Source organism: Peromyscus leucopus, chromosome 12 (assembly GCF_004664715.2).
Source record: "Peromyscus leucopus breed LL Stock chromosome 12, UCI_PerLeu_2.1, whole genome shotgun sequence".
Classification (NCBI taxonomy): domain Eukaryota; kingdom Metazoa; phylum Chordata; class Mammalia; order Rodentia; family Cricetidae; genus Peromyscus; species Peromyscus leucopus.
The window spans coordinates 68,697,080-68,769,168 of NC_051073.1; the positions used below are offsets into that span (position 1 = coordinate 68,697,080).

Here is a 72,089-nt window from a genome sequence, read left to right on the forward strand (position 1 = left end):
CTGCAGCCCGTTCCCCAAGGATTCTCTTATTCCTCTGCTGTGGATCACATCAATAAAGGACGACATCTGTGCAGCTGATCATGGTGAGCCATTTCAGGTAGACCATGTGTTGTACCTTGACCTAACATCTCATTTCTGTTCTCACCGCTGTGGCCAATTAAAGGGAGGCCTTTTCAGCAGCCAGTTGACTGGTCTGGTCGTGTGCCGGCTATCACCACAAGAGCTTAAGGGCCACAAATCTCTGTTATTACCAAGCTGTTGCTGCCAGAAGCACGCTGACTCCTGACAAAAAGAATAGATTAGGATCAATCAAATCTCCCCCAGGCTTATCAGTGGGACTTTTAACCACACCTTCTACCTCAAAGTTTTCCCTTCTCCTGCTTCCAAACACCTACACAGCAGCAAGCTAACAAGGTGCCCGCCAAACCATATGTTCATAATTAGTTAACTTCTTGCCTGTCGCTAGAAGCGCCACTCACTCGGCAACAGCCGTCCAGGGTGTTGGGCATCCAATAGGCCTCACCAAGCAGTTCAGCCCCTCAGCTCAGCAGTAGAAGAGGCATACTTAATTCCAGCTGTGGCATTGTTAAGTGAATTAACTTTATCCTCAATTTAAAAAGCCAGCATGAAATCAAAGGAGACCTTAGGAAAGAAAAAAAAAAAATAGAGAAAACGAGGGAAAAATATGCTTGTAGGTTAACTCAAGAGTCCAGAGTGCTGAATGAAACTCAACTGGTTGGCCCACTTAGCCAATCATTGCTAAGCAGGTTTCTGGCATCGCTGTTGCTCCTGGCATAATTCTTCCTTTTATTTCCCAGTTCTGTGGTTAAGGTCTCTTGTTACACACAGAGGGGACTCATGATATAATTGTACATGAGCCAGTGGAACACGTTTTCAGGTAGTCGTGAGGTTTCCGGACAGTAATGAGGAGTTAAATGTCAGAAACAGCGGTGTATGATGCTGCCTAAGAAATCTCATCTCAAGGTAAGGGATGTCACATATAAAATTAAATGTGCGTATTTGCAGGTCTGGGTTTTCTCTATGGGAAATTGTCATCAGACAATGTTTGGGGGAAAATGTTGTAAGGAAATGAGAACTTTCTGAAATTGTTTCAGTTATCATTGACTGCACCAGAAATTCCTAATATTTTGAGTAAGTATATATTGCTTTAAGTGTGCTTATTCTATATAATTGAAAAACACTGATGACTGCTTTGAACACATTTGCAGCCACATATACTGTCCTTTGTTCATTGGCATAGCTTTGCTTGAATGAATAATATTAACACTAACAGCATAGGATGATGTTGAATTTTACTACCAGAATTTGGTAATTCTATTTGGTTTAAACCTAGTAAGACTATGGGCATAGACAGATAAATCTCAGCATAAGAAAAGAATATATTTCCTATAATTTAAAGGTTAAGATACTTTCTTTTTAATTAATATGCATGACTATATTATTAAAGTTAGATAGAAAAATGTTATGTAAGAAAATATGCAAATTCTTAATTTATATTCCTAAAATAAATGTGCGATAAAATTACGAATTATGATTGAATTTGTATAGAAAATACACATCTTAATTGATAACATTTGTGGGACCAAAAAAGTGGATGTAAACACAAAAGAAAACAGAAACAGAAGTTAAAAGACAAAATTAAAGAATCTGTAAAAGAATAAATATACAGAGGAAATTAGTTATTTAAATGATGTTAATTTTAAGACTTGTGTTTTCATTGCTGTTTTTATAAAACCTCTCATGAAGCAATCTGAGAAATTGGACAATGTGAAGATCAAGGCAGAACAGCTCAAAAGTTAAATATCCACCAAGCATAGTCCACTGCCTCCCCCTCCCCAAATTAATCGTCAGCTTGTGATCCAGTTTCATTGTCAATTACATAATCTCTGCTATTATATTAAATAACCATTGAAGGTGGCAAGGGACTTGGGCTCCTGAGTAACAGACACTATCATAATGATATGTGGCTTAAAGTGAATTAGGAAACAACTGATACGACGTTAAGACCAGGGAATTAGGAGACATAAGTCAATTGGAAAATGCAGAAACCACAGAGCAGTACATGTTACAGGCAGTTTTCTTAATAACCTTTATGATAATGTTAGACAAGCTACATCAAGCAACTTCACTACCCCCAGTGGAGAAAACTGATTAACAATCAGAGCCAAAGGTTTGCTTTTAATTACCAGTTGCCATCTTAAAAAAAAAACTAGATTTTATGATTTGTCATTAAGCAAGCAATAACTCTTTTTAACTAAAAATAAAAGTATGCATAAATTAATAAACTTACCTTTTCAGTTTAATCTCTCCAAAATTTCTATTTTGATGTGTTTTAATAAAAGAAAGTCTTACTGACCCAAACTATAATCTTGCTTCCGTAGGCAGAAGCTCATTTACAAGGTCATAGTGGGAGGTCTTTACTTTCCCTTTTTGTGTGACTAATGTACAATGAGATTTCACCTATCGTGAATGTTATATCAGGAACAAAAGTTCAGGTGCAGATTAGAAACGGGAAATGCAATTGATTAGACAGTAGGAACTAATTTTGAGAGCTCTTAAAAAATCTTGTGACATTTTTGCAGTAAGAGAAAGTGGCCTGCTGAAGAAGGAGACCGTGTGATCTAACACATGAGCGGGATGCAGGACAAAAACTGAGCAGTGATGAGCAGTGCGGACTGCGAAAACAAGGAGCAATGGAAGATGCCATGTTCCAGGTTAGTGGTGGGTACTCGGCCAAGATGGTGCCATTGAGGCTGGTTAGAAACAAGACATGCTAAGGATGGACTCCAGAGGCTCTCACGGGCCGACGAGGGAGAGGGAAGTTAATGATGCCAAGCCAGCATGTGTTAACAAACTATGAGTGTCAGAAAAAGTGTGAAAACAAGTATATTAGAAGTCAGTTGTTTTGACACGGAACATGCTGAGTTTGCTGTCTGTCTAATTGGAGTGGAGGAGCGAGAATGCACACCAAAGCAGAATAGCTGCCAGGGCCAGATGCCTGATGATCAGGTGGGGCAGATTTCCACGGGGAGCCATCCGCGCAAAGAGCGTGGTGCATTCAAGGCAGTGGCTCTGGGTCCTGATGTTTAACTCCCAGTGTGAGGGGACTGAAGAGAGGAAGTCAAGTCTAAAGACAGGGATATCTGCAAAACAGTCACATAGCAGCTCTGCAAGTCAGTTCTTCACAGTAAGTAAAGGTAACGAACATTTTGTGAAGCTTAGAGATGAAGCATGAAGGAAATGGCTGGAAGCCAGAGAGTAGCCACACCCATCAAATCCTTTTCTAAACCATGGGTGGTAATAAGGCCGTGACATCACACAGACAAAGGCAAAGTTTTCCCGTGTTTTCAGAACTTTGTAACTATCGTTACAGGGAAGCTTGAACAATGCATCTTCTCAGTTACTCTCAATTAGTTTTCCTTGAACATGACATTAGCTTCATAAAACGCTTTGCATGTTTTCTCTCTATACTATTAGTGTCAATGAAATTAGATTATCGAGTTTTGTAAGTGTAACTAAACACTCATTAATGAAAACAAATGAGAACAGCATATTATTATTTTTAATTAAGTTCTCATATTTTTATGTATGTGTCACAATGTGTAAGTATGAGCACTGTATATGGGTGCCCATGGAGACCAAAAGAGAGCTTCAGATCCCCTGAAAATGGAGTTATAGGCAGTTGTGAGGAGCCAGGCACCAATGCTGAGAATTGAATTTGGGTGCTATACAAGGGCAAGAAGTGCTCCTAAAAGCTGAGCCATCTCTCCAGCTCCATAATTAATATTTTAAACATCAATATTTCTAAAATACTGGTAAGAAAATGTTCAAAATTATTTGCATTAACAGATTCACAGTGCCTTCTGATTTTTATTAAAGTGACTAATTTTATAGTCTTTTCTGTATCTTAGACATTTTAACATCCTTTCTTCTCATTGACAGATAAATTACATATATGCCTATTGAATAGGTTTATTAAAACCTAATTCAAGACATTTTCTCATGAGCTCAGTATTTTTAAGTTCTTTATTACATTACTTTTATTATTCCACCATTTTTTCTTTTGTTCCTAGTTTTGTAGATTAAATAATAAGTTCAATTTTCAGTTTTTGTTCCTCAGGGTTTTGTGAGGATTTTGTTTGTTTGTTTGGCAGTAAGAAAGGCTGATTAAATGTTAGGCAAGGGCTCTATCACTGAGCAATGGCCACAACCCATTTCTCAGTAGCTTTAAATTTATAAAGCTCTTTTTTTTTTTTTTTTTTTTTTTTTTTTTTTTTTTTTTTTTTTCTTTTCTTTTCTTTTCTTTTTTTTCCGTTTTTTTTTTCGAGACAGGGTTTCTCTGTGTAGCTTTGTGCCTTTCCTGGATATAAAGCACATTTTATACATTCATTTCTAATGAATTTTGATGAAAAATCCAGTTTCTATAGTTCTAAATATTTTATAATATCAATTGCCACTTTTCTTTTCCAATGACTTCATCATCTAACCACTTAAACATGGAGTTTAAATAGTTTTAGTGCATATTACTGATTTCTAAATTGTTAAAAAGTCCCGTAGTTTACTACAGATTAAATATTTAAAGTGAGGCTTTGAAGTGTTTACTGTAATACCCCAAACAAGATGGTATAGGACCTTATGCCAATGATCAGGTAACCATGGAAACTGGAGGAAGGGGAGAATAGTGATGCTGAAGTGTTAGCCATCACAGTCGATGGCTTCTGGTGGGGTGGAGGAGGGAAGGACTTAGTTATCCTTAAGGGCCTGGCCTTGGTGTACTCTTTTTCCTTCTGTGGGGAGGGCACAAGTGTGGGAGGCGGACCTGGGAGGAATGGGAGGCAAGTGTGATTGGGTGCATTGTGTGAAATTACCAAATAATCAATAAAAATATTACGTTGGGGTAAAAAATAAAAGACTTCCTGGCTGATAGACTGCAGAAGGTGAAGATGAGAGAGGTAAAGTGTCAATTCCCCAGGATTGACTCAGGTGCAGCATAGATGTTGACCTGGCTGTTTGCTGAATGGAAGACGGAGATGACTGCAATCAGATTGTCTATCTATTTTGGATACAATGTGCCTGTTGCCTGAAATGTATCCAGAAAAAGACTAGCGTGCATTAAGATAGGGACCCTACTTGAGATCAAGGGGGAAGGTAGGCTGGCTACATGCATTTAGAATTCATCAAAGTAAAGAAAGACACTGGAATCATGGCATGGTCTAAGAGGAGAAGCAGGGTTATTCTAAAGCAATTCCCACAATCAATTTGGGGAAGGGAGGTTGACACAGGAATCTCTGAAGTCAGAAAGAATGAGAAGAAAAAGAGGTGTGTGGCATGGAGAAAAGAGAATAAACTATTTGAAGAAAAGTCCAGATTGACCATCTGACCAAAATGACATTAACAATGAAGTGGAACGGTTGAACACTCTGTTGACAGCACATCACATATATCAAGTTCTAAGTCCATTTAGTCCCCAATAGAATTATGACTAATAATTCAAATAGGGATTTTGATATTGCAGGAAATGGTACAAATTGTACATTTCCATTCATAAGATTGAGAAATCTAAGGGTGCTTTTTTTTCTGTTTTATTTTTTAGCTTTTGTCCCAAGTGTTCTGTTTTGGGAAAAGCACACAAGTCATACAGCCATCAGTGCTGACTCTTAACGATTTGGATCAATTTCTTTCTCTCTGCTCCATCTATGCTGCAATAGAAGAGTTATTGAAATATCATATGTATCTAGTCAAATAAATGGCCTTGGAACTTGTCCTGTAAGTGTAGCGATTCAAGGTTCAATAGACTTGAATCGCTCTTAGACAGTCAGATCTTTGACCGGTCTGTGCCTCCATTATGTTTTGCCAGAGGAGCTCTATATTGCAGGCTATAAAAAAGGCACCCAGATTCACACACACACACACACACACACACACACACACACACACACACACAAACACACCAGGCATGAATGCATGCAGACACACAGGTGGCTGATTTGCATATTATCTTTTATGTATATAATTCACAGACAGATAAATCCAGAGGAAAAGTGAATTTTTATTTACATATGATAAATTTTAAAACTGAAGTCTAGAGATATTGGTTATAAGTTAAGTTGGATTCTACTAGATCACATGGTTGTTCTAGCTTATGATTCTTTGAGGATGCCCATACCAATTTGCATAGTGGGTATGTTATTTATATTCCCACCAATTATTTTATGTGTTCCCTTCCTACTCTATACTCATCCTGTCCAGCACTGCAAAATGTTTTTCCTTCATAATAGAGATATCAGCATATCTGCTTTTATTGCAACACTATTTGAAATAGTCAAGCTAAGAACCGGGCAAGTTGTTCACCAGTGAGTGCATAGATGAAAATAAAATGTGGGCTTCAAACCATCAGCAGGAAAAAAGTTTCAATAGTGTATTAAATCTTACTCTCATATTTGCGCATATTCTGTGTTTGTTTTCTAAACGTGCTTTTCATTCACAAGTTTAAAGGTAGACGATAGAGTGTTCTAGAGGTGATCAGTATTTACAGCAAATCGATTTAGTTGTCTCTGTGTTTTTGTGGGTGTTTTTGTATGTTGGTTGCGTTCTAGTCAAGGTCTTATGTAGACCAGGCTAGCTTTACACTTACTCTGTAGCTGAGGCTGTCATTGAGCTCACAATACCCTTGTCCTTATTTCTCTAGTACTGGGATCACACACATGTGTAGCCATGCCTAGCTTTAAAGCAAGTTAAGTGAGCTTCACACTGCAAAGCCCTACAAAATAAAAATCCTACTACAGTGGCTGCAACATTCACTTTATTTATATGCTCTTGAACATGGAAAATGGAGCTGCATTTCTTTATCAGGAAGTTTATCTCATTAATAGAGTTGTCCTTTGCTTCAGTCTGGGGGATATCAGAACTGTCTTCAGGAAGCCCCCTCTAGTGTCTGAAGGATGCAACAGCTCACCGAGGCCAGATCTGTAGAGAAATTTTTAAAAGGCAAGGGTTTCAGAGTTCTGGAGCAGAAGATGCAGAGAGACTTTCACTCCAAGACTTGTTCTGTCAACAAGTGGGGAAGTCAGCTCTCCAGAGAAAACAGCAGTGTCAAAGTGCACTATAGGTCAGGGTAACACAAGTCATACGACTCAGGAGGTCTCTATTCCTCATGTAGAAGACTGAACTTGTGGTCTTGGATTTGGGGCAAGCAAAGTCACAGCAGAATAAAAACAGGGTGCTTGAAAGGTTTGTACTTGTTTTAAATGGAAGGGCTATGGTCATGGGTGTATGGAAGAACAAAAAGGTCTAAAGAAAAGGGCTCAGGACCAGGGTGATGAAGAGGAAGAGTTGACTTGGGATACTTAAAATTCTACTGAGAATGGTTACAAACATTCTAAAAATGATCATTATGAAACATGGGTTTTTCATTTTCAAGATAAAAATCAGTGATGAAAGTCAGCCAGTAATCCCCTGTTTATTAAAACCTGTTTCTTTACTAGAGTCTTGTCCATGACACCTGTCTCAGCACCAATAAGTCATACGTCACACTGTACACAGCTTATAGCAAGACAGTAAACCTTGATTTCTCATTCTGGCCTTGTTCATTATCAAGGTCTGGCAATGACGATAGCTATGAAACTATTCACTATACAATGGCCTTAAGTGGAATATGTAGCTCCTGGTGTCCCTTCCTTCCTCCAGAATGCACAAAAATACATCTACTCTGGAGAAAAAAATTCATGCTCTATCTCTCTGCAAAGATACAAATTGAAGCCAGTCTCCTTAGCTTTTTTGTTCAGTAGGTGACCTTTACTATAAACTGTTACTGAAAATTAGTTTGTGAAAAATGTTCAGCTTTTTTTCAGGAATTAAATTAATAATTAATATTAAATATTAGAGTATATAGCAAAGTGGCCCTAGTCTGACGAGAAATACAAAAGAATAGGAAAGAGTTCTAAGACCATTTAATTCTCACTCTCCTCTCCATCATAACACTTGTGAAATATTGTACTGAAGGACCCTGGATATACCATAGCAAAATTCATATTCATGGGTATAAGCATATCTCACACTTAAGTTAATTTTCACCCAAAAGACCAGTGCAGGGTGAGGGAAATAAGGAGGATATGTTTTGGATGACATCTCAAAAGGCAAAATGTGTTATACAGGATGACTTCACATGAAATAAAATATATGAATTAAATTGAGAAAGTTCTGGGAATGCTGGGGAATTCAAACAGGCAGTTGAGGATTCTTGAGTGCCTTAGACACAGTTCATGGAGTTCCTGGGGTGAAAAAAAAACACTTCTCAATATAGAATTGTTCAGTCATTAGTTGAGCAGTGTTATGAGGGGCAAGCTGGTAGGGTCATGGAGATATATTTCTATGAAGTCACTTTAATGTGAGAAGATATAGAAATCTAATTTTCTTTTTTATTTCCAATGTTCAAGGTTTTCATAAGTGAAAGCAAATACCTAATAAGCTAAAATATAGTGAGAACTATATGTGTGCAATACACGGTTCTTAACATGTTCACAAACCCCATCTCATTTTCGCTTTATGAGCTATTTGCATCATTTTGGCAGTCCCGCTGGACTATCATCTTAAGCAAAGCCATAAAAGCATTAATAAATTCTTGGAAAAATCTTCTTAAACTCATCCTTTAGGGATTTTTGAAATTATATGTGTATATAATTTATATATGTAATTGTAATATATATTAAAGATAGTGTGTGGGGTTATTTTTTTCCAGTACTGGTTATCAATATAGGGCCTCGTGCTTCCTAGGCAAACTCTCTACCCATCTATTAACATTCCAGTTCTTAAACATGACACTAAACTTCATAAGTTCATACACTTAAGAAAATTGTATACATGTGATGGAAATATTGTTAAATTTAAAACGTTGGAGGCAATTTAATTATAAAAACATTGCATTTACAAACCTAAAATTGGTTGGCTCTAGGACTGGGTGCTTGGTAGTGAATTTATGGTAGTAAGGTGGGTAGCCAGAGAAGACCATACACAATGAAGATCTAAGTTCTGAATGTATTAAGGTAGAACTGCTACTGTTGTTGACGTTGTTCACATTCCCAGGGGAACTGGTCATTCATGAACGGCTCTCAAGTCTGTAAAATTTTCCTACCAATGAATACTCTTACAGGATGGTTAGCTAAGTTCTGCACGGTACCCAAGAGTGTGTGTGTGTGTGTGTGTGTGTGTGTGTCACAAGTGTGCATTTTCCAACCTTGTTTCCTCCTTATCTGGTGAAGATCTATTGTCCACCTAGCACTTGGCTAACTTCCAGTATTTCCCACTTTTTCACTTTTGTGTTTTTCAGTTGGGATCTTCCTTTTCTGAGAGAAGCCCTCCATCCAAACACTCCTTCTGTATCTGTCTGCCCCAACCTCATAAAAGTTAGTTACATACAACTGTGGCTTTTCATTTTGACATAATCCCTGGCACTGATGTTCAGTTCCCTCTTTTTCTTCCTTTTGTCAAAATTTTTGACCTTCCTATCTGTCTACAAGTCAATACATTTGTCTGGCAATGGATTCATTATCTTCTACTTTATAGAAAAAAAAAAAAAAACACTTACCAAGTAAACTCTCTACTTTTCTCCTAAAATATGTGTTACTTTGAACCTCCTCTTACATCTTGTCCTAAGTCACATAACAGTAATTATTTGTCTAGGTGTAACATCCTTGATCCAATTGGTTTCTGCTCTGTTTTGAATATGAATCATCTCCTCAGACTCCTTTGCTAAAGCTTAGGTCAAACTGGTGGCAATATTGTGGGGAATTCTGGAAACTTAAGGGTTTGTGGTCTCTCTGGATAAAAGGAGGTCACTGAGGTCAAGTCTTCTTGGGCGTTGTGTTTCTAGCCCCTTTCTTGTCTCACCCTTATCTTCCTTTCTATCATTGAGTTGAACATCATTCTTTTCCTGTCATAATATCCTTAGCCATGATGTTCTGCCCAAGCTCAGGGGACAAATGACCATGGGCTGTATTTTCTGAAATGCAAATCTGAAGTTTCTGTGATGCAAAATAATTTTTTCTTCAATTACATGTTCTGTCAGGTATTTGGGTCATAGTGGTGAGAAAATACTAGAGCAGTCTCCATGGCAACCTACTTCATTAATAATTCCTGACTCGGATACACTATGCCCATGATTATGAGACCTGGTGTGCAAGACAGCAATTTTTACAAAACACAATACATGAATTCAATTTTCGTCCCAACCAAGCCTCAGAATGTTTTGATAAAAATTGACAGTGAGATGAATGAATTGAAAATAAATCTGGTCAAGTAAATGGTTAGACTTTATAGTTTCAAAAATACAGTGATCATGACAAGGTGGTCCTCTAGAATCTAAACACAGAGAGAACCGAATAGAGCGTTCAAAGATGACTCATTCCCAAAGAGGATCACCTGACTGATATGAGTAGTGACACTGCAGTGGGGCTCAGATTATTTTCTAGGAATGTACTGGATCAATCTGGATCTGTTTATTGGTAAAGATGAATCTTAACCTCTGTTTCAGGCAGCATAAAATTACTATGCAGATACTGAAGGCGGCGCAAGGGGGGGGGAGTAGTTTGTAAGCAATATGAGAAAATTTATCAAGAAAAGATCTGCTTCCATGAAAGGAAGTGGGCCAGAGTAGGGAGAGCTATTAGCAGCTCCACCAAGCTGCTATGTGAAGGGTAGGGTTCTTGTGTGGGCCTCATTTACATCATAGCTGTTCTCCACAGACTATCTGTTTTGTGTTACTTTACACATGACTTCATGCATCATGAGTCTCATTGGCATCTTAAATCTCCATCTAGTCATGCAGTTCAGTATTACAGTGAGCCATGGATTCCTTGCAGACACTTTGGAGTACTGGTACACTTTCTTCTTTGACAAATTTTGTTATACTGTTATTAAGGTACATTAATTATACATAAATATATAATACTATATTTTGCTATTGTACTCACCCTACACTGCATTTTCTTGTCCTATCTTCTTTCCTATTCATTCCCCTTCCTGTTCCCAACTCTTTTTGCTTCTACTTTCATGTGTTGTTTCTTTAAAGGAAGGGGTGGCTAAGGTTCATTAAGGTTGCTTTACAGAAGGGTATGGAGGTTGCTATTTGCAAGTGCATGAACATTTTACCAGTGATTACACCACTGAATAATGTGTTCCTCCCTCCCCCATCAACCAACAACTGTTTATATACCTGTGCTACACACGGACAGCACTCTCTACTCCATGGCAAGGTGATGATGGACCCGATGTTGTGCAGGCGAGCACTGATACAATGAGTTCAAGAGTACAGCAGCCGTGTCATGCCCAGATAACAAAACTCTACCATTTTTCTGTCCCTGACATTCTTTCCTCCCTTCTTTCAAGATGATCCCTGAGCCTTTATGTGTCAGTCGTTTACAGTTGAGCACTCCACAGTGTTTATTCTCACTTTCACCAGCTCTGACTCTCTGCAGTAAATGCTGTCCACTGCAAAGGGAAGCATCGGCCAAAGCTAACAACAGCACTCATCTGTGGACAGAAACACTATTTTAGAAGGCAATTTCATAGACCTATCATCTTTCATTAGTTTCCTCAGTAGAACCTAAGCCCTCATCAGCTGCAGGCTTTTGGCCAATGTTATAGCACCAGACATTAGCTCCATATGTGGAACGAGCCTCAAATCTAATCAGCAAGGGGTTAGTTGCCATGATAGCTGAATTGCCAATGCTGATGTAGTGGAGGATGTCTGGCCTATTGGAAGTATGGCACACAGTGTCCATGAGTGAGTAAAGTTGTTGATGTCATATTTCCACCATCAGCCTAGACAGTGCCTACCACTACCGTGAAGACTACCAATAGCGTAGATAGCACCGCCCACCACCACAAAGTCTACCAATAGCCTGGCTAGCACCTCCCACCACCACAAAGTCTGCCAAATAAATCTTAGCTTCTCTGTTTTTCGACCAGAACATGTGTGTTCAGTAACAGAGTCTCACCATCTATCTCTGGTTAGCAACCAATGACAGTGACAATTGCCTATGCCATTTTAGAAGCCCCAGCAGATGAACAGCTCATTGGAAGAAAGCCCAACAATAAGACCTTCAGGGAAAATAAAAGAAAATTTATGATTTTTGAGCAACTAAACAATTTAAATATTAGGACAGTAAATAATCACATATGAAGAAAATATTCATTAAACCACTTTAAAATTATGTTTTCTAATATCAAAACATCCTAATGAGATTACAAAGACAACCCAGAGAGTAAGTTAAATGTTTTTTGCTCTTTACAAAATCATCAATAAGCTGCTAATAGGTTTAGTGTAAGATGGTTGAATTTGGCTTTTCATTAAACAGTTCATAATTAATTACTTTTCAAACTATGTATTAAGGTCATGTAAACATGTGTGGAAATCTTTACATATTTCCACATTCTTTACATTTCTTTTATTCTTCACCACAAACATGCAAAGCATTTTGGAATGCAGTTTCTTTATAAATAAACAAAAAGGCATAGGACTAAATAGCATACATGCTTGCTTCTAACAGAAGACAGCTCCAATTTAAGACACAGCCATGTTCAAACTCTTAATTCTCCATCCATTCTGACTCTATCAACTTAATGCTTAGATGAAAAGTATATTTGATGTGGTATACTCAGTGTATATAGGAAACCTAAGTTATGAATAGAAAGGAGTTAAACACATTGCAAAGAACGCTTGGATAAAGTAATAAACAGGTTCTGGACTTGAGGAAACACTCAAAGGAAAAGAAGAAGAACAGAAAAGAAGAAGAAGCAGGAGGAGGGGGAAGTAGAGAAATAAGAGGAGAGGAGGAGGAGGAGAAGGAGAAGAGGAGAAGAAGAAGAAGAAGAAGAAGAAGAAGAAGAAGAAGAAGAAGAAGAAGAAGAAGAAGAAGAAAAGACATAGAAAAAATTAAGCAGAAATGATACAACCTGGAACCAGTCTGTTGAAGTGAGCGATATTCTTGGCCTAGAAATCCTGAGAACTTGTTAAAGAAAGAGCTCTAAACAAGACCCAAACAAGGACAATATAAACAGACATGACAATGTGGAAGCAGGTAATCTCACAGAGCTCCAATACTACACAAAGAACTACAGGCCACGAAGGAATTGTGAGAGAAGAGGAAATAGTCTTCCCTAGGGAATAGATGCTCAATTGGCTATCCAATGCCAAGTATTCTGTCTGAACTCATATACATACAAGCAATATTATAAGATCTAAGCAGTTTCTCCCTATATATTTTTATCAAATATATATGCAACAACAATTAAAGAAAAGGGGGATGTATTTGAGAAAGAGGGGTACATGGGCTTGACTGAAGGGATGGGGAAATTGTGTAATCATATTTAAATTTTTAAAAAGAAAACATGCATGAGAGAGAAAGAGGGAGGCGGAGGGAAGGGGAGCTCTGCTCAGAGGATCTCCTCTACTAAGAGAAAAAACACAGTGGTCTCAAATACTCTTTGCATCTCTGTCATTAAATTATTTCTCCATGAATCTGCCAGAGAGAAGGACACAGAGGCACAAAAACACAGTCTTTGCAAGCTGAGCACCAAACCACCCACCATTACTTTTATTTTCTCAAATTTTGATAATTTACATTTTAATCCATGATTTAGAGAACTGATTTTATCCAGATCAGTATCTGTGTTCGTGTGTGTGAACAGAAGCCTTCACTTTGGCTTGGCATTTGTACTCTATATTAAATTCCACTGAACACAGTATTATTAGTCCAGCTACGGTTCAGCACTGGATGTGAGCATGTTGCCTGTTTTAGCATATACTCCCTTTACATACACACCTTACACCTAAGTTTTACTTGTGTAACTTCATTCTGCAATCTGTGATTGGGTCTTTAAGAACAAACACAGAAAGGAAGGACGAGAACATGGTAAGAGAGGTAGGGAATAGACTAGAGGAAAAAGAAAAGAAAAAAAAAGAAAGATTGTAAATCAGCCCAAGTCCCATAGAGGGCAGTATGGTTCAAATTGTCTCAGTATGAAATCCTACTTTGCTGTCAAGAACACAATGCTCTCAGAATTCCTTAGTTACTTGTAGATAGGTTATCCAATACCAAATGGTCAGGCCTGAAAACAAATGTACAAGTAACATTTTAAAACCTACTTATGCTTTTAGGGATGTGCTTGTGTGTGTGTGTGTGTGTGTGTGTGTGTGTGTGTGTGTGTGTGTAACAATACTTAATGAAAAAAAGGTCATGAATTTGAAAGAGAGCAAGGAGGGGTACATAGGAGGGTTTGGAGGGAGATGAGGGAAGGGGTAATGATGTAATTATATCATAATCTCAATAAATAAATAAATATTTAAAAATATTTTTAAGAAGAATATATAATGCTTGTCAAATATACAGAAATATAAAATAAAATCATGCTTATGGGGAAGTGGTAATGGGGACGAATGCACTTTAAAGTATTAAAATGCCAGGGCAAACGTTGGTCCTAAGTAAACAATCACTATGAAATCTGTAGAGATTTATAAAACTACATGTTAAATTTTCTGTTGCTCTTAAGTTCAAATGGCCATTTTGATGATGTCAACAACTCACTCTTGTTCACAAGCCACACAGATTTCGCCCCCCCTCATATCTTCCCAGCACTGCATAAGATATTTCTAGCCTGGATTATTTGCATATTTTAATAGTTTTTTGAGATGGTAATGTCATTATATCATATTTCCCTTCACTTCTCTCCCTCCAAACCCACCAATTCTCTTTTTCAAATTTATGCTCTATATTTTTTGTTTTGCATATTATTTTTAACAGATTAACAAAATTCTTTCATAAAGTTAAATGTTTATTAAAACATTCAGTTTGATTAATTTAAGACATATTATGTTTACTACAAATTAGTGCTATGATAAACGTATTTTAATTGAACTTAAATTTTAATTTCTGAATGCTTTTTTATGCTATCACTTCCAAGTGGGATAATGGGTAAATATTTATTAACATGCAAGTATTCCTGTCATCAAAGAATTTTCCAGAAATGCCATACTAACTTTCTGTGTGTTCTAGACAACACTCATATTAACTTTTAATATTAGTTTAATTTGTGCTGTGAAATGATATCTCATTTGAATTTGTGACATGGAAAAGCATTATTCAGAATAATAATCTTGAAGTAAAATTTCCAAATTTTAGGAATTTTGGGAATAAATTTTGGGAATAAATGGTGCACAGATCAGAGTCTAAGGATGTTTTAAATGTCTGGGAGGTACAGATGAGAGTAAGGAAGAAGGAATTGAAAGGATTACATATGTGGTGTTACATTTGCATGACAGGAAATTAATGAGTGAAGACAAATAATGAATCCATAAGAGTAAGTACATAAAAACATCCCAAGTTTTGCTAAAACTGAATCTACTTGATTTCAAAAAATACTAGCTCAATTTCATATTGTCTACACAGTTTGGGCAAATACTTTTATTCCTTTGTGGTTAGTTATGATGATTTTGCCTACCTTGTAGGGTTGGTGTGAAGACTGGTTTAGATATTATAGATTATATTATATTATTAGCTATAATCCACAGATAGCATTGGTTATTAATAATTGGCAATCACATAAAAATGTAAGATGTACTAAATAATATTAATATTATTTTAGTCAAATATTAGTGGAAATGTGTCTTTAGATTGAGCACTGAAAGTAAAAATAAAATTAAATAACAGGCAGTATGTATGCTACATGGCAAGTTAACAAGATGACAATATCGGTGAGCACTAACTTTGTCAAATAGGCAAAAGTACAATCAAACTGGAAACATGACACCTGAAAGTACAAGATAAAATAGAAAATGAGGGGAAGAGAAGAGATGAACAGAACAAAGTGATTTTACTGCAATGGAGCGAATCCTGTGGATAATTTACTTGTGGAGATGTGCCGTTTCACATCAGCTAAAACCCAAGACAGTACACCACATAGACGGTACCTACACACGAGCCACAGGACTCAGCTCTCCTAGTGTTCCAATCTTGTCTTGAAATGTTAATGAATTTATCCCTACTAGAGCACGTTGACAATAGGGGGAATCAAGAGACGAGGAATCAGCTCCTAAAATTCAATTTTTCCCACTCAACTTCAATGCTGGAAGCAGTAAAATAACACTTATTAACTTTGAAAGTGGTGCAAGTCTCTACTGCACTGCATACACTGTCCATCGATGTCATTTTGGCAGCTACTCAATGTGATAAATTTGTATTAGCCTTTAATATTTTAATTGCTGCTATGTTAACTATAGATTAAAGTATTAATACCTTTATAAATTTGACGTTTTAAAGTATATATGTATATGTGAATATATGATTACAGTAATCTCAAAAAGAAAAAAAAAACGACAATTATGTTTAAGCTTTTCAATTATAAATAGTGTCTAACTACAAAGAAAATATTAATTCTTGGGTGAAAATATAGACAAATTCTTTTGATTTAAGGATACTGGAAAGATTTACTTTCATGGATATGAAAAAATGCTATCATTCTGCAAAACTGATGAAAGTATAAAAAAAATATAAACTCACACCTAAAATACAACCCTAGATATAAGACACTTTCTCCAACCTGGTGCCAGGGAAACCCCCAGGAATTCACAAGCATGACCCTCGCTAAGACCCTAGCTTTAGTGGAGAGGGTGCCTGAACAGACCATCTACTGTAATCAAATTGGTGACTATCCTAATTGTCATCAGAGATACTCTATCCAGTAACTGATGGAAGCAGATGTACAGATCCACAGCCAAGCACTGTGTTAGCTCCAGAAGTCTTGCTGAAGAAAGGGAGGAGAGATTATAAGAACCAGGCGGGTCATGACAGGGGAAACCACAGAGACAGCTGACCTCAGCTCATGGGAGCTCACGGATTCTGGACCAACAGTTAGGAAGCCTCCATGGGACCGACCTAGGCCCTCTGCATGTGTGTGACAGTTTTGTAGCTTGATCTCTTTGTAAGGCTCCTGGCAGTGAGATCAGGACCTGTCCCTGGTGCTTAGCTGGCTTTTGGGAACCTGTTCCCCATGCTGGATTACCTCGCCCATCCTTGAAGAAAGGGGAGGAGCTCAGTCCTGCCTCAACTTGATGTGCCATGCTTTGTTCAAGCCCATAGGAGACCTACCCCTTTCTGAATGGAGACTAAGGAGGAGTGGAGGGGAAGGAGATAGAATGGGAAGTGGATGGGAGGGGTTGGGAGGAGAGGAAAGAGGAGATGCTGTGGTCGGTATGTAAAAATAAATGAAAAAAATGTTATTTAAATAAAATAAAAAACATTTTCTCCAATTACAAAGTTAAGAATGAATTATTATAATCTTCCAAAAAGATTTATGCTTTTAAATTTAATTTGCAAAACTGTGTCTGTATGCAATTTACAAGAATCACAATGAAAAGCAAGCAATGAAAATCTAAAAGTAAATGGAAGAGAAAACAGTGACAGAGGAGAAGCAATATTAATGACCACAGGAAGATCTCAGGGTTTCGAACATGGTCTGGAGGCTACAAGAGGCTGCTGCCCTTTGATTAATGTGCATTTATAAAGAGAAACACACAGCCACAGACCTTTGTGTGAAAAGGTGCAGTAGACAGATACAGAAGGGAAAACTTATTAATACATGGGCAACTTGATAAAAATACAATGGCAATAAGAACTTCGCATGCGTTTCATTTGATTCTGAAGTAAAATAATCACTTCATGAAAATGAACCCAGCCATCGCCATAACAACCATCATGTATTTTATATGTTATTATATAATAACATGACTGTAAGTTCTGCTTGCAATGGAGGAAAAACCACAATAAAACCAATAAATCAGCAGAGCTCTGAGAAGCCACATTGGATATGATGAAGCCTCAACATCCTAGTAAACGACAAAAGAAAGAGTAAACTATGAAAGCATGAGGAAGTCAGATGAAGGTGATGTGAGCAGAGGGAGGGTTATGAGACACAGCTCCCAGTGTGGAAACATTTGGAAAAGAAATGGATGATTTTGGGCAAATCATATAACCACTATGATTGAATTTTTAAAAGTAGAAAGTATGAAATAAGTACTTTGTAGAAACAGATGTGTAGGAGGTTTTTATCAAGCATTTGAAGACTGGGTGTTTCATTGACATAATGAAGGAATATCAAAAAAAAGGACTATCAAAAACCTGCAGTCAGAAATATTAGAGAAGTATTAGATACATGAGAGAAGCCATTCAAAAAAGTGAAGGAGAACTAACCAAATGTCTGATAATACAAAGAACAATTAGTGTTATAAATAACAAAAGTTTGATGGCACTTTATTTAAGTTTAGACCTTTGGCTGGAAAGCCTGTTTTTTTTTTTTTGTTTGTTTGTTTGTTTTTGTTTTTTGTTTTGTTTTGCTTTTTTGTTTTTTGTTAGATTTCAATGATGGTTAAGAAAATGAAAGCAGTAGGTTAAAGAACCAAATTAATGTTAATGTAGGCAATAATCTCACTTCCTGCTGTTGATATGATTCTGGCTAACTGGAGAGATTCTTTAAAAACAAAAACAAACAAACAAAAAATCCAAGTACAGTTAATTTTGGAGTTTTAGTTAACCAAGATACAAGACATAATTTAAAGAAATCAGTAATATTTGTTTATTGAGACAACGTCTTACTATGTAGCCCCGATGGCCTGGAATTTACTTTGTAAACTGGCCTGACTTCTTACTCAGAGATGCACCTGCCTCTGCCTGCTGTGTGCAGTGAATAAAGTCAGCACTACCAAACATGCCTTCCTTTTAGCTTTGAAACACCCGTTCCTTCCTTCCTTCCTTCCTTCCTTCCTTCCTTCCTTCCTTCCTTCCTTCCTCCTCCTTCCTCCTCCCTCCCTCCTCCTCCTTCCTCCCTCCCTCCCTCCCTTCCTCCTTCCTCCCTCCCTCCCTCCCTCTCTCCCTCCCTCTCTCTCTTTCTTCCTTCCTTCCTCCTTCCCTTCCTTCCTTCCTCCTTCCTTCCTTCCTTCCTTCCTTCCTTCCTTCCTCCTTCCTTCCTCCCTTCATCCCTCCCTCCCTCCCTCCCTCCCTCTCTCTCTTTCTTCCTTCCTTCCTTCCTACCCTCCCTCCCTCTTCTCCTTCCCTCCTTCCTTTCTTGTATTTGAAGCAGGAGCCCCTTTTAGCCCAGAGAGGCCTCAAACTCACTATGTGGCTGAAGCTGACATTGAACTACTGATTCTCTTGCTGTATCCCCTGAGTTTTGGGATGACAAGCATGTGTCAGCACATCTGGTTTATGTGGCACTCCAGGTGAAACCTGGGACTTTGTGCATGCTAAGTAGGCACTCTACCAGTTTAACCACATCTTCAACCCTGAAGCAGTCATAAATGAAAAATATTAAATCTCATTAGTAATAACACACACAAAAAACACTTAGAAATTAAGAGGGGAAAAAGGCATACACATACATGCTTGTAAAACATATATCATACTACTACACAAAATAAATACTTAAAAGCTTTACATAGTTTAAAAATGTTCTGAAAAATTAAAGTAACTGTGTGTGGCTATTTAAAATTTCATCCAGTTTAATAGGAATAAAACTGGCACTTTGAGTTAAAGATTTAAAACTTTTTACTCCATCACTATTCTCCTAAAATATATATCCCCATTAAGTAAACAAATATATCACTATTATGTAATATATACACACCAAAATAGTATATTATATATTGTTTATAGAAACAAAGATATGGAACTAATCTGAACATATCCACCAAGAGAGGAAGCAGTGGATACATTATGTAATCTGTCCCCAGTGTAATACTTTAGATAATTTATTGAATTATAACAAATTTAAAAGAATGCATTAAAATTGTTCCAGTTTACTTGATTTCTGCAAAGTATTATTGAAAAAATGTATAAATAAATCTGTATTTCATCCTCATTCTTTTGTAAAGTACTGTTAAACTTGTCTTATCTGTTGTGTGTATATTTATTATATCCACATGGGTTTGGGGACATTAAATTAAGTGGACATGGATACATTATCTTAGGTACGTTGGGTCGGGTTACAAGGCTAGATCTGAAATCAGGAGAAGAGTGTGTTGAGGGTTAAATATAGGCTGTAGGATGAGAAATGAAACAGTTGACTAAAGATACTACCTCCAGATAGCTTCTGCATGCAGCCTGGATTTCTGTCTCAGGAGGTAAGGTTAACATTTTTGCATAATGGCAACCACTTATTTTCCTTTGTGATTGCTCATGTTCATTGTGCATTTTTATTGTAATTGTAGAATTTCCTTATTTACTTTTACATGTTAATTTATTATTTGTTATTCCTCTTTAAAAATATGGTGCTTTCTATGTTATGGATATTGTGCCAAATGAAACAGTATGGGAATTGCAACTGTAATTTAATTCAGATTATTAATGTTCTTTATGATGTTAAGAATTGTCAAAGAAAGACATTAGAATCACATTTTAATAGCTCTAAATTATTGTAAAATAAGGAATAAATTGGTCCCCGTCTTCAGATTTTAAATGGGCACCCACTAAACACTGCAGAACTGTTGCGATTTCTATGCATAGTTACAGACCAGCATTGGCAACAAGCCTCAGCAGGAGCTTGTAATAAGCAATTAAAATATGAGTGTATTAACACCTTTATGTTTATGAGAATGTACTTGTGTGCATCTTAACACGACGAACGCAGTGTTGTTTTCTCGCAATAGCAATCCACACTGTAGACAGTCCAATTTATTGAAAACATCCCTTATTACTCCAGCTTTTTAAATGTTGTCAGGGGTTGGGGAGATGACTCTGTAGTTAATGCATTTGTTGTGTGAGCATGTGGATCAAGTATGGATTCCTATACTCAAGTAAAAGTTGGGGAGAGGTCCCTCTGTAATCATAGTGGGCAGAGTTAGAGGATGATCAGAACAAGCTGAGTAGATAGAATACCCAGAGACAGCAAGCTTGAGTACAGCAAGAGACCATGTCTCAATATATGAGGGTGGTGGATGAAGCTATTTGATGTCAACCTTGGGCACATGAATACACGTGCATGTTCACATAGGTGAATGAACAAATACTCACACACACACACACACACACACACACACACACACACACACACACATACACACACACTCACACATGCAAAATACCCCACCAAAATAAAAACAAGAACAAAATGCTCTGTTCTTTATATTGATGTATAAACAAAGCTTAATTTAGTTTTGTTCAAGTTCATCATTGAGTGATTTCCTTTATGCTTGCCAACTTGAAGAATGTGGATGTTGCAAGTTCTCGAAACATACTGCATATAGATGCCCAAGTGTCAAATTGACAGTTTTTTTTTCTCCTGGTGACTTGATATCTGAGCTAGCATTTGATTGTTTCTTTACATACAATAGTGCTCACAATACACTTTCCCTTCTCTCGTGAGCCGAGACACCAACTATGTAACAGATTCCCAAGATAGGTGCATCAATAAAAGTTGCCTTTGGTGTCCCTTAAGTGGTCTGTGTTTCAGCTCAAGAGAGAATGAGTGTTGTGAATAAACAGCTTGATGTAAAATGTACATGTATAGGTTAAATAAGTTCCTTAGCATGCCTGTCTGAATAATGTAAATGTATTCACATTGCCATGAGTAAAATGGGACCAACAACACACTTTTTGGGAACAGGCTGTTCTCTGAGTTCTCCTCAGAAGAGTGCACTAGTGCACAGACACTGATGTCAGTGAAGGGGAGAATTATTGCCTCTCTTTTTCCAAACTTACCAATCAAATAAATCTATGTGGATTATTGTCCTTTATTGGGAATTTGGTAGTGCAGAATATGGGCTCATTTCTAACATCTGAATGTTTCTGTCTGTGTCTTAAGGCATGGGCTTTGCTGATTGTTCCAAATACATGCATGGGAATGAATGCATGCTAATATATCTAATATTTACATATTAGATGTATATTCATGAGTACTAGATAATTCATAGAATAAAAGTTTTTACATGATGTAATTTCCACAGTTCGCAGTTGGAGATTTTTCCTAGTTGTGTCCTATGAAAAAAGAAAAAAAAACCAGCATTTTAAATATTAACTGCTTGGCTCTTGCTGCACTCTTACCCAGATATGAAGCCATTGAAATATGTGTGTCTGCTGAAAGTGCCACCTGCATAAGGCTAGATTGAGAGGAATACACACACACACACACACACACACACACACACACATCACACTACAACACACACTACAACATACACCACACACACATACCACACCACATACACACCACACACAATATACACATGTATGCCACATGCATACCACACCACACATGCACCACACACACACACACACACACACACATCCCACTACAACACACACACACACATCACACTACAACACACACCACACATACATACCACACCATATACACACCACACACTACAATACACACATGTATACCACATGCATACCACACCACACATGCACCACACACACACACACACACACACCCCACTACAACACACACACACATCACACTACAACACACACTACAACATACACCACACACACATGCCACACCACATACACAACACACACTACAATACACACATGTATACCACATGCATACCACACCACACATGCACCACACACACACACACACACACCACTACAACACACACACAACACACACACACACACACCACACCTCACCCACACACATACACACATCACACACACATGCAGAGCGAAAGAGGGGGTGGGGGAATCTGTGTATCTGACTGTTCTCATCTGCCTTTGTCACGGCCCCCTCCATTCAAAGTCCCAGAGAGTTTGGATTCGTATTTGCTGGCAGTGGGGTTGGAGTTTGGAATTCTCACTATGGTGTTTTCCAGAGTCCAGTGATGTTCGTTTCACAGCAGTAACTAACCACTATGAATATATTCTCAGGCTTTTCTAAAGCTTGTAAAAGCTTCCATTGCTACACATTGGTGTTATGTATTTATTTTCGAAAGAAAGAAAGAAAGAAAGAAGAAAGAAAGGAAGGAAGGAAGGAAGGAAGGAAGGAAGGAAGGAAGGAAGAAGGAAGAAGGAAGGAAGGAAGAAAGAAAAGAAAGAAAGAAATTTGATTAGAAACAGAGATTCGATTGACTTTTTCTTTAATGTGGTTGTGACAAAGATGAATTTGCCAGAAATTAATGTGTTTTCTAAGAAACTGTGGTTTCATTTACATATAAAGTAAATAAAAATTTCAAAACTTAAATAATAAGAAAAGAAAAAGAAATGAGGGAATGCTTTTCAGGGTTTTGTGTTCATTTTTGGGAAATAATGAACATTTTTAGTTTCTTAGGTAATTCTAAAGGTAGAATGTAATGAATCTACTTGTCTTGTTAGAAATAGGAACCCACTTCCTTTTTTTATATTTTCAATAAATTTAAGTGCTGCAATCACTGCCCATTCGCCTTCCAAGCTGTTACTGTTGCATCAACTATCTGTCATCTGTCATCTAGCTTGCCAAGCATCCCTGACAGGGAGTCTTGAACAATGTGCGTACTGGAGCCTGGTTGATAAAAAATACAGATTTTCATGAAGCAGAATTTGATTTTATATCAAAGTTAGAGGAGCATATCTCTGACGTATATTAATCATCATAACTATTTTAATCATTGCTCAGTGCATTGGGATAAAGTGTGTGGAATAAAGTTGCATTGATTTATCGACTTGTTTATTTATTTTGTTACTGCTGCTGGGGATGGATGCTGGGGCCTTGATAATAGGCAAGCACAGACTTAGAGAACCACCTCCTTTAGCCCTGAATCCTCTTTGCTTGGGTTGAAATGCTTCCTCTCTAATGTTTGTATCAATATGAGGTAAACATCAATGTTTTTATGTTCTTTCACAGTCGTAGGACATTTTCTTATTTCAGCTTAGATAGATACCTTAACTCGGAGCAGAGCTTGTCAACTGTGCTCACATAGTAAATGGCAGAGAGGTAAGGTATTGATTGCCCCAGTTCCCAGGCGGGACCTGAATGCAATGGGAACTCTCATTTCTATCAACAGTGAGGCAAAGCCTCTTCATTCTAACTTGACTCAGATCCTATGCTGAAGTGTTAAACTATGACAAAAGACAGATAGCAAGGCTACCAAAGACAGAAAAAGTTTTCCTGAATAATGAATACATGTCTGCACATATGTGAAGTACATAGCTGATCTTTGAACAATATGTGCTTACAGTGATAGACTTCTGATTGTCCCATATGATGATGATTTATAGTCTGCCCTAATAAAATACATCAAGTATAACTGCGTTGTCAGCAATCATTTATGAGTCTATAAATAATGGTAGATATAAAGCTATTAAAGAAATTCTGAATGACATAACCAACGCACACACATGTGCGCGCACACACACACACACACACACACACACACACACACACACACACACACAAATGCACATGCTCTACACATAGAGGTGTTCCTTGTGATTTGGTCCCAAATGTAGCATTTCACTCCTGACCTCATCCAAAGCATTTATTTCTCTTTTCTGTCTAGTGACCGCTACATTTTTTTCAATTTTTTAATTTTTCTTCTCAGAATTAAAAACTGACTCTTTTTCAGCTATTTGGCTTATGTAAAAACAGTTTTTAATCACTGAAAATCTTATGACATATATATTATAACCATTAGAAATTTCCAAGAACAACCTGGTGATGGGGAGTAGACAAGTTTCTGTCCATTCTAAATAGAATGATCACCCCCATATATTTTTGGGTGAGTAAATTTAAAATTGCATCCAATAAACTGAATGCACCATGGTTCTACATATACACTAAAACACTGCAAATTTAAGTCTTACAACATAAAACTGCTTCATTGAAATTTTTCCTCATGTAACAGTCTACGTGTAGGAGAAAGGAGAAACACGATCCTCTTTTTGCTTGGAGACTCAGCTGTCTATGCTATGGGAAGGAGTTGTGTTTACAAAGAAAAATGATTCTTCTTTATTATATATGCTACTGAATCCACTAATGTGCAAATCGAAGAAAGCATTCTCCAGGGGTGAAATGAAAGACCATTCCATATGCCCATCTATTTATATTCTCACCACACCTCTGATCATACTCTACCTTTTGCTGTCTCCAGACCTGTTTTTTGTGCAGGTCAAATTACCTCCCATTTTATATATATATATATAAAAATTCAACAGCTGATTCAACAGCTCAACTGTTATTAGCTTCCTCTTTAACACCATCTCCTCTAACACAACACAAAGGCAATTTTTAACTGATCTTATTACTTACATTAAAAAAAAGAATGTGCATAGGTTGATATGCATCGTGAAGAAACATGCACCTTTATTTCATATGCATGGATATACCTGCCAAAGGATTGCATATTATTGCTTACTTGGTTCAGTGTTTTTTTACATAATAATAATAGTAACTGAGCTCATGTTTAAGTGGTAAATCTTAAGAAAGTGATGGGCATAGCCAGAGTTCAAGGATTTGAATTATTTTATTGTGTTTTAATTTTAACAAGAAGTTATAATTTGATTTACATTCAGTTGTCCACAACTTTCTAGTGTTCAGTGTTTCCATAGCTCCACATACCCTTCTGCATCTATTTAGCTAAAGTAGTTGATGATTTACGAAGTACTTAAGTGCTAAAAAATATATCAAAGAACTTCAAAACTTACATTTAGTCCTCCAAAACCTCCCATGTTGGATTTTGCAAATCCAACATCCAGCTCAGTGACTTCAATACACTCAGTAAAGCAGCAGACATCTATGCATCATCAGAGGCAGAACCCTCCCTAGTAATAATGATTAAAAGTTACTGCTATTTAATCAGCAAATTGTAAAATTATTGAGCATTAACATATATGGTCCATATTTGATCTGTCTTATAAGCATTTTTCTTTTAATTCATCAAATAAGTTACCAGGATTTAGAGACCCTGATAATGGAACCCACATATTTCCATCTCAGAAAGTTCCAGAAATTGAAATCCATGTATATTTTAATGCAAGGCTGATATTCCTTTCTGTTCTTTTTATCCTACTATATTTGCTCATTTGACTGCTTTGCATCATTTTTGGAGTGAAGAAGAAAAATGTGTCTTGCAAAAGCTTACACATCTTATCTGTGAACACTTCCTAAAGCAAGTCCACCCAGCCCTCCTGTTTTGGCCTCTGTACTCATCACAAACGCAGCCAGTTTTTTTTTTTTTTTTTTTTTTCCAAGAGATTAAGTGTCTGCAGGACTAAAGCATGAACAACTCCTTGTCTTGAATAAGATTGTTCATTCGCAAGGTCTAAGTGAATTTGATCTGTTACTCTTCACCCTCTGGGGCTTTAGTCTTAGGACTGCAAAGGCAGAGTGGGGTCCATGGGGTCCACTTTTTCTTATAACACTGGAATGAGTTGGCATTGATTGATCCAGTCCATCTATTTCCTATGCAGTGATCTATACATGTAATGGTAATTATTTATTATCAGAGCAGGAGAACAGACCCTTTCTGGTACATTCTACCACTTCCTTCGCTATACCTTTTAGGGTGTTGGGGTACTGAGAGGTTTTTCTAAACTCTATGCATGACAAACAGAAGATGAGGACAATCAAAGAAAGGTCAACTTTTCCCTGAAGAACTGTATGCAAGCTGGACTCGAACTTGGCTTCTCTGGTTCTGTACACATGAGTTTGCCAAGGCTACCCACCAATTGTATCGCAGGAGAGCTAGCCTCGGTTGGAGAGATTGGAAGCCCACCATCAAGGTTTCTGAGGATTGTTGGCTTTTTCTGAGCCTTCCCTTCTCAACTCGTTTCACTCTGAACTCACACGACCTTTCCTCTGTGTGTGTGTGTGCCACCCCAAGTCCCTGGCGTGCCAGTTGTCTGAGAATACCACCGTGCGGTCCACTCTTACGACCACATTTATGCTGTGTCTCTGGAAATACCCTTTCTCTAAACGCAGTAACGCTGGCACCAGAACTTCAACTGATGAATCTGAAGATAACACAGATCAGTCAGAAACAGTGCCAGTTACACACAGAGACATCTACGTGGGATAAAGAGGGAGAATGTCAAGTGCAGTTTGCTGGGGAATGGGCTAAATGAAGCATGGTTACCTTAGCCTGAGATCCAAATCCTAAGTCTGACACTTGTCTGTTGTGCTAACAGTGTCCATTTTCTTAGCCTCGGGGCTTTCCTTTTAACCTGAGAGTATACTGATACCTGGCTCCTATGTTGCCCATCATCCTCTTTAAGTTTTTCTAAAATTATTAATAGCACTATTCATTATACAAAATAGCAGGCTTCCTCATAACATTTTCTTCATGTACATTATGTACTTTGTTCATATTTACATGCTTTACCCTCTCTTGTCCCCTCCATCTATTGATCCTTTTCCTCTCACCAATGAGTAAAACAGTACACTTTCTATTTTGCACACACACACACACACACACACACACACACACACACACACAACACACACTTTAAATAGAGACTCTACATGCAAGAGAATATGTAAGCCATTTGTCCTTCTGAGAGGTTTATTTCACTTAGCATAATGATATCTGCAAATGACATAATGGCATTCTTTATAAGTGAATAAGACTCCCTGGTTTATACATTTTCTTTATGTGTTTATCTGTTGGTGGGTGGATTCCACTGCTTGTCTACTGTGCCTTATTCAGCAATAGACAGGGGTGTTCAGGTGGCTCTGGCTGGGTGTCTTAGAGACCTCTGGGGATCTTCCCAGGCTTGGTGGAGCTGGATTCCATTTGTTCACTGCTTTATATCCATTTAGGTGATGAGTGCGAGTGAGAAGTGGCTATTGAAAGTTTGTCTGAAGGAGGCTTCTCTTTCATCCCTAGATTGAACGTTATAGAGATACACGTGAGAATAAAATTAAAGATAAGGAAATACAATACTTTACCAACTACAGACAGATACCACTTTTCTTAATCGTAATATTTTTAATTTTATGTAATTGTGATATGCATCAGTCCAACTCAGAGAAAAGCACTTTGGATTCCTAAATATGAACATTAATTCATTGTTTGGCCAAATTTTTTTATTGAGTGTTTGTGTGCAGCCCATTGACCACAGTGCTGTGGAGTTAGATATGGCATGCATGTCTTGGAAAATGTGTATTCTAGGTTTGATAACATTTTGCCCTCACATTTAAACATTGCAAGAGCTGGGAGAAATAAGACCCATTGATAAAATAACATAAAGTCGCCGTTATTATTAAGTTGCCATCACTTGTTTTCCTGTGCCCAGGGCATGCAGGGAACACCACTCACACCAGGGTCTCTTGGATGAGCTTCTTTAGCGCTGCACAGAGACTAAGCTTTGGACTTCGGATGCCGCCAGGGGCTGGCTGGCCGCCCTGCCCAGCCCCGCCCTGCCGGCTGCTGGGCGCGTGGCACAGAGGGAGTGGGGCAGCTGAGTCCCCTTCGCCAGCCGCCACCGCGCCAGGTATACTAGATAGGCTCAGTTCGCACAGGCACAGGCTTTGACTGGGCACAGCCCCAGCGAGCTGGAGCCTCGGGTCCTTCCTTGGCGTCCCGCAGGTCTCGCGTCCCAGTGCGGGTGTCTCCGGAGCTCGAGTGGCTGTAGCTTAGGCTGGGCGGCTCCCGAGGCACCTGTTTGACAGCCTTGCACTAAATCAGAGAGCAAGCAACACCCGCCAGGAGCCCCACGCACGCACGTCACTCGCAGCTCCAGCGGATTAGAACTCGCTTCCTTGCTCCTCTCTGCAGTCCCATTTCAAGCTAACTCTGGCTTTAAGAAAAAGCTGAGTGGGCCCAGTCTCTGCAGCGCTTTCTTCTGCAAGATGGTAAGTGAGGAGCTGGCCTTAGCTAGTCCCGCTGCCAGAACCCCGGGGGTCCTGGAAAGACAATAAACTGCATTTAGAATGTATTCTGCCTTGGGAGATGCCTTTGTACTTTCCAGTTAATATAGGCCATTTCTGCTGCCCCGCACCCCTTTCTTATTTTCTGCTCCCTTTCCCTGCATATTTGCCGGCCAGTCCCACCCCTTCCCCCTCACCCTGCACAGACCTTCTTTCCTTCCACCTGTTCCTCTAGATTATGCACATATTTGCAAACACTTAGATTTGAAATCCTCAGGAGTGTTCGGGGTTTGTTTTCCTCTCAGGTGTCGATTGCTTAATAGCTTACTTAGCTCTGATTCCAAGAATAACCTCAAAAAAAAAGAAGGAGTCTACAAACATACTTTTAGAATAAAGGAAAATAGCACTTGATAAACTTTTGGCTGAATTTCCTCAAGCAGCACTGCCCAAGCTGTTCTTGCCTCAAAGGGGTGCCTTTTCAATCCTTCACTCACTGGCAGCAGGGGCCTAGGGTGACTCAAGTCACTCAATAACTTTTGTTCTTTTATTCTTATGTCTCTCCTCCTCCTCCTCCTCCTCCTCCTCCTCCTCCTCCTCCTCCTCTTCTCCTCTTCCACTTCTTCCTCTTCTTCTCCACCCTCTTTCTTTACCCTACTCTCTGCCTTCTCAACATTATGTCGGAGAAAGTTCTCAATGCAGCCCCAGGCTTGGAGTGGCCAGAGGAGTTTGCCCAAACCTGGATTCTGCTGCGAGGGATGTTTTTGACTTGATTAAACATTGACACATAATTAAGAACGGGCTGCTGGACAGCTTAAGCCAGGAAGGAGGCAGACTGCCCGTCCCTGCTTGGACATTTGGAAAGGCCACATCTGAGATTTGAGGAGTGAGTGGGGCGGGGCAAGAAGGTGTTCACTGAATCAGAACGCAGTGGAGAAAGGCATGCCAGGCAACTACCGGTGGGTGGCACGGTAACCTGGAAAGGGCATTGAGGGTTAATGATGGAGGGAACTAGAACCCTCCACCTTTATTCTTAGCTTTGAGTGTTTACTTGGATTGATGTCATGCTCCTGTGACTGGAGTTAGGGGCAAAATGTATGTCATCATCTCTGTATACATACATTCATATACATGTTTATTCATTCTAGTGTAAGACACACATACTCTCTCACACACACACCTGATTCAGACTCCCAAATTGGGAGGTTCCTTGATATGATGCCATGTAGAACTGTTCATTTAACCCTTTGTAGTCTGTGATCTTTGTCTTTCAAGGTTTTTAGAAATGCAACCAAGATATCTACTACAGAGCAACAAGTAGTTCTTACATTTTTGAATCATGAAATCTAATTCTTTTTATTTAATATTTTAGGCAGTTTATCAGTTGAGCCAGGTACTACAATAGGAAATGCCCCTCTGATGTTTACAAACCTGGCCCATTCAATACTAGTTATTTGGTGAAAGACTTTAGGAGAGTAGTGGATAATTCAAAGAACCCATTCCTTTTTAGTAATTATAATCACACCATTCAAATATGTATCTGGACCTGTAGTTATCGCTTTTATTATTTGTTTACTTTGCCACATATAATAATTTCTCTATGTTTCTCCCACTCTCTCCCCCTCCTAATTGCCATCATGCCATCTCCCATACCCCCATCAAACTGAAATTCACAGAACACCATTCTGCCTTGCCAAGATCAGTATTTTGTAGGAGGCCAGAGTTATAATTGTCCGTATTCCACTACAACGTCAGAATCTAGTGTTGATGTTTCCAAGGAGACTTGGGTCTCTTTCTGGGCTGCTGGTCTCCTGGACAACGCTGAGACCCAACAAGCACCACAGACACAGGGTAAGTTTTACTCTTCTGCTTTGCTTGGATCTTTTCACAGCCCTGAGACTGTAAGCATCAAGGACTGTGACTCTACAGAAAAAGTGATATTATAGAGAATTTAAGTGAGCACTAAGACTCCTGGATGTTTTAGCAGGAAAATTAGTTGTTCTGTACACACCAACTAGTACAAATAAAACCCTTCCTCTTTAATGCTCATTTCCTACATTTTGTAATTCTTGGAAATTGCCAACTCATGGAGTAATTTTGGGTCTGTTGCACAGTTTCATAGACAGCAGTCTAGAAGCATATTTCTGGAGTAAAAATATTAGGTGGAGCATTTATTTTGTAGTTTGGTGAGATCCATGTGACCTTGAGAGAAAAAAATTAAGAATGAGTAACAAAGTTTATTTTGTTGTACAAATTCTGTGAACAATACTTCAATACCTGGAAATAACCATTTCCCCCTCCACATATACACTTCAACTTTATTTATTTTTATTTTTATTTATTTAGTTTTTTTTCAAGACAGGGTTTCTCTGTGTAGCTTTGAGCCTTTCCTGGATCTCACGTTGGAGACCAGGCTGGCCTCGAACTCACAAAGATCTGCCTGGCTCTGCCTCCTGAGTGCTGGGATTAAAGGCGTGCTCCACCACAGCCTGGCTCACTTCAACTTTGGAGAGATCTCCAATGTTGGTGGAAACTATACACAACACTATCACTGGCCTGAAGCTTAATGAATTTTTTTTTTACCCCATACTACAGGGATTTCTGCATTAATGCTGATTCCTGTAAAACTTTCAGGTATTTCAGAATTAAACACCTTTGCATCCATTCTGTTCCCCCAAGGTATTTTAGAGACTCTGGGGAGGGGTATGAAAAGATGCTGAAGCAAAAATCAAACTGAATGAACCCTATGTCGTGGAGGAAGTTGTTCAGTTTTGCCTTTTTACTATAAGCAAAAGCAGGAATGGAGTATCTCAGGATGTGAACCCAAGTTTCATTTTTATTTTCTTACTTATCTTTCCAATTTAATACTAAGTGTTTCAACAACAACATTTTAAGTCGTGCAGGCAGGTCAAATGTGAATGAAGCCAAGGTTGGAGAGGGAAAACTTGAGTACATTAGCATGCAGAAACAGTTTTCATTGATGGGGACAGCGTGCTGTAAAATATGAAAAACAAAAAAAACCTCTTTGAAAAAAACATTAAAATATACATATATAGACATTTGACATAGAGTAGGTATGGTATAGCAGTGAAATCACCATAAAATTCTTCAGAGAAACAAGAAGCATATCACTAAGGTAAATGGGAGTAAGGGTTGTAGATTTGACTCAGCCTTGGAGTGCTTCTACAGCATGTACACAGTCCTAGTTTTAATGTCCAGCACTAATAAAGAAAGAAATACTAGAAAATGTTTATACCATGATGTAATATTCTGAACAAATTCTGTCCTTCACATTTCACAAGTGGGACGAGTAAGAGGAAAATGCAGCATCACAATATAGGATTTTATTATGGAGCCAAATGTAATACTATCAAATGCTAAAAAACAGAAAATAACCTTAACACTAGAAAATGGAAGTAGAATTGTAGGATTGTGCCTGGCGGAAAAGGAGGGCCAGTAAATATTTCCATGAAGTGCTGGTATGGAAGAGACAGCCTTTATGAACTTAACCAGTAAGAATGTACATCCACATTTTGACTTTGGCCACTTTTGTAGTGCATAAATATTTGCTTACTTCCTTCTTCTGAAATAGTTAAAAGTTTTGTTTTCCTGTGTGAAATAAAAGTAATTAAATCTGTTAAACTTTAGAAGTTCTTTGTGAGTATTTATTACACGGTTCTAAATACATTTATTCATCTGTTTTGTATTTTCACATAGAAGCATCCTGTGACTTAAATATCCCTGTTCTGGACTCATGTTCCTGGGAAGAGGCTCAGCTCTCCTCCCAGCTCTACAGAAATAAGCAGGTATGGATAGGTAGCAAGAACATTGAAACTAGCCTCATTTCAGAAAGCCCTCTCTCCCCCGAGTCTCCCTTTATTTCATATTGCTTGTTAGTTTTAAATATATATTTTTTTCTTTTTTATAAATTCACACTAGCTCAGTGCTTGTTGTGACTCTGAAGAGATAAACGTCAAATGAACAAGCTCACAGAAACAAAGGCTCTGAGAAAACTTACGAGTGACCTCTCAGTTAGCCAAATTCTTTTTCCTTGTCTGTGGAATGTTTCTGCAGCCCTTCTCTGAGGGCTGCTGCAAAGGCCAAAGCATGAATACAGTAGTGTGTTAAACAACAAACGTAGCTCATCTTCGAGAGGAGGGATGGTGATAAGGGTTTCCCAAAGATCACTTCTTCCTCCAGGTCTCATTTGTGGTTGTTCCCAACTAGCAGTTTTATTTACTGGACACACAGTCTGACCTACCTTGAGGCTGGGAACTGCCAGGTCATATCTCCTATTTTTATTTTCATAAATGTGCAAGGAAGGAGTCCAGCCAAGCCTTCTAACCATCTTTCCTATATTTAAACAGTTCCGTGAGGCTCACTTTCCTCCCTCCCCACCTGACTCCCTGTGGTTACAATTTTGAAAGTCATCTGATCTCTTCAAACACTTTGTAATGAATGGGCTATGCAGGGCGCAAACTGAACAGTCAGGGGGTAGGGAGTGTAGATGTGATTTAAGACTCAGAGGACCAGGGCTCTTTGAAAGTATGTTCAGAAAACAAACAAGAATAATCAAGTTTAAGAAGGTTGGGGAGCAGTGCGTTGTTATTGGGTTACAAAGCCAATAGAGGGGAGCACCCTTCACTATTGTATGCTTCTTGCAGCTCCAGGACACTCTAGTACAGAAGGAGGAAGAACTTGCTAGGCTACATGAAGAGAATAATCACCTCAGACAATACCTGAATTCTACTTTGGTTAAATGTCTGGAAGGAAAGGCCAAGGTATGTAATTATCTGTTTTCTAAGTGCAAGGCAGTAACTTGACAGAGGAAACCACTGCTGACACCCCATGATTAAATACACTAAGTTTACTGAACAAGATGTCTTCATGGGAGTTAGTGGGATGGATAATTTTCCTTAAGGAAATATATAACTTCAACAGGATTTTTATATACCATTTCCCGCAAGTTTCTAGTTTCAGATTTTTAGCTCAACATCACAGAGGGAATTAAGGACAGAAGTTAATCAGAGGAATTGCTAAGACTACTGGGGTTCATAAAGAGTGGAATGTTGGAGTAGAAATCAAGTGTAAAAAATATCAGTAATTCTAATGATGCGTTAGATGTTAGCTAAAGTTCTTCCTCGGGGCCTTTGCTATCGTAATTGATAAATGGATGGGCCAAGAGCCTTGGTAAGAATCTCTCTGGGGGCTGTGGGGATGGCTAAGTAAGTACAGTGCTTTATATGCATCCATTGAGAATTGAGTTTGGATCCTGAGGTGTTCACATTAAGCCAGGCACAGCAGCACTCATTTCTGCAATCCCAGCAGATAACAGGGAAAGCAGAAACAAGTAGATCCTTGCATCCCACTGGCCACACAGCCTAAGGAGATCAGTGAGAGACCTTTCCTGAAAATATAAGGTGGAGAGTGTAGAAGCCTACACACACACACACACACACACACACACACACACATACACAGAGAGAGAGAGAGAGAGAGAGAGAGAGAGAGAGAGAGAGAGAGAGAGAGAGAGAGGGAGGGAGGAGGGAGAGAGAGAGAGAGAGAGAGAGAGGGAGAGAGAGAGAGAGAGAGAGAGGGAGAGAGAGAGAGAGGGAGAGAGAGAGAGAGAGAGAGAGAGAGAGAGAGAGAGAGAGAGAGAGAGAGAGAGAGAGAGAGAGAGAGAGAGAGAGATCTAAATCTGAACCGCCTGGGTTCCAGGTGTCTCCCCTGGTGATTACAGATATGCAAGCACACTCTTTCCCCTGCCCTTTTAAGTGAGCCCAACAATCAATAGCTCACTTGTAACCTTTTTGTTCTTCCTTTCTTAGATTTTTTACATTTCAGTTTGCATTTTCCATCATTCTCATTACTATGTCTAACATCAGTTTTATCTTATTTCTCGACAAAATATGGCATTATTTGATCTAAATTTGATGCTACCTCCTGCTTTTGAGTTCAGAGAGAGTCATTAAATTTGACTACTTTGCAATCCAGTTAGCTTTGACCAATGAAAACACATCCTTATTAGCCTGGGATCCTAACATCAGATACCAATCCATAAAAGATCATTAAGTGATATTGAGAACTTTTAATTATGTTGATATTGGTTTTCTAAATTTAGAATAATATAATACATGATATGGGAGTGTTTTAAAAGTTAGTATCATAAACATAGGAGGTAGTGAATAGTATTGAAATCAGACATTCTGTCTAGATTCAGATATATAAGGTTTAAATCTAGACTAAGAAGTACTCAGTTGATCACTAATATGGTTGTGTTTTTATTTATTAATCATTTTAAGAGCATCTACATCCAATGAGAAAAACATATAAGCAATTGTTTATAAATTAGGGTCTCACTTATTTACTTATAAATAAGTTTATTAAGTGGCAGCTGCTATTGGCATCAGTGTTTATTTCTCTTAGTTGAAATCTTATAGATGTCTTCAGCTTCCTTTAATTTGTAAAAACTGAATAAAGAGCATGAGTCAAAGTAACAACTTATTAAGGATGTTTATTCAACCAACAGTAGCTAATTGATTAGTTTTGCTTGTGTGGGGACACACAAGACATTTAGCTGTTTTTTTTTTTTTTCCCTAAGCAATTGGGTGAACAGTAACTATCCAAAGAAATACGATTTTCAAATATTGCTTTTACAGAAATTGCTGTCATCAGATGAGTTTTCCAAAGTGTGTGGAAAACTCAGAAAAGAGAAGAGGAAACCCAAAGAACACAGACATCCACCTGCTGAGATACCCCAGTCCAAAACTGCCAAGAGAAACCTCTCCACAGAGTTTTCTAACTGTGAAGAACAACCTGGGCCCTGTGTGGACCCCTGGGTTCTTCAAACCCTTGGGTTGAAAGACCTAAACACCATTGATGACACCCTACCAGCTAACTACAGTGCCTTTGCCTCTCATCCCAGAACAGTACCCAGTACATCCTCCCAGTTTCTACATGATGCAGTTGGCTATGCAACTGTTCCTAGAGATCTACGCCTTGACTATGGAGGGGACAGAACACATGCCTCCCATGTCACTGCCATCCACCAGGAAGACTGCCACTGTTTTCCTACCTTTTCCAACCCTCCAGGAGGGGTACAAACTCTTCCTTACCACAGTGTAGACGTGTCACCCAACAAGACAGAGGTGGCCTTCTCCACATCTCTGAGCCCTCACTGCAATGTGAAAACTCACTCTTTCCACCAGGGACAAGCCTTTGTGCGTCGAGATGAGGAGGGTGGCTGGAAGTTTACCTGGGTCCCTAAGCAGCCCTAGTGACCCCTCTTCTACCACAGAGTACTGCCAGGTCCTCTGTTTACAAAGACGTCTTTCACACGGACTTGACCACCCAGAACACAGCAGCTGCCTGCCTCCTGCCACTGCCAGTGTTCCTTTTGGTGACACACTCCAATCTGTAGGGCATGGTTGTCATGACAAAATACTGATAGGCATCTGCTCTTCTTTAACTCATGTTTGACTCATTTACATGTCCATCCCTGCAGTTGACTTTCTCCCTTTGCCCGACACCTGGAAATGTATTTTCTAATCACATGTGTTTTTCAAGACCAGAAAGTGCTTTTCCAGTTATAGCCAGTTTAACAGCATATCCTTTTTGGTCAAATGGTCTAAATGTTGCTTCTATGACTCCTCTACTTGTCTTTATTTCTGAAAACTGCTTTTAGAATGAGCCCTGTTTCTACTTCACATACTTACCCCTAAATATTCACAGACTGGGGGTGTGCCCATTGGCACTAGTGAAGACATACTACCAATGCAAGTAACATTATGCCCAGGAAAGATCAAACAATAGTGTTTCATGCGATGTCGTCTAAGTGTCTTTTCAACAATGCTAACCTCACTGATAAGCAATACCAATGACATACTGTAGCAGTCAAAAGAATTACTGCTACTTTAAAGTACCATGTGGTATAAGTATCTCAATTGTCACCTGGCATTTTTTTTTTTTATCAGTATGGTTTGTTCAAACTTTTTTTGAAGGACTTAATTTAAAAGTGTGTGTGTGGGGGGGGGGGAAGATTCCTTAACTACACAGACCCTGACAACCCTGTCATTGGAAGAGGAGTCTAGCTTGCCTTTGCCATTGCCTTATCCTTGTTTATCCTTCATTCAGCAATTCCCTCAAAAATATTTATAGGATACTTAGTATCCATGTTGGACAAGGCACTGTGACATGTCATGAGTCCTAGACTCCTGCACAGGTTAACCTTGAAAAAGCTACTTCATTTGTGTGAAGGTTTAGTTTCCCTGTCTCTAGAATATACAAGTTAGATTAGGCAATCACTAACATTCTGAGTTGAGTGTGAGTTCTATCAGCTTTAGTCCAAGATGACATCCAAGCCTATTCTTCCCTTTAATTTTGATAAGTGATGCAGATATTATATAGGGTGAACCTTACTTACATACAATCAAAACAAGGATGATAACTATAAGCAATATATATTTACCATTACAAATTCTGTTCTGATCACAATATTCTTCAGTGTAAGCCACTTTTGCATGGGAGAGTCATTTGCATCTACCAATAGAGACATGCTAATTTTCAAACTGTGCCTAGCTTAAATGCAAATACCCTCATCACAGATTTATCTCTTTCTAGATTAAAGAAATGTTCACAAGAGTTTATTTCCTTTCCACCCTGTTCTTCTCAGAATTAAGCACATATCATGGACATCCACCTGTGCTGTCTGCACATGGCCCCTTGCTATTTCTCGCTCTCTCTCCATTTCATCTCAGTCACTCACTTCACAGAATTTCTGTCTCAAATGTGTATTGTCTGGAATTCTTTGTAACACAGATGTTCCTTTGGTTTTTGTTCTTTGTTCTCTGATTTATTTTGATCATCAAATCAAAGAATCTATGCTATAATCTTTATTGCTAATCAGTTTTACTTATTATCCATGAAGGAGCTAATAGTATTCGCTAGAGTGTTTTTATAACTTATGGAGCCATAGAACTTTTGACAGCTTTCTTTTCAAAGGACTGCCTTCTACTTTCTAGTATTCATGTGAAAGCTGTGGTGGGTGACATCAATCTCATTACAGGATAGCAAACTGAGCATTAGAATTGATTGTATGTTACTCTGCTAGGAATTGAGTAAACAATGCAATTATTTTGAAAGTCAAATAATCAGAAAAACAAAATTAGCTACCAGGTATTTATGCTGCATTGTTTCAGTGCTGTATCATGTGATGCACACCATGAGGAAATGCCCAAGTTCAGCACAGTGCATTTGGTGCACAAAGAACAGCCACATACATATCACAGCTTTTGAGATTGTTTCAAAGCAACTTGGTCTCAGCCTGGTTTATGGAAATTACATTCCATTTATAACTCATTTTGACTTATATTGTAAAAGGCAGTATCTGAGGAATTAGCATATATTTTTGCAATCATATGTTGAAATTGCTGATCTATTTTGAGTTAAAGAATATCATTTTGTCGATATTTAAGAAATTTGAAATTTCAATATTTGAGTGCATGTTCTGACTTCTATGGCTTGGTCTTTTCTCTCCAGGGAACCAGTTAATATTCTACAAGATAAAGTGACAAACAAAAGCTCTGTCCTTTTTTGAATGTGATGAGAACTTTCATATGATGCAAATGATTTGCAACAACAGATTTTTTTCCTGCTAAGTTGTGACTATATTTCTCTTTATTTGCACTAATTTTAGAATACATTTATAGTTGAATTAGTATCATTGTTATTTAGGGTTACTGGCTGTCTCCTTTTTCCAGGTAATAAATGAGGCTTTTGAATAATCTATGGCCTAAAGAATCAAATGCCTTATGGATACAGAAATCTTGAACCTAACCTCATATGAGAATTTGTATCTAATGTTGATTGTTAATTATATTCTGAATTTCTCTCTCTTTAATAATAATATATTAACTATTTGAAAATTGTATACAATGTATTTTAATCATATTCACCAACACCCCCAATTCCTTCTAGATTCACCCTATCTACCCTCAACTCCCTACCCATCCAACTTTTTTGTTTGTGGTTATTTATGAATAAACCTAATAGGTGTAGTTCTTAAACTACAAATATATGGCATAGTTATGTTTTTAAATATGTTTTATGTCTACATTTTGTTAGATGAACATAAGCATCTAGTTTTAATTCTTATACGGAATATCTACAAATGTCAAGCACAATTTACCACTTGCATTTTAAATGCTATGATTTATTTATGATTGGAACTCTTTATAATTATATAAGTCAATTTCATAATGAATCTCTGACTAATAAATGACATAATTTATGTTATTGTCCTTTGGCTCTTATTTCAGAAATAATTTCCAGTGAATGGAGTAATGCACTAAGAAAGAGGTTTTGTACCTATTTCTGCTATGAATTTTACATCATTAAATATTTTTTCATTTCCAATTCAGTTTTTAAAAAGTACAGTTAACAGTTTGGAGAAATTGTTCAGTAGATATAACCCATGACAGTCTCCAGTGAGGATACAAAAAATGTGTCTTGAAACTAAAGTATCTGTAAATGGAAGGCAAAACCTGAGAGTCTTTGATCAAAGCAGCTGGCTCTGGAGAAGAGAGAACTCTCTGTTCTAGTGTGATGTAATCTGAGTTCAAGGTGTGGTGACAGGAATCTGGTTTGGGATCTCAAGAGAAGCTGCGATTGGGAGCAGATTCCTAAATGGTGACAAAGAGGTGGGTACACAAACTCTACAGAAAATAGAGTACAGCAAGGTCTGTGGACTTAAGTGGCAAGCTGTGTCTCATAAAACCCTTTCCGATCTTCTCCCTCTTCTCACGTGTAACTGCCTCAAGTGAGGGGAAACAAGATGGCCTTGGCGATGCCAAGGGGGAAGATCAGCAGATGAGACTACCTGCACATGGAGACTGAGCAGTTCCCCAAGTCTGTGATCTATTAATAGACCATAATTCACAAGGAATAAATTAATTATCATATCTCTGTATAATATCTACAGAGAATAACAGAGATTCTTTCTCAGTGTCAGGATTTTGTTTTTGTGCAGTGCCATTTGATTTTTATTTTGTCTTGGAGAAAATTATGACTGAATCTTTTTCTAAATGGTACTTGAATATGAATATAGTCAATGCAGTTAGTGTAGGCCTGTAAAGAAATGTGAAATTTGCAGGTAAAAAAGTGGAACTAGAAAATGTTATACTGAATGTAGTAATCTATACCCCCAAATACAAATACTGGCCGGGCAGTGGTGGCGCACGCCTTTAATCCCAGCACGCGGGAGGCAGAGGCAGGCGGATCTCTGTGAGTTCAAGGCCAGCCTGGTCTTCAAAGCGAGTTCCAAGAAAGGCGCAAAGCTACACAGAGAAACCCTGTCTCGAAAAACCAAAAAAAAAAAAAAAAAAAAAAAAAAAAAAAAAAATACAAATACTGCATGTTCTCTCTCATCATTTAGTCCCTAGCTCCAAATCTTTAGATGTAAGCATGTAACCTAGAGTTACTGCAGAAATCAGGAAATAAATGGTGTAAGGCTGGGGAGTGCTTGATATGGAAATAGCAGGATACAAATGATATGAAAGGGGAAATGGGAAAAACAGTAAGGGCTTAGCAACACTAAACAGACTGAGTAGGTCATATTTATATACCTATGTATTGATACATATATGTAATAACAACAAAGAAAAGGGACATAAATTGGAGAGAGATCAAGGATCAGGTCACACAGAAGGGTGGGAGTGATGAAATGAAAGGGAAAACTGATGTAAATATGTATATAGGAAAAATGAGGAAACTTAGGCCTGTAGTAGGATAGGCCCATAGGGTTAAGGAAATTGCTCAAACCAGTTGCCAAGGCATGCACATAACATACTTCCTTATGAGCCAACCTGGAGTTTGTCTGAGGGTTTAGCAACAGGCACTGTCAGAGTTCCTGATCACAGCTAATGAGGGACAACCACGCAATGCTACCAGATTGTCACACAGCCTGGAAGCTGGGAGTGGGGTATATAAGGTCTTCTCCATTATTGAGTAAAGGAGTCTGTTGTTTGCCTTCCATTGACTCTCAGGTGTTTGTGTCATTAACAGGGTATCTTCTCCCCCCTCTAAGGGAGCTGGTAGGATCCAGCAACATAGGCCCAGCATGAGAACTAACTGAGGTCCAAGAAAATATTCTTTGTGCTATCACACATAATGCTCATTCTGTGGAATCCTAATGAATGTATGGCACCATGACTACTACAGAATATATCAAGCCTTTTATGCAGAGGTACTGGAGGTAGAGAGGGCTCTTAATGCTTTATCTTACTGTTACCACTGGTCTCTTTGGAGACTCAAAAAATCTCACCATGTACAACAGAGACCTAATTCATCCTGTACCATTTTTAAAGAGAACTGTAAAAACTAACCCACTTCACAAACTTAGTATGGAGAGAGAATGGTGGCAAAAAATCAGGAAGTGAATTATCATTGAATATACTAATAGGCCTCTTCAATGAAAAGGCAGATAAATTAGAAGGAAAATTAATTTATTTCCCAATTACTTTTGCTCATATTAAAACTTAAAGTAGAAATGTACAAACATTTCGAATGAAAGTCTATTGGGTGATGGGGACGGGGTCCACTAAGTGGATGAAATACTCGCATAGCAAGCACAGGAATTCACATTCAGATGGGTTGGCTAGCTAAAGTAGGTGGAATCTGAGCTGTCCGGGTCCAGGAAGGGATACTTCCCAACAAATACAGTGGACAACAATGGACAAAAACACCTCAAAACATCTGGGTCTCTCCACAGACATACAAATACATGTCTGCCCACATACATGCAAATATTTATGCATTTATGACAACACCACACACACACACACACACACACACACACACGCAGAGAGAGAGGGAGAGAGAGAGAGAGAGAGAGAGAGAGAGAGAGAGAGAGAGAGAGAGAAAGGCTTTCAGGAAATAGAGTTCAGATTTGTTGAGGTATTGGCATTATTCTCTTTTGTGGGAATCATTTTAGATAATCCTGGAGGGCTACTAAGACAATGGGTGAGAACACATGCAGTGAAGAATTCATGCATTCTAACACCCTGCGAGCTTTTTGCTTGTTCCCTTTGGAATTGGAGGATTAAAATCTCCTTTTTCAGGTACACAATAGATAGAGTTGTCTTTGTCTTCATCTCTATGCCAGACTGATCATTTGAAATAAAAAGTCACAGAAAGGGTGTTTCAAGGTAATTTCCCATTTCAATAGAGTCCTTAAATTGATGTCCCGCTGGGGTGAGGCCTCAGTATCTCAGGAGTCTCCGGAGGGAATGGTCCCTCAGGATCCTCCTTTGCAGGGAAGCTGACAGCAGGAACAGCTCTTTAATGAGGATGCTGCCAAGTCAAAACCTCTCCTTACAATCAGGCAAAAGGCCAAAACACACCCCCCTTTCAGGTTGGCCTCTTGAGATTGGCTACCTTATGGAGGCTACAGAAACACCTTCCTTCCATCCCTAGCTAGCAGGATGTGTTTCCAGGTGAAATCTGGAAGTGGCACCTGCACAGATACCCCTCTGGGCCCACCTGCATGGAGAGCTGTGTGAACGCCAACACCACAGCCTGACTCCATTGGGAGTTAGAACACCATCTTGTCAGAGACTATCTTTTCTCCTCTGGTGTGTAAGGACCATGGCTAGTCCTGCTTGGCCCCCTTACTGTGCACACTAAACATTTGTATCATCATTTAGCCAATAGACTTTTGAAATGATAGAAGCTGAATTGAGTTTGTTGTGAGTCATCTCATTAGCAACAATGAAGACAAAATGGTCTGGGTTCTAAACTAGCCCAGTGGTGAATTGAAGAAGCATTGATTTCTTCTTCAGGGCATTTGGACACAAACTTTGGAAAAAACAGCTTAACATCTGCAGCCATTCTGGGGATATGTTTATGTCAGCAAATCAAAACACAACATGTTCAAATATCCATTCCTTTTACAGTCACAATGCATTGAGCAAAGAAATGATATAGCAGTTAAAAATATGTGACCCCTTTGCTCACAGTGTGGCCTTAAGAATGAACTCCCCTTCTCAATGTCAGGATTAGGCCTGAAAGTAGTGTTTTTTGTTTTTTTTTTTTTTAAGGATGATGTACACTTTTTCACACACACACACACATGCATACACACACACACCACTACCACCACTACCTCCCCCCCCCACAATTACATTTTATAAGCCATGTATGTATGTGTTTGTGCGATTTTGTGGGGATGCAAACGAGACACAATATTTTGAAAGAGGGATTCAAGCTCGCTTTGTTGTGAATGGGCACACAGTTTCCCCCAGAATCTCAGAAGGAAGCGAGGAGAAAATGTTTGTCCTTCCTGGCTTTGCTCCGGTCTTCCCCGGATGTTGCCATTTGTCAAGACTTTAACCAAAGTAGAAGCAACGCATGTCTGGCAAGGGCAGTTCTCACTTATTCTTCTCCAGGTTGTGTATTGTCCAGTCCTACAGCCTATGGAAGGAATGTTTTCTCTTCCTCAAGTGTGACTGTATTAGTCTCTTTCCGAAACATTGTTTTCAATGTCAAATCTGAATTTTAGCTAGCTTTTAGTTCAGTATGAGTTACCTGAAATGCTTACAACTGGAAGTGTTACATATTTTAGAACTTGTTCTAGATGTGGGAATATTTGCAATACAACAATGCAACATTTTGGGAATGGGTTCTGAGTGGAAGAATAAAATTTATTTATGATATATATACATATATATATATACATATATATATATATATATATATATCTTACAGTACAGTATGAAGATAATCTCACAATACCTTTGATGTACTTGTTTTGACTCAGCCTATTGCATGAAGTCAGGAATTTTGCACCTGCAGTATTGTGACTGTATTTGGAGAGTTCTAGATTTGGGGGCATTTTGGATTTCAAACTTTTGGATTACTGTTCCTCAACCAGGACTTACCACAGTTACAATTCCCTAACCCAGCCGACGAAGACAGACAGCACAGCTTGTGTAGAGACAAGAGTAGTCATGAAAAAAATGTCATTATATAAGATAATAGTTCTTATTATATGGAAGTTCTTTCAAATATAAAAAACTGTGAACCTCCTGTGACAACAATGCCTGCTGCAAGTTCTTAAAATAGGTCCATACCTTGGTGCTTGTAATAACCAACACTCTGGGGAATGTTTATGTGTTAGATCTATAAATATTAAAACCTCAACTTTATTTTCATTATATATGTATGTATATATATATACATACATACATTCATATATGTATGTATGCCCGAGTATAGGTATGTACATGGCATGCATGTAGGTAAGCATAGAGACCACCCAGTACAGGTGCTGGAACTAAATTAGGGACCTCTACAAAAGTAGCAAGTGCTGTTAATTACTGAGCTACCTCGCTGTTCCCCTAAACACCCAGTGTTACAAATGCCTGTTAAAGTAGGCTTTACATTATGTCTAGACTCTACCCAAATTTAACATAATAAATTGAAGAGTTCCTTCTGAAAGATTATTTCAGCTAAAAGTGGATGGATTATACTTTCTACTTCACAGATCTGTTGCTTTAAGCAGGCTACCTCACAGCTTTAAAATTTAATCTCATTTTCAGAAATTTTATAAATATTCCAAATATTATTAAAGTACCTAACAAAGATTTTAAGGTAACAATCAAATGGTTTATATAGAAGCATTTATAATTGCTCCTAACATATAATTAGCCTGAAAGAGTATTATCGTCCACACTATTGTTGTCTGTGAAGAAATAACATCAATGGAAGAGATTTATTTGTTCTGGATTGTTTTGTGTCAACTTGATACAAGCTACAGTCATCTTAGAGGGAGGAATTTCAATTGAGAAAATGCCTCCTGAAGATTGGACTGTAGGCAGACAAGCCTGTAGGGCATTTTCTTAATCAGTGATCTGTGGGGGAGGACCCAGCATACTTTGAGTGGGGACACCCTATGTTGGTGGTTTTGGGTTCTATACAAAAACAAGTTGAGGAAGCCAGGAGGAATCAGCCAGTAGGCAGCACCCCTCCATGGCCTCAGCTCCTATCTCCAGGTTCCTGCCCTGTTTGAGTTCCTGTCCGGACTTTCTTCAGTGATGAATTCTGATGTGGAAGCATAAACCAAATAAACCCTTAACTTCCCAAGATGCTTTCACCATGGTGCTTCACCACAGCAATGATAACACTAAGATAACATGGAATATTGAAAGACGCCATGAGAAGCACAGAAACTTCCAGAACTATTTAGTGCACCTGAGTACAACTGCCCTTAGAAACACAAACAGCAGACATGCAGCTTAGTAAGGGACAGAGACTGTGAGTGAGAAGGGTGTCATTCAAGAGGCAATGATGCTCCCCGTGGTATCATCATTTCATTTCTACTTAGACGTTTTCCCTGAGCTGTCACTACTTGAGACTCAAAAGGTTTATTCCCTACATAGATCTATGCTCTAGATAAGACTTGGTCTTAGTATTAAGAGAGGATGTTAACAATTGATCTTCTTCTTTTCTTTATTTATTCTCTCATATATTGCATCTTGACTGCAATTTCCCCTCCCTCTCCCCCCACCCCACCCCCAGTTTCTTTTCCCCCTCACTTTCCCTTTCCCCCAGATACACCACCCCCTCTGCCTTCCCTCAGGAAAGAGCAGGCCTCTGGGGGAAATTAACCAAACACTGCATAACAAACTACAATAAGAACAGGCACACACCGCCACATCAAGACTAGATGAAGCAACCCAGGAGGAGGAAAAGGGTCCTATAAGAAGGCAAAAGAGGTAGAGACAGACCCTGTTCCTGCTTTCAGAAGTCTCACAAGAAGACGAAGCTATTCAGACATAACATATATGCAGGGGACCTAAATCAGACCCCTGCAGGCTCTCTGATTTCTGTGAGCCCCTATGAGTCCTGATCAGTTGATCCTGTGGGCTGTGCTCTTCTGGTGTCCCTGACCCCTCTGATACCTCCAGTCCCTCCTCCTCAGCAGGAATCCCCATTTCCACCTATTGTTTGGCTGTGGGATTTTGCCTCCGCTCCCATCAGATGCTGGTCAGTTGATTCTGTGGGCCCTGTTACTGTGATGTCCCTGACTCCTTTGGTTCCTCTATTCCTTCCTCCCCCTCCTCCACAAATTTCCACCTAATGAGCTCCACATAATATTCAGCTGTAGGATTCTGCATCTATTCCCATCAGTTGCTGGATGAAGTCTTTCTGGTCGCTTTGATGACACCTCTGCTAGGCTCTGAACCCAGAGCACTCTACAGGCACAACAAACTGTTGGTTGAAGGTTTTGTCTGGCTTGGTGTCCCAATCCCTCCACTTGAGGCCTTGCCTGGCTACCAATGATGGCCAGTTCAGACTCTACATCCTCCCTTAGGGTCCCTCTCCTAGATTCCATGAGTTTCCATTGCACTAGGTTTTCACTTTACCTCTTAATTGTCCCCATTCTAGCCATTTCTCCCAGTATTTTGTTCCTCCCAGCCACCTGATTCCTCCTGTTGGCAACTCCACCCATCCCCAGCCCACCTATAAAATCTATGCTAATTCCCCTTCCCAGGCAGATCCTTGAGTCCTCCCTTAAGCCCTCCATACTACCTAGCCTCTATAGGGCTGTGGATTGTGGCATGATTATCTATTATTTATAGCTAATATCCACTTATGAGTGATTACATACCATGTTTGTCTTTCTGGGTCTGTGTTACCTCACACAAAGTGATTTTTTTTCCTAGATCCATCCATTTGCAAGCAAATTTCATGATGTCATTGTTTTTAACAGCTGAATAATACTCCATTGTATAAATATACCACATTTTCTTTATCCATTCTTCAGTTAAGGGATATCTAGATTGTTTCCCGTTTCTGGCTATTATGAATAAAGCTTCTATGAACATGGTTGAACATGTCTCATTGTGGTAGGATGGAGTATCCATTGGGTATATGCCCTAGATTAGTATATAGCTGGGTCTTGAGGTAGATCTATTCCAAATTTTCTGCCATATTAATTTCCAAAGTGGCTCTACAAGTTTGAAGAAGATATCAGAAAATGGAAAGATTTCCCTGACCTATGGATCATTAGGATTAACATAGTAAAAATGGTCATTCTACCAAAAATAATCTACAGATTCAATGCAATCCTCAACAAATTTCCTGTGCAACTTTTTACAGACCTAGAAAGAACACAACTTCATATGGAAAAAACAAAAAACTCAGGATAGCTCAAACAATCCTATACAACAAAAGAACTTCTGAAGATATCTCCATCCCTGATTTTAAGTGGTACTACAGAGCTTTAGTAATAAAAACTTTTTGCTATTGGCATAAGAACAGACATGTTAATCAGTAGAATCCAATTAAAAACCCAGATGTAAATCCACATACCTATAGACACCTGAATTTTGGTAAAGAAGCCAAAAATACACAATGGAAAAAGGAAGTATCTTCAATGAATGGTGCTGGTCTCATTGAATGTTGCTATATGGAAGAATGCAAAAATATCCATATCTATCACTCTGCACAAAACTCACATCCAAGTGGATCAAGGACCTCAACATACAACCAGATCCATTGAACCTGATAGAAAAAAAAAGTGGGTAATAACATTGAACAAACTGGCACAGGAGGGAACTTTTTTTTCCTTTTATTTTAATTTACAATACCATTCAGTTCTACATATCAGCCACGGATTCCCTTGTTCTCCCCCCTCCTGCCTCCCTCCCCTTCCCCCCAGCCCACTCCCCATTCCCACCTCCTCCAGGGCAAAGCCTCCCCCGAGGACTGAGATCGACCTGGTAGACTCAGTCCAGGCAGATGCAGTCCCCTCCTCCCAGACAGGAGGGAACTTACTGAACAGAATGCCAATAGCATAGGCACTAAGATTGATTAATACATGGAACCTCATGGAACTGAAAAGCTTCTGTAAGGCAAAGAATGCTGTCAAAAGGACAATGCATGGGAAAAGGTTTGTACTAACTCCACATCTGACAGAGGGCTAATATTCAAAATATATAAAGAACTCAAGAAACCAGATATCAATAAACTAAATAATCTAGTTAAAGAGTAGGGTGCAAATCTAAACAGAATTCTCAACAGAGGAAACTCAAATCAAGAAACACTTAAAGAAATGTTTAACAGCCTTAGCCATCAAGGAAATGCAAATCAAAATGACTCTGAGATTCTACCTTACCCCCGTCAGAATGGCTAAGATCAGAAATACATGTGACAGTTCATGTTGTCAGCAGGTGGAACAAGCAGAACATTCCTCCACTGCTGATGGGAGTGAAAGATTGTACAGTTTATTTTAAACGTATTTGCATAATTTTAATCACATTTGATTATGGGAGAAATATTACAAGGCCAAAATAACCAAATGGAACAAGAAAAATTTCAAAGCCACCATTCATACTTCTGTATACATCTAATATTTTCTTTAAAATGCATAGGTACAGTTTTGCAAAAAGATTGTCAATGTTTGCCTTGTTTTTATACATATAAAATATTCCAAACATACAAATTAAGCCTTTATGAAACTCAACAAGTATCAACATTTTATTTTATATAGTCACTATTGCTGCTATGTCTAATATTTTGAATATTTTTAAAACAATGTATTATTACATTTCACTTATTACTATTATACCATGCATTTTAACCAATAAGTGTTCTACAAACAATTGCCAAACATTTATTCTTTCAATAGAAAAGTTCAACATTTAAATGTCTGCCCAGATTCTTCCCTCCTATATCAGCAGTGCTTTCTTTTGTCCATAGCATTAAGTTGTTGAAGAAACTGACCATCAATTATGCAAAATTTACAAGATTCTAGATGTATTAATTCAACATGAATAAATTTCAAATCATTTATGACTGTATGGTATAGCATTTCATTTTAAGTTGAATTCTTGTAAATCATTACCAAGAGACAAAAGTAAACATGCACAAAAATAAATGACTTCACTCACAGCACACATAGTTTATCTTCTTGTGATTATCATCTCACAGTAATTCTAGTCTCCATTATACTACAATCTGTTATAAGTAAAAGAAAGAAAGATTGAGAGGGAGGGAGGGAGGAAAAGAGATCTGTCTCTGTCTAGAAGGTACCACTTGAATATCTGCTGTTCTAAATCCCACCTGAACAATTTGATTCATGTATGAGTAAACTACAGTCAACATTATAGTGTATAGCCTAAGTAGGTACATTGCAATGACCTCATTCTTCAGCTGAGAACCAAAATCATTTCAGTAAGGATATATTTCTCTGCAAGCACTTCAGTTTTTCCATTAAATTTGTAACCAGTTATTATTAGATAATATTTTCAAACTTGACACAACAAATGAAGAGATGCCAGTCATTATTCTAACCAACTGTCATAAATAATATAGTTTGTTTATGACACTTTCATAAAATAATATGCATACAATAATAAGATCTGTATCATATTCCCCCTTTCATTGCATAAATAAAAATCTTAGATTCACAATATTTATATTACTTATTTCATTTTACACAGAAAAAAAGGATGTATAAAATTGTTTCCTGAAATTACTGATCAAATAATTCATTTCACCAGAAATCATGTCTTTTAATAGGTTTATTTATGATGATGACAATTCTACTTCATGAATAAATTCTAAGTAGAAAACATAATCTAAAGTGGTCATCCATAATGTGAGTAGGGACCTTTGATTTTGTGCTCTTTAATGTTTTACCCAGCCCCAAAGCCCTCTGTTTAGTTTTTACTAACATTATTGAAGGATGATAATAAAAACTTAAGGTTTTGAAGGTTTTGAGTAAAATTTACAAAACTATCCAAGATGACTGCAGTATCCTTTTATCAATCACCTTTGGACACAGATTTAGTACTATATAGAGGCAGTATTGACCTATTGCACAAGATGGTCTTGATTGTACAAATGGTCTTGATCCCATTGCTCTAGCCAAGGTGCTGAAATCAGCCTCAAATTGCCTTCCAACTCTAGGGCAACATGTAGAAGCTGTGAAAGTTCTCTGTTGTATATCTAACCATATCAAAATGAAAACACGATTGATAGTATTAAGAATTATTTCAGTGTGTGCTGTGCCACCCAACAGCAAGAAACTAAATCCAAAATTGCAACATACAATGAAAACTAAAAAATATACCACAGTCTGTATGAAATTTTGAATTTTGGTAAAACAAACAAATTTAAAGCATATATGCTAGGGACCATAAGGCAAATACAGACACATGACAAAATTAAGTATTTCAGATACCTATTATATTACTATGATTTTGTTGGGAGTGACATCAGTAAGAGAGCAGGCAAGTAACTCTTGGGCCCTGTCTGCCTGCTCCTGAAAGCTCAACTAGAAATTATCCATAGACTAGAATATCCTCTTGAAAACATGGAGAAATAGGTTCAAGATGTCTACATACTTGGCAGAACTAAGTGAAGTCTGAGTTAGAAGGCTGATATTTATTTTCCTAAGTCATCACAGGGCAAGAAACACAGGACTCTGTAAGCACTGGATTTCCACAGCAAAAAAAGAACCACAAGCAGGCATCAGGTTCTCTGGCCCTGTGAGTTCTTCTCCGGATGTGCACCCCATTCTCACTAAGGAAAATGTAGTGCTCTAATTCTTTTTTCAACACAGAATGTGATCAACACAAAGACTTTGATGGTGACTCTATTTTTCTGCCTGCTGTGATACTCAAAAACAAGCTCTAGCTCACAGTTCATCTTTGATGGAGACCTGGTGACCATTGGATCGATGATGGGAAATGCAATCTATACTGAGATCTTATATTGCCCAATCTGTACACAAGGCCAACTCCAAAAGTAGTGCTTAGGCAAGGTAACTCTCAACTTCATAATGTTCAGAGAATCACATGGGCTCTAATGGCTATATTTGTAAAAGAAAAAAGTAGTCACAGACATCCAAGTGGTCTGAACAATGGCACTGCCAGGAGGAAAAGCCCTATCTCTACACTTGTTTCGAGAATTGGATGGGCTATTCTTGTTTGATTCTAAAGGTCACATCCAACTCAGATCAGCTAGAAGTAGACATCATTGCTTTACTCAAGCAGAAAGGAATTCTTAAACTGTACATTTCTAAGAAGCACAGATATCCATTTCAGTTCTCCACATGACTCATTTCACCTGAACTCAAAACTAGCTTACATACCTGTCCAACTGCAGAGCCCAAATAACAGGATGATACATCATTAGGGTACCTCCATGGGCCTATACAAAGCTGTGGTATCTTCTAGCTAACAGCTGCTTATGATAACAGAGCACAGGAGTTTTCTCACTGGTAGAAATGCAGGTATTAGGTCCATTGGATACCTGTGACATGCAACCAGCCTGGGTCATCACTAGGTGTCACAGGCTGGAGTTAATTGTGAAGTTCTACTGCTGCCATAGAACAGCCATTAAGGCAAGAAGGCATCTCCTCCTAGGCACAGATAACAGTGCAAGGACATTAAATGATCAGAGAATAATGATACTTTAAAAGAAACTAACCAAGGTCCAATGACAGAACCAAAAATAGGGGAGAATTTTGAAGTAACTGTAAAAAATTCAGAATAATACTCAGAATTACTAGCATTCACAGATATAAATTAAATAAAATTTGAAAAATTTTTATTACACAAAAATGGAAAATAATTTCAAAACAAAATCAAAATAGAGCATAATGAGATAACACCTTACCCTGATTAAAATGGCTAATTTACAAATGATAATAACCGATGGCATTGGTATGAAGAGATGGGACTCTTCCATACAGTTGATGGAGATTTAAATTAATATAGCCCCTGTGGAAACAATATGGAATTTCATCCAATATCTAAAACAGGACAGCCATGTGATCCTGCTGTCTCACTGTTGGTTGTAATTCCAAAGGCAATAAAATCAGTCTGAAAATAATTCATCAGTAAGCCCACATTTATTGAGGAACCGTTCACAATGACCAAAACACTAAATCAACCTCAAGATCCATCAGAGTATGCTTAGGTTAAAGATATGGTAGATATACACAATGGAATACTATTCAAGCATAAAAACAATAAAATTTTGTAATCTATAGCAATGGAAATTAACCTGGAGGCTAAAACATTAAGTGAAGTAAACTAGGCACAAAAATAGAAACAACATGGGCTGTTACGCATACACAGAATCTGAAAAAGCATATCTCAAATAAGCTAAATCTAAAACTAAAATGTATTGCTAGAGGCCATGGTGGAGTTGGGAATAGGCAACAGGTACATGTCACAGGGAGGATCACATGCTGGGGTTTGGTGATTATCACCATTGTATTTCAAATTTCAAAACAGTGAAAAGAAAGAATTCTGAATAGCCTCATGACAAAGAAATGATCAATTCTAGTGCACCATCTAGTATAGCAGTGAGGACTGGGTACATGGTCAAGATTTTGACTTTGTCCTTTCTATTTCAGTTTCCCACAATCTAAGAAACCCACATCAGTTTCTTCTAATAACCAAACATTGCCATTTGAATCATAAACCCATGGCCAGTGATCTGACTTCTGGATTGTCTCTGGATACAACACAGTCAGTTTTATCTTGACTTAGATCTGACTCCATTGACCATCAAGTCCTTATATGTGATCATTTTAACAAGATTTCAACAATGATTTAGATACTCAGTTATTCACACCATCTTGAACTAGGATTTTAATAATTCTCAAGATACGAGAGCATTTTCATTTTGAGGCATGTTTTTACCTGATTAAATGGTAAGCCATATATTTTTTTTTATAATATTAGGATAATTATAACTATATTCCACTGCCATCAAATCCATAGCCATTCCTCACAAGGACTCTGCCCCTCAAAACTCGGTACATTTAAAGCTTTAGAAATGGCTTAGATTAGAAACAAGATCCAAAGTTGGGACCCATCTACTAAGGAAGATGCTTATAGCTTTGATATCCAGACATCTTTTTTTCCAAAGGAATGCTTTGTCTTTGAACCAGGTTTACAGCCTTTGAGATTAACATTGACATCTGTACACATCACCAAATGACGCCAACACTGTTGTCATCTGGCTTTTTCTCCTGTAACAGAGATTGAATCCAGGGACTCACACATGCTGACCTCATTTCCTATCTGGAAATCCTATTAAGTACTAGGATCTGCTACAGTATTGACAGGGATATGTGCTGGTCCTCATAAAGATGATCTTTAAGGCTTAATCCCCAGCCTGCAGTGCTATGGGCAAATGGTAGAAACGTTAGGATGTGGGCTATAGTTGTAAGACTTCCAGTCACATGAAAGGATACAACTGAAGGGGATGTTGCTATTCTGGCTCCCCTCCTTTCTCTGTTTCCTGCTCACCATGAGCAAAGCAGCTTCTTTTACAACCATACTACCAAGATGTAATTTCTTATTACAAGCCAAACTAGGCCAATCAGCAATGGAATGTAACCTTCTGATATGAGTGAGAGTCAAAATAAACCTTCTCTCTAGTAAGTTGATGACCTCCAGTGTTTTGTTGCAGCAACACAAAACTAATACACCTGCCATTCACCCCATCTACAGAAGATGCCTAACCCTATGCTTTTCATGTATGCTGATTTTTCTATCAAAACATTGATTATCGTTCTGATCAACAGAGTTCTGGACCCTCTTTTTTTCATTTTTTAAATTTATTTATTAAATTTAATTTTACATATCAGCCACGGGTTCCCTTGTTCTCCCTCCTCCCACCCCCCCCCACCTCCCCCCAGCCCACCCCCCATTCCCATCTCCTCTGGGGCAAAGACTCCCCTGAGGAGAGGAGAGTTTATATGAGGGAGAATTGTTGGACCCTCTTTTTACACTGCACTTTTTGCCTCATGTAGTATAACCATGCTAGCCTAACCATTTCATCAAACATTCCTTCGCCATTCATGAAGTATATTTCACTTGATATGGACTATAATTCTTTCCTTAGCTCTCAACAGATATTTTAATAGCATATCTCATCAACTTTTAGGATTTTTCTTAAAATATATCTTGAGTAACTTATTATCAATATCTTTGATCCGACATTTTCAGTATACATTTTACTATGTGTGCCCAAAACATCCTTGTGCAAACTTTCAAGAATCAAGTCATTTGAGGTGTGGAAAAGGATTACAGGTTAAAATTAAGACAATGGACACTAGTTGACAATGAACAAAACCTTTGGTAAACACAAACCACATACCCAGATTCAAACATGTATAGACCCACATACCCTCCCTAGTGCTGGATCAGGGAGCAACAGCAGATTTAGCTGAGGTCAAAGGAAAATTCAGAGGAAAATTTTAGTCCCTTAAAATTTAAGTGACTTTGTTCTGCATGAATAAAAAGAGTGAACTCATCTTGCCAAGTAGATTGACAGACAGTACTCTGAGAGGTCAGAACAATCTGGTCACGAATTGCCTCATCTCCTGGTTCACTGACTTTCACTTCAGTTTATGAATGTTATTCATTATATCAAACTTGGGCTATCACATTAAATAGCCCTGACAAACTTAACATGAGTGGAGGAGGGCAGATTGCTAATTCAGTATTGGAACTTTCTTAGACCTGCTTTCATAGGTCAAGTTAAAACATAACTGTCTCATAGGAGAAAAACCAACTATCATTATAAAGATGATAACTATTCAAACTTTTAAATATGAAATAATCAAAATCAACTGTGAATAGGTGATAAAAAACAAAATAAAGAAAATCCAATAGGCCAGATGTTGTGGCATACTTCTCTAATATCAGCATTCAAGAGGCAGAAGCTGGAGGATCAGAAGTTCAAGGCACACTTGTTCTACATAGCAGGTTTCAGGCTACCTGGGATACATGTGAAAGCCAGTCTCAAATAAAACAAAGACTTAAAGAAAAATCAAACCCCTCTGTGCTGGAGAAATGGCTCAGTGATTAAGTGATTAAGAACACAGTCTGCTCTTGAAGAGGAAATGGGTTCAGTTTCCAGTACCCACATCAGATAGCTCACAACTGACTGTACACACATTGTATACATAACTCACACAGGCATACACATACACATACAAAATTAAATCATTATTTAAAAGGAACAGATTAAAAAAGCAAACCAAATGTTGAAGTAAACCCCACTAATTTATAACTGGCTCTGTGAAATTCTGTTATTTATTTTTGCCAGATTCTGATGTTCATATTACTTTTGATGATGCTGGTAAAACATGTATTTCAATAAAACCTAGGATCGATTAAAAAAAATCTGTCATCATTTACCATCTTATCTATCACATTTAATAATAAGAGATTCAATCTACTGTGTCTTTCCCTATCCCTACATTTTTGTAAAATATATGCCATTGCCTGCCCATAATTTTTCTCCCCCAAAATTATTGACTGAATATTTTACTTGAGAGAATTGTTCTTTATGAAAGTTTAGAAAGGACTCTTAAAAATACAGAAAAATTGATTTTTTTGTAAATGAAGAAAAGAGTACATTTCAAACCTCTTTGATTTTATTTTAAATGGCTCCATTAGAACAAAAAAGTTTTCATGAAAGATGTGTAGAAGTTGTTCTCCCATCAGTATAGCTATCTACTAGGTTTAACCATAAGAAATTTCTATTTCTATCCAAAGTATATGGCTTGATATGAATTTGGCAATTTCCTACAGTTAAGTCTGCCTGAATAGGCATTTGTGATTCACTTGAGTCAAAAGGCATTTGTGGAAGTGCCTGGCACATTGTATGGATAAACACTGTGTGCAACTAAAGCTCAGAGTGGTCACTTTGCAACTGGTGTAGATTGAAATGCATGCTTATTTTTGAGAATGATGACCTTTATTGTAAAATAACCCTATTTAATTTGAAAATTGAGAGCTAATTTGTACCCTCTGTAGCCTTTAACTACATTTGTCTCAAATGTAAGACTAGTAATCACTAGAAAGCCAACTAATTCACCAACAGCATATGCTTCTCAGCCAGCCTAACAGTGTACTGGCTGTACAATACCCAATATTTGGGCACAGATTCCACTACAATGGAAATTGTTCATTTCCCAGACAAAAATGAATACACTCTCTCAGAGATCCTCAAAAGGCTCTGGGCTACTTCAAATGGGTTAGTGCATTAGCTATAATCATACACTACCCTGAATAACAAAGGGAAACCTCTAACACAGTGTTCTACTTTCTGTAAATCATCACTGACATTACAGAAACAATGCTCTAAAGTGATATAAATAGTTGTTGCATGCCTTAGAGAAGTTCAAATGGAAAAGAAGCCATTACATTTATGTCTAAATGCATCAGTGCACAGTAGTGTAAAGCGATCTACCTTTACACAAATAGGTGCAATCAAATGTAACAGTGATTAAGCAGGTGCTTCTAAGCCTGGTAATAGCCATTTCAAATAGCTAAAATCCCATTGATTGTTATAGTTCTTTGACAAGTTTATATATGTATGTAATGTATTATGATTACTCTTTCTCCTGTTCCACTGACTCTTAGCTCTCTTCCAACTCTGTCAACTCCTTTCCTTCCTATTTGTCTCTTTCCCAGATTTACTACTTTTGGGTTGGTTTCATGGCCAGGTTAGTTTAAGCAGGGTCATACATGTGATCATTGGATTGGTATTGTCTACTGGAGCCTGGTAGGGTCACAATTGACCACAAAACTGATGGCAATGACATCCCAAACCAAGCCCTGAACATATCAGTAGCAAGTAGTTCAGCAAGGAGAATTAGGGTCCCCTGAGGACTTCCATCATCCATGTCTGACTGCTGACATAATCATTCTCATTCTGGTTCAGTAAAGTCATCTACAGCGGCTATGAGCTTCTGATTGCAATGACAATGTCTTGCCCAAAATATGACATTTCACCATCCTTTTCCTGTCTTGCTGCTCTCACATTCTCTCTGTTCCCACTTTTGCAATAGTCTCTGAAGCTTAGAGGAGACAATATAAATGTCTTATTTAGGACTAAGCACTCATTTATCACTTATTCTCAGCGCCATGCCCAATGATGAGTCTTAAAGCACCATTGGAGAAGCTCAAATGGAGCTTCTCCAATTGGAAACTTAAAGAGGTTTCTACGACTAAGGCTGAAAACTTTTGTTTTCAGTACATAAATATTTATAAGGTAGTTTGTGCTGTAACAATCACCTAAGCAATACTATCCAATACTCCCTGCACTGGGCAGACCTTAGAATCTCCCCTTTGAGTTTTGGGCCTTTGATCAGGTTTACAGTCCAAGCATGAATTCCTTCCTGTTGAATGGGAGAGGTTGGTTACTTTCATAACAGTAGTACCTTTATTAATCATATCACACAACTAGCCTTGATGGTTGGTCTCATAGTTCATAGGGTTCATAAGTAATTCTGCTAATGCCTTTTATTGCCAGCCCAGTAGTTTGCATCATGCCTTCTCATGAGGGGACGCTCACTGTTGGCATTTTTTTTAATAATCCATGGCTTCTAAAAGAGTGTTTTACAACTCTGTAAGTATCTCCATGTAATTTATATATATATATATATATATATATAGTTTTTACATGTAACATATATATATATATATATATATATATATATAGTGTTTACATTGGTTTCAAGATTTCTCATTTCCATATGACTTTTTAACACCCCTGTGATTCCTGTTAACCCTTGCTTCTTGCCTCCTCTGTATACCCACGGCCACTCTGCTTCACCTTTGCACCCACCTCAGCGTTCTCCTCTCTACTTTTGTTTTACCTGTAGTTGATTGTTCCTCTTTCCTCAGGGGCTCCTCCTCCCAATGGCTCCTTTCCATTTCCCTGGCTTCTGCAGAAATGCAAGCTGATCATACAAAATCAGAGCTGTATAGCTAGGATCCATGTTTGAATGAGACATGTGGCAATTGTTTTCTATGCCTGGGTGATCCAATTCAATATATTTTCTCCAGTTTTAACTGATTACCAAGAAATGCATAACTGGGGTAGCTAAATCCTCTATCCTACATTCCTGATATTACAGTTATGGTTGAGGAGCAGAACGAGCAAGATCAGTATCTCTGGTCACTGAGAAGACTGAATATGAAACATGTTAAAGTAGTGTGTCTCTTCATCTAGCTTCATTTGAAAACACCCAAGCAGTGCTCTGGTTACAATGGAGTAGAAATTCATCACAGATACATCAATCCTCAGATTTCCTTATCCTTGTTTGTTTGCTTGCTTGTTTGTTTTTAGACAGGATTTCTCTGTGGAACAGCCCTGGCTGTTATGGAACTAGCTCTGTAGACCAGACTGACCTCAAATTCACAGAGAACCTTCTGCCTCTGCCTCTGCCTCTGCCTGACTCCTGAGTGCTGGCATTAAAGGCATGCCCTACCACTGCCTGGCCCTTATTTTTTTTTTACAGGTTGTACTGGATACATCCTTTACCTCAGAGAATACTTCTCTTCAACTTCTGTTTCTTTGTTTTTTTCTCCCATGGAACATGAACATTTCCTATGCATTGCAGTTTCTTTCTAAATGTCAATTCATTTAATGTCAGATCCTCCTTGCTATAGACTGAGTCCTTTGATGGCAAGTAAGTTCTCAAGAACATCCTCCCTCAGCCCCAGGTTCCATGACAATAACGGGGTTGAAGTACTCTTTACTTATTATAAGTGAAATAAACAATAGATAGGAGCCAAGATAATCTATGTAATGGATCATCAGAAAAATAAAAGTGTTAACTCCATAGAAATAGAAGAGAATAGAATAGTCATCACTAAAGCTGATGAACAAGGAGGTGAAGAAGGAGGAAGAGATTTTTGGCAGCAGACACAGTTGGAACTTAGATAGGAGGGTAAACTGTAGTGTTCTACACTAGGGAACTATAGTCTTTCATGGAAACCTGTTATCCACTTTATAAACTACTACAGAAAAGGAATTCGGAGACTCATAACAAACAAAACTTACAAGTGTTTCTTGTGGTTTTAATGTGAACTTCTTTCATTAGTTTGTGTGACTCTTGGTCTTCAGTTAGTGTTTGAGAAGTCTGGGAAATCGCTCAGCAACATCTAACCCAGCAACCCAGAAGTTTTCAACCTGTGGGTCATGACCCCTTTGGCAAACCTCTATCTCCAATAATATTTACATTACAGTTCATAACAGTAGCAAAATTACAGCTATGAAGTAGCAACAAAAATGATTTTATGGTTGGGGGAGGGATCACCCCAACATGAGGAACTATGTTAAAGGGTCCCAGCATTAGGAAGGTTGAGAACCACTGACTAGCCATTTGATATCATGACATGACATGGTAGTCTACAGATATGTTGGGCTATAGTCATAGCTATCCCAAGAAGCAAGCAGCCTGGGCAATGCAGGCTGAGCATGCTTAGAAGTCTGGAACATAGAGTCTTGCTAGAGGAGATGGGTCACTGTGGTTGGGCCTGAGGTTTAATACTTTGGCCCTACTTTCTGATTCCTCTCTGCTGCCTAACTGTGGAGAAAATGGGACCTCCTGCTGCTGCCACCATCATTCCCTGCATGAAGGGCTGTAATCCTTAAACTGGGAGCCAAAGTACCCCTTCTACCTTAGCTTGTTCATTCTGGGATTTGCTTACAATGTTGAGAAAAGTCACTAGTATTGTTTACAGGGATTAGAATACAAATTTCCCTGATTTTGCCTTTATGCACTTTACACATTGTAAAATTATACAGTCCTCTATTACATGTATGTATGTGTATCCATATACATTATATGTGTACATTATATATTTATATGTGGTATGTATGTATATAGATTATATACATGTATCTGTGTGTTTCTCAATTAAGATAATTTACAAGATGTGTGTCCTAAAATTTATACTAATGATACAAAGGACTTTGAGGATGATCTACTATTTTAGTCAAGAAAAATCTCAACCTCACTTTGGGCTCATAGGAGAACAAGACACCTAACATAAAAAGTAGTTTAATATTGTTTAGCAAAAACATGAAGGAAATGTCAAAGCCTTTGACACTAAACAAACTCCTGTTGCCTTACATTTAATGTTTCCTTGCACATTTCTTATATCATGCAGCAGTCATCCCAGACTGATTTCACACCAGACTGAGCTGTAACTAAACCGATTCAAACATATGGCATGCTGCTTTCTCTTTAGAGATGCTGGCAGAAACTTCAAAGACTGTAGAGTCTTGTCTCATAGGAAGGAAATCTGTGATTCTCTTTGTGAGGGTGAATTCTGATGGGGGCAGTTGAGAATGGCATCTTAGAACATGGCACATTCAGCAGAATAGTTTTGGATTTTAGGGTGCACAGACCCCTAGTTTTCAATGTAGAAATATCAAAATCAGTCATCTAGAGGATTATAAATTCCTCCTTCTTTCTTCTCTTCTGGGCTGAGCTGTTGTGGATCTCTTTGGAATGTGCTGCTCAATTCAGCATGGATGCATTCAACAGTTGAACCTGCTGGGATGCTTTACTTTATCAGCCTGTTTGGGCTTGCCAGTTTTTTATTGAGAAGTAATAAGACATCATGCATGGTGTCAAGAACATGTTGGCATGGTTAGAGAAAAAGGCATTATATTAGGTGCAATAAATTAAGACCTACTGATGATGGGGTTCATGAAATCCATACCTGGCTGTCCCCATAGCTCAGTGGAGCTTACAGTGAAGAAAGCCAGACACTGGAGAGTCTCCCAAGGCCCCTGGCCCTTGGCCTGCTTCATCAAGGCCAACTTGTTCAAGATACCTGGAAAGTTAAGTATAAACCTTGTAAGTGAGGGATGAACAATGTTGAAGGAGAGAGGGGAACAGGGGGGAAATGGAGAAAGAGAAACACATAAGAGAGAGAAAAAGAGAGGGAGGAGTGAACGAAGAATGACATAGCTCCATTCTCTGCTACAAAACTTGTTCTCAGTCATCCTAAAATGAATAAGCATTAACAGTGATCACCTGTTACTGTAGGTGACTTGTGGTTTCATAAACTTTGTAAGTACAACTGAATGCACTATAACAGCCACACAAGGCATTACTTCTATCTTCCTTTTATACATGAGAAAGTAGGCACACAGAAATGAATGAAATGGTCCTTAGAACTTACAAGGAAAGAGGTGATCTTGGATTGAGACTCAAAAAAATCTGGTACAGTCTGTGTCTTAAGTCAGACCAGATTATATTTCCATTGGATGGTGGAAAGGGAGTCTACTGTCAAGTATCTTAGAAGTATGGAATGGCAAAGTTGTAATGGAGCTCAGAAAGTGGTGGTTTTTAGAATGGTTGGGGTGTGGGAACTGATATGTCCTCTATTTTGCCAGAAGCAATTGGTTTTTCTCACTTTTCTTCTCTATTGAAATGTCATTTCTTTTATATATTTTGTTTCTAAAGATTGTCTACTCTCTCTCTATTTTGCCACTACTAATATGAGGCCATTTTAGAATTACATAATTTTGGACAGTTTCCTCACCAAACTTTATGAATACCTTTAGTACATATACAGACATAGATGCAAGCATTTTCTTTAAAAACACATATCCTCTGGTAAGTTTGTCATCACTCAATTTGTTTGTCTGATTTGCTTTTTGTTTTTGTTTCCATGGACTCAAGCAGCATATGCAGCCCCCAAGTAAACAGATATGCAGCATTCTGCACACTGAGATACAACCAGGAGTTAGTCATACAGCTAAAATTTCAGTCCAGTTAGTCGTAGCAAAAGATCCTGTGAGAATAAGTCTTCTGTCTTCTTTGTTTCCTCCTTAGAAATAGAAAGGATGGGGCTACAAAGAGAGGACCTAGGGTTACAGGCTCGGCTCTTCTAAATCTCAGGAGAATATTTTCTGTATTTCACACAGAACTGGGGACATAAAAGGCTATCAACAAATGATAAAGAAGTTAGTGGCTGCATTGAAGGAAGGATTCCAGACTAATGCACAGTAATCTTGTGCCTTTGGGAGACTGTAATTGACTATTATAAAATTTTTTATGTAATTTTATTTCACGTTTAAGCCATTGAACACAATGGCTATCTCTTCATCTTTTTCCTGTCATTTTTAGAACTTCCAGGATTTTGGGAGAATTAGAGTAACTTCTGGTTGTGCAAGTATCTAGCACATCCAATTTTGTTTCCAGAAGCATATTTCACACAGCAACTTGAATTCTCTCCTCAAGAGTTTCAAATCGAAGTTGACTTCCTGTATTTTTATTAATATTAAAAATCGCCTCTGAGGAGTTTCTTTGTGCAGTGGTTGGTGGTTAACATGGAAACTTGTAGCTAGAAGTTTTCCTGTGTCCTGTCCTTATGGCAGTCAGGACAAATCTCTCCCACTTTGTGTCCCCCAAGTAAACACACAGAGGCTTATATTAATTATAACTGCATGACCCTGGATCAAGCTTTTTGCTAGCTAGCTTTTATATCTTAAATTAATCCATAACTATTCATCTATGTATCTCCACATGTTCCGTGGCTTTATCTGCATCCCATTACATGTTGCTCCTTAGGTGGCAGGCTGGCATCTCTCTGACTCTGTTTTTCCTCTTCCCAGAATTCTCCTTGTCTGCTTTTCCTGCCTGTACTTCCTGCTTTACTACTGGCCATTCAGTATTTTATTAAACCAGTGTACAAAAGCATTATCCCACAGCATTTCCCCTTTTCTGTCTAATTAAAAGGAAGGTTTTAACTTTAACATAGTAAAATTACATATCACAAACAATTATCAAGTGAGAATTACAGTTACAATATCTAGTCTATTTGTATTTGGCAAAAATTAAAGAAATATTCTATCTATCCTATATTTGTGATTCTAAAGTTTTATATCTAATTTATCTTTTATCATAACCAAGAAAAATTATAACTATCTAGTCTTCAACTACATCAAAGAGCCCAGAAGAATTTAATATTACCTAAGTACACAGGAAGTGCTTTGTAAGCAACATCCAAAAATTCTGGAAATGATAGGATAGCTGCCTGCCTGGACGCAAAGTTCCTCTGTAACATTGGGGCATTCATCTCCAGCCCAGAGGCCTAGAGTCTCTCAGTCACTTTTCTCTGTGTCTGGTAGAATGTCTGGCAGTTTCCTCTGTGAAACAGGAACCTGAAGGACCATCTTGCCTTGCAAAGTTAAGTAGTCACATTTCTATGGGTCCTGCATGTCCAGTCGATACAACATTTTGTCAAGCAGTCCAGGCAAGAACAGTTTCTTGCCCAAATGGCTATTTTTGCCACAAAGAAGATAAATTCCATATAGAGTGTCTTTAATGTCCATCTTTCTCTTTAAAGTAAATGGGTGCTGCCAGGAGCAGACATGTTTCACTGTCCAGAAAGTCTAAGTTTTTAACATTTGGTCTATGGCAAGGCAGCTTAGAAACAGATGGGAAATTCAAAGAGAGAGACAAGAAGAAGGCAGGGAGAGATGCCAGCAAGCCACCCAAGGAGTAACATGTAATGGAACACAGGTAAAGCCACAGAACATGTGGCAATACATAGATTAATAGTAATAGGTTAATTTAAGATATAAGAGCTAGGTAGCAAGATGCCTGCCATAGACTATACAGTTCGTAACTAATATAAGCCTCTGTGTGTTTACTTGGGTCCCAGTGACTGCGGGAAATGGATGGGAGAGATTTGTTCTGACCGCAGGCCAGGTGGGACACAGAAAAACTTCAGCTACAGAAACTCACAACCAGGAAGAGAACAGAGTAACTATGACAGCCCTACGCCTATGTTCTCTCAGACAGCAGCAAGAGTCACACAGGTGAAATGAGTGTCAGTCCTTGAAAGTTTGTTTTCACATTTCTATCGATTAAATACTGTGCTTAAAAACATGGAGCGGGGAAGAGTCTTCTATGTCTAATTTGAATCTTAACAATGACACTTTTGAAAACAAAGTTTTGCGGGCTGGAGAGATGGCTCAGTGGTTAAAAGCACTGCCTGCTCTTCCAGAGGACCTGAGTTCAATTCCCAGCACCCACATGGCAGCTCACAACTGTCTATAACTCTAGTTCCAGGGGATCCGACACCCTCACACAGGCAAATGTGCACATAAAATAGAAAAATAAAGAAAATATTTTGGGAGGCAGAGCCAGGCAGATTTCTGTGAGTTCGAGGCCAGCCTGGTATACAGAGTGAGTTCCAGGAAAGGCACAAAGCTACACAGAGAAACCCTGTCTCGAAAAAACCAAAAAGAAAGAGAGAAAGAGAGAGAGAGAGAGAGAGAGAGAGAGGAGAGAGAGAGAGAGAGAAAGAAAGAAAGAAAGAAAGAAAGAAAGAAAGAAAGGAAGAAAGAAAAAGAAAGAAAGAAAGAAAGAAAGAAAGAAAGAAAGAAAGAAAGAAAGGAAACAAAATTTTTACTCCTCATTTGTATGTATGAATATATCCTGAATAAATGAAAATCTGTGGTTGAAATACATTAATAACTATAGATGAACTAAGTTTTTGTAGGAAGTTAATGTGCACTGTATACAAAAATAGGTAACTAATCATAAATGCTGAAGACTGGAAGACTGATTCTTTAAATTGATCTGTAAAGTAATTTCCATGAAGAATAAAACATAAGCTCATTTTAGTGTTAAAATTGACTAGATGACTGTGAATCTCCAGCTCCTATATTTAAAAGGCTTCATAGGGATGTTAATAGAAGATACTTAATAGCATGTTTAAACACCATTTCATATACAAATTAAATGTATAAAAACTCATAATTACCTTTAGATTTTATCAAATTATTTCTTGAACCAGAGTGTTAGTTAGTGGTTTATGCTATTTCTCTTGAATACACTGTGTTTCTATGTATATAATTGGCTTTATTTATTCTATAAGAGTCAACATTTTGTTTTATTTTTACTAAATAATATTCATATTCTTAGAGAATTTCATGTTTATATAATTCATATTGATACTTCCATTCACTGCTACTTCTCTCCAGATTTCCCTTTTACCCAACTCCATCTTCCTCACAGCTTTATACCCTCCTTTTTATCATTAATAATCCCACTACAATTAGTGATGCCCATGCTCACATATTGAAGAACATACTTATTTGCATAATATATTATTGTAGACAGAGGTATAATACCTGGGAAAGCAAACTCATCATCACTGTGATCTATATTCTAAATACTACTATATATTTTGTATCTCTTCTGGTCCCCTGGAATTCTCATGTTACTTCGAATTTTCAAACCTAAAAATGGCCCAGCATCAGTCTGCTTCAGCCTGCCTTTTGATGACATCATTGTTCCTTCTTTTTTGAAAATAATACTTTAGCTCCTCTCTCCCACTTGTGAATATCATTTTTATCGCTCTGGACCCACCCAATAATAAAGAATAATGTACGTAAATAGCAATTCAGAACTGTAACTCCAGTTCTGATGCTCTCTTCTGGTCTTCAAGCCAAGTACACATGTATAGTACACATGAATGCAGAGACATGCATATACACATTAAAAAACTAGATTAGTTATAAAGTTAATGTGTTAATTAGTGCTTAGCAGAGAGTTACAGACATTTCAATACAATGAAGTTGGTGAATAATGTTCCTTTGTTCCTTCTGTAGGCATTAAAACCTTCAATTGTAACTATGAATTTGTCTGTTTTACTCACTTGTTCTACTAGTTTTGTATTATTCAAAAACTGATCATTTTATCTCTATGAAAATTTCTTCCATAATTCTGATAGTAGTCTGCTATGGCTTGAAATGTCTCCTTCAGAATTCATTTTTAAATTTAATTGCTTCGTGGCTGTGTTAAGAAGATAGGGAATTTCAGGGATAATTACACTATGAGGGCTCAACTCTTACAGATGGACTTATGCCCTTGTTGCTGGAGTGGGTTCATTATTACAGGAATGGGTTGCCGGTCAGAAGCACAAGAAAGCCAGACTCTCCCTCTCTGTCTGCTGCATCTCACTTGTTCTTCACTGTGTTACAAGGCAGCATAGAGGCCATTTTCAAATGCTCCTACACTTTGTAGCCTAAGGAACTCTGGGAAGCAGACGTACGTGTAGGGTTTTCACAGTCTGATTTGTGATACAGCAGCAGAAAGAAACAAAGCAAGAAGGAAAATGGGTGATTGGAGGTAAAGCTCTTTTCCTAACAAAGGTATGAATGGCTTTGAAGCTAGATAGAAGGCAGAGGCTGCAAGAATTTGGAGGACTGGGCTAGGAAAAGTCTAGGTTTCCATAGGTGGAACATTAGGATGAGTCCAGTGAGAACAGGGAAGAGTGTACTCACAGGGAAATTCTAAACCTAGCAATTACTAAAGGGGAATGGATAAAATCTAGATAGAAAAATGGGCGATAATGTAGTGGGTAGCCATTCCAGCTTGGATCTGGAAGTTCCAACCCCCATTGAGACTCTGGCAACTGTCACGCCTATGAGGGGGGGCGAGGGGAGGCGCCTGGGGACCCCGAGAGCTGGATGGGCCAGCGCTCTCTCTGTGCGCGCTCGGTGCCTGGACGCTGAACGGTGAAGGTGGATTGTGCAGAGCTCCGGAGAACACCGCTGGACTCTGTTACACCTTCCCCAGACCCTGCGACCTACCCATTACTTAATTTGTGAGTTACGCCATTAAATAAATATCCTTTTAACTACGTGGAGTGGCCAAAATAATTTCTCCAATACAATAAAGTTTATTCTGATAAGATCTTTGAGAGGATTCTGGAATATGGCATTAGAAGCAGCGTAAAGAACACATAACTAGATAGCTGCCAGGAACTTGGGTGGTATGGGTCTGTGTTCTAAGGATTTTTAGATGATGCATAATTTATGAGTGATGAACTCATTTTGGCACACAGCAGAAAAAGCATCTTAAAAGCAATGTGTTCAAGCTGCTATGTAGCTACTTTTATTTAACAGCTAAGAGTGAAATGAAAAAGATAGTAAAGATGGCAGTTACGGTTTTCAAAGAAATATAAAGGAAAGATTCAGATCATTCACAGTCTACGTAAGGCAAGTCTGAGGCAACACTAAGTGTAGAACCAGTCTGTCACTTGGTAGAGTTTAGTATGGGTAAGAGGCAGCAGAATTTGAGTGAAAATACTTGGAGGCATTTCAGGTATTATCAAGCCTTCTCCATCCATTATTAGTGCAGAGCTTTAGGATGTCTATATAGATTCATTGGTTGAGCCCTTCACATCTATTATTCAAGGACAGCTTACACCTCTGAATATTCATGTATGTTCCATACTGGGCTCAGGAAGGCCGATGTGTGACTTAACTTTTGATCCAGAAGAGACAGTAAACCTTGGTGGATCCACTTGCTACTAAATCTTCACACAAGCAGAATTCAGGAGCTGAGCACTGTGGCTGTATTTCAAATGGTATCGTAGTTCTCTCTCTGTGTTTAAGAGTGCCAAGAAAGAACTTGTAGGAGTAGAGACACCACGGAGAACTCTCACTTGGGCGATATTTCCAGGAGATGCAGGGAAGGAGCCATACTCTACATCACAGGACTTACCAGCATCCAATGCCAGCCTAAGATTCCTGCAGATGAAGGACTCTAATCTATGAGAACTCCTCCTGCCTAGGCAAACACTGTGGGTGTGTGGGACTTTCTAATGTACAAGGTGCTCAAATTTGTAGAATGTGCAGTAAATGACATATTATTACTATATTAATATTACTAATCCATGAGCATTGGGGATAGTTCTATCTTCAGATACCTTCTTCAGTTTCTTTCTTTAGTGTCTTAAATTTTTTTGTCATATAAGTTTTTTATCATATAACTTGCTTGGTTAGAGTTACTCCAATATATTTTTTTCAATATTTGAGGCTATTTTGAAATGTGTTGTTTTCCTGATTTATTTATCAGTCTGTCATTTGTATATAGGAAAGCTAATGATTTTTGTGAGTTTATTTTGTAGCCAATTACTTTGCTAAAAGTGTTTATCAGCTATAGGAGTTTCCCAATAGATTTTTTAGGGTCAGTTATGTATCCTATCATATCATCTGAAAATAAAGATACGTTGACTTCTTCCTTTCCAGTTGTATCCCCTTGATCTCCATCAGATGTCTTATAGCTGTAGCTACAACTTCTAGTACTATATTGAGCAGGTATAGAGAAAATGAACAGCCTTTTCTGGTTCCTTATTTTAGTGGAATTGCTTTGAATTACTCTCCATTTATGGATATGGGTTTGCTGTAAACTGCCTTTATTTTGTTAAGGTATGTTTATTATATCCTTAATTGCTCTAGGACTTACATCATGAAGGATGTTGGATTTTGTCAAAGACCTTTGCTGCATCCAATAACATGGACATGTGTTTTCTTTTTCTTTCAGTTTGCTAATATGATGTATTACATTTATCGATTTATGGATGTCGAAACATCCTGAATCTCTAGGATTTGGTGGCAACATTTCATTGAGAATTTTTGCATCTACTTTTATATGGAAACTGGTCTTCTTTTTGGGAGGATATGTGGTTTGGTTTTCAGAGCAACTGTGGCCTCATAAAACAAATCAGTAGATAGTCCTTCTGTTTCTGTTTTGTGGAATAATTTGAGGAGTATTGGCATTATCTCTTCTTTAAAAATTTGGTAGAATTCAGTGCTAGAACCATTGAACCTTAGGCTGTAGTTGGTGTTGGGAGACTTAATTACTGCTTCTATGACCCTTGGGCTTAAAAGACTGCTAAAATTGCTTATGTGATCTTGATTTAACTTTGGTAATCGGTGTGTGTTGAGAGAGTTATCCATTTCATTAGATTTTTTTCAATTTGGTGAAGTACATGATTTTAAGGTATGCCCTTATGATTCTCTGTATTTCCTCTGTCTCTGTTGTTACCCTCCTCTTTTCATCTCTAGTTTTGTTAATTTGCATGTTCTCTTTCTGCCTTTTAATGAACTTCAATAAGGGTTTTTCAACTGTATTGATTTTCTTAAACAAACAACTCCTTATTTCATTGATTCTTTGTATTTTTGTTTGTTCGTTTGTTTTTATTGATTTCAGCCCTGCATTTGATTATTTCTTGCCATCTTATTTATTTATTTATTTATTTATTTATTTATTTATTTATTTATTTTAGAGATTTCAGGCATGGTGTTATTAGTATTAGATATTTCCAATGTTTTTGATGTAGGCACTTTGTACCATGAACTGGCCTTTTAGAACTGCCTTCATTATGTCCCTTAAGTTTCAGTATGCTGTGTATTCATTTTCATTCAATTCTAGAAAGTCTTTAATTTCTGTCGGGACCCATTTTTTCATTCAGTAATGAGTTGTTGTGTTTCCATGAGTTTGTAAGAGAAGGGGAGGCCACAGCAGGTGACCTGCTACATAAGTAGAGTGAGACTGGGGAGTTGGATTTGGATGGGAGAAGGGAGAGGTGAAGATATGCCTGGCTGGAGTGGCCTGCAGGTTCCCAGTGAATGCCTGTGGGAGTTGTGGGCTGGGATATCAGGGTGATTGGGGGGTATGAAGGTTGGAAGGGAAGATCTGTGTGATCCACAGGAGCTAGGGACAGAGAGGGTGAGAAGGCTCCACCAGGTGGTCTGCTAAAGAGCTGGGGGTGAGACTGGGGAACTGGATCTGGAGGAGAAAGGAGAGAGGTGAAGATCTGAAGTTAATCTACCTGTTTCCCTGGCTGTAGAGGCCTACTGATTCCCTTCCTTTGTTGTTGTTGTTGTTTTGTTTCGTTTAAAGTCTGAGTCTGGCTCTGGCTTGGAGCCTTTGTTGCTGGCAAGGCTGGCAGGCCAGTAAGTGCAGGAGACATAGAGGTCCTTATGCTCACAGATAAGCTCGAGGGAATCCAGGAATGTTAAACACACGGGTTGTCTCTTCACAGGGAAAGATATATAACTTGCTTTCTGCCTGGAAGTGGAGGTCGTTAACAGCCTGGTGACCTTTGTGTTACCTATATAACCAAGACTACACAACACCTTTGCCCATACTCTTAAGATGTCACCTGTAGTCAATCTGTAGAACCCATCTTTACAGAAGATGTCATGTGTACTTTTCAAAGAGTTTCAATGTGGTCATTTCTTAAGCTTTATTGTGCCCACAGGATTGAGTTAATTATCACCAGAAAACTTTTCTCCAAATTGTGCTGTGCTTAAACATGTCTAAAATAAACTGCCTGGTACCAGACCCTCAAAGTTTGAAACAACACTGGCTGCTGAGTTGTGTTGAACCATACTTCCTTCTTGCCTCATGTGGATCAACATTCTGAAGGTCTTGGTGGCTGCAGAGATCCCCCACAAGTAAGCCCCCCAGAGGTTGTCCTGTGTCCAACTCTCCAGTGATGGGATTGTAAAGACATGCTATCAAGCCTGAAAGGTTTGTTCTTTGCATGAGTTTGTAGTATTGAACTCCAGTCTTCATACATACAAGTATGTGAACAACTATTTCACCAGGCCTCAACTTTACAAATAAAAAAATGATGCCTCTCCTTCTTTCTACCAATTTCTTTCCATATCTGCTCTGTCTTTTCTTTTTCATGGAGACTGACATAATACAGTTTCCTTGGTCTAAACTGTGGACATTAATTTATTCTTGTTTCTTAGTTATCCCTATATCCAAGTAATTATGAAGGTGTATCATTTTTACCCTGACAGTGATGTCACCTAGTCTGTAAGTTAATCTCTCTGCCATAAAGAAATCCCTGTGGAGTAACCCCTCTGAGAAGGCTAATTATTTGCTGGACCACTGAACACATGTTCTTCATATGTCTGTTCAATAATTACTTTGAAAAGAGGAAGAAAGAGAGGCATCTGGAAGTAGTGCTCTTCTCTCCTTTGCTTTCTTGAACTATTCATCTCTGTCTCCATACTTACTAATATAAAGTTTATTATCATCAAATGGCCTGCTGCTTTCCAGCTATGGTAACGGGAGCTTCCTTGCTGGCATTCTCCATCACCACCCCAAGATGCCAATCAAAAAGTCCCTTTTCAAAACATGCTGTGTTTCCCCAGGAGGAACTTTCAAAATTGTCAATTTCTCCATTTACTTATATGTCCAGTAATATTTTTTTCACAGTGGCTATATTTCATTTAACCTCAGAGTCTGACATCTCCTCACAAGCTTTCTTGCTGGTTCTCCTCAATGCTTAGGTCTCCACACTGTCTGAGTAGCAGCAGATACATCATTTCACACTCATGATTTTTCAATGGTTTCCTGTCTGTCTTCAGCTTTCAGTGCTACAGCATGTTAACCTCACCTTGACCCTAAGACAAATACAATTCGCTTTTTACACTTCTGCCAGAATGATCTTTGTTTTGGAATGAATGATTGAGTGTATAAAAAACTCAGTTATAATGCGGTTCACTAATCAACCAGTCAATAAACTTGTGTTGAGCACAAAGCTCAGCATAAGCAGTGTTGGCATAAAGTAAATGGATTCTTGTTTTGAAAAAGACTGTCACTATGTAACCCTGGCTGGCCTGGAACTCCATATGCAGACCAGGAATTCACAGTTCTACCTGTCTCTGCCTCCTGTGTGCTGGGATTAATGGAGTAAGCCACCAGGCCCATTCCAACAGCTGGAGTTCTTTTATTGTCCCACGGTTGTAAAAGGAAAAAATCTAAAATATAAGGTAGATAAGGTTGTCAGAATACATATAATTCATAGACGTGTGGTTTCAGAGGACAGCTTCCAAAGCCGGAAGAACAAGCTGTGAGGACTGGGGCTAAATTGGGACAGAGAAAGCAGTTTGCTGATTGGTCACTATCTGGACATTTATGTAATATTCACCAAGCTAGAAAGATGTCAACAAGATACAAACATTTTCCTGTACGAAAGCACTGTTCATTGCACTGCATAGAATTTCTATTAGATTTGTCTCACCAGAATTATTCTAACAGACGTAAGTTAAGTGATGGGTTTTTTTTTTTTAACATTTTATATAAAAAGTAATAATTTAATTTTCTAAATAGCACAGGTGTGCCTTTTTCACCGCATCTGCTATTGAATATTTCTCCCTTGGATAATTCTATCTCATTTCAATTTCCCCACGGATGGGCTCCCTGGAGAACTGGTGGTTCTAAAACAGGATGTTTGCTAATGCACAGCACCATCTACTGGTAATAAATTGCAGTCACTAGCAAAATTGCTTGAAGATTATTATCAAATATTTTTTTTTCTAGGCAACGATGCCTGAGAAGTCACAGGATCTTTCTTTTGCTTTTTTCTTTCTTTCTTTTCTTATGATTCCATCCCTTTTACCAAAATATCTCCTTTTCCATTTTTCCATTCCCTCTGCTTCTTTTTGACAAACTGCTAAAAATGAAAAGAATCCATAGGGTGAGTGAGTCACAACTAAACTTCATTACAAATGTTTTCCCCCTCCTCTCTCCTCAAGCAAAAACTTTGCTTAGTATGGCAACAGTGGAACTA

General features: G+C 38.2%; 1 protein-coding gene across 1 annotated transcript; it reads left to right on the forward strand.

Moving 5' to 3' along the window:
- The first annotated feature begins 28,360 nt into the window (after positions 1-28,360).
- Positions 28,361-39,065, forward strand: Gmnc (geminin coiled-coil domain containing). The gene is made up of 6 exons (XM_037209992.1): positions 28,361-28,475; positions 28,760-28,836; positions 30,525-30,699; positions 32,566-32,654; positions 33,513-33,629; positions 35,508-39,065. The coding sequence occupies exons 1-6, from the start codon at positions 28,361-28,363 to the stop codon at positions 36,123-36,125; spliced, it is 1,191 nt and encodes a 396-aa protein (XP_037065887.1). The 3' UTR covers positions 36,126-39,065.
- Positions 39,066-72,089: the final 33,024 nt, after the last annotated feature.

What these genes read in the sequence shown, in the direction of transcription:
- Gmnc (XM_037209992.1), top strand. Translation starts at nt 28,361, where the DNA reads ATGCCGCCAGGGGCTGGCTGGCCGCCCTGCCCAGCCCCGCCCTGCCGG. An exon ending in GCCAGCCGCCACCGCGCCAG is followed by an intron (nt 28,476 to 28,759) that starts GTATACTAGATA and finishes TCCTCTCTGCAG; the next exon opens with TCCCATTTCAAGCTAACTCT. An exon ending in GTCTGGAAGGAAAGGCCAAG is followed by an intron (nt 33,630 to 35,507) that starts GTATGTAATTAT and finishes TTGCTTTTACAG; the next exon opens with AAATTGCTGTCATCAGATGA.